At 38.6% G+C, this 72,089-nt stretch overlaps 2 protein-coding genes across 2 annotated transcripts; both read left to right on the top strand.

Annotated features, from left to right (window-relative positions):
* The first annotated feature begins 34,273 nt into the window (after positions 1 to 34,273).
* Positions 34,274 to 35,004, top strand: LOC138900291 (uncharacterized). The gene is made up of 3 exons (XM_070187014.1): positions 34,274 to 34,581; positions 34,701 to 34,847; positions 34,938 to 35,004. The coding sequence occupies exons 1-3, from the start codon at positions 34,274 to 34,276 to the stop codon at positions 35,002 to 35,004; spliced, it is 522 nt and encodes a 173-aa protein (XP_070043115.1).
* Positions 35,005 to 64,982: 29,978 nt separating this feature from the next.
* Positions 64,983 to 69,473, top strand: LOC104089496 (ninja-family protein AFP3-like). The gene is made up of 2 exons (XM_009594408.4): positions 64,983 to 66,257; positions 68,840 to 69,473. The coding sequence occupies exons 1-2, from the start codon at positions 65,384 to 65,386 to the stop codon at positions 69,247 to 69,249; spliced, it is 1,284 nt and encodes a 427-aa protein (XP_009592703.1). The 5' UTR covers positions 64,983 to 65,383; the 3' UTR covers positions 69,250 to 69,473.
* The last annotated feature ends 2,616 nt before the right edge of the window (positions 69,474 to 72,089 follow it).

Below are 72,089 nucleotides of genomic sequence, written 5' to 3'. Positions count from 1 at the left end.
AGTCCCATTTTGATCGATAAATGATCGGCAAGGTCCAAATATACCCATATACTTTCGAAAATGGTCTAAGAATACTCTTCGTTATATTATTGGGTTATCTATACCCCTACAATCATACTTTGGGTTCAAATATACCCCTCATTTAAACGGAGGGACACGTGTCATCGTTATGTTGGCCAATTCTAAATATCTCCTAATTAATTAAAAAGACACACTACCTATACCTGAAAATCAATTTTCTAAAGCAATTTTTTTTTGTAAAAACTGGAAAAATTGAATTATTTTTTTTACTAAAAACTGAAAAAACTAAAATATTTTTTTCTAGTTTTTTTTTAAAAAAACTGCTTTAAAAAAACTGAAAAATATTTTCTAAAACAATATTTTTGTAAAAACTGAAAAAACAAAACTGAAAAGCAATTTTCTAAAGCAATATTTTTCTTAGAAAAATATTGCTTTAAAAAAACTGGAAAATAATTTCTAAAGCAATTGTTTTTGTAAAAACTAAAAACAAAAACTGAAAAGCAATTTTCTAAAGCAATATTTTTGTAAAAACTGAAAAATACAAATATTTTCATCTTTTTTTTCAGTTTTTAGTTAAAAGAAATTCATTTTTTCTAGTTTTAAATTACTTTAGAAAATTATTTTTCAGTTTTTTTCCAGTTTTTATAAAAATATTGTTTTAAAAAATATTTTCTATTTTTTTTAAAGCAGTTTTTTTGTAAAAATTGAAAAAAAAAATATTTTCGGTTTTTTCAGTTTTTAGTAAAAAAAAAAATCAGTTTTTTTTAGTTTTTACAAAAAAAAAGTTCAGTTTTTTTTAGTTTTTACAAAAAAAAAAAAATTTGCTCTAGAAAATTGATTTTAGGGTATGGGTAATGAGTCTTTTTAATTAATTAGGAGATATTTAGAATTGGCCAACAGGACAATAACACGTGTTCCTCCGTTTAAATGATTAGTATATTTGAATCCAAAGTATGACTGCAGGGGTATAAATAACTCAATAATATAACGAGTTGTATTCTTAGATCATTTCAAAAAATACAAAGGTATATTTGGACTTTTGTCGATAAATGATTGATCCGTAGGAAAAGGCTTTGCCAAGAAATTCTCTCATGATACGTTAGCACATGGGGTGGGGCCATCCTTTTTAAGAAAAAATGTACTACTTACTAATTATCCTTCTGTATTAATATGCCTTTTCTTTTTTATTTATTTATTTATAATTATTCGGTATTTAAAATCTGTAAATTTGACTATTCCAAATTCAAGTCTTATAAGACTCATTTGAGTGGAAAATGCTTCATACCAATAGTTTCAATATTCATATAACTCAGAGTCGAGACTTTTGATTAAGGGTAATGGAGTTTCGATCCATCTCACTACACTCGTCGACGGTATTGTATTTTTTTTATTTTTTTTGTGATGCTAAAGTAGGTAACTTTATGGACCAAATAGATATAAGACACATGTTGATTTAATTGAGCCAAAAATGATTAAATATCAAGAAAAGGACAAGTTCTTGTGTTTGGTCTACTTCAATACTTGTTTGCCACCACACTTCCTTCTTGCCTCCTCAAAAAAGGAAGGATAATTTATATTGTTTCGTTTTATATAAATCTATTTCTTTTTGTTCGTTCCAAAAAGAATAATTTATTTTTAAATTTGGTAACAATTTAATTTAAATTTACAATTCTACCCTTAATGAAAAGCTTTTATAACCACACAAATACTCTAGGTCCCTTTTTGATTTGTTTAGGACCACAAATTCCAAAAGTCTTTATTTTTTCTTAAACTCCGTGTTCAGTCAAACAGGTTCATATAAATTGAAACGGATGGAGTATTTATTTATGTGTGTTGCATGTGTAAAAATATTTATACTATTAGATACTTGGCTAAATATATACGCGACCCTCCAAACATGTCTGATACTTTTATTTTGCAATTTGAACTAAAACTAGTACCTATTGAATACCTATACCACTCAATATATGTTAGACACCCTTTTCTGACATAGCATATAGTGTAGACTTCACTAAAAATAGGGAGCACGATAAATTTCCAAAATCATAATTTTCCATTTTAAAACTTCAATCATTTTTGGGAAAAAAATGATATTTTCCGAGAAAAGACCACATCACCACTCTACCCGGGGGGGGGGGGGGGTTCTAAAAACAGCACGCCACGGGGGATGAAGAGAAGATGTTGCTGACGATAAAGGATAAAGATGATCGCAAAATTATCTAACTCTCGAATATCATCGTTATATAAATTAATTAAAGTATTGCCACTTGCATGTCTAGATATAGTATAGGGCATGTTACATATCTGGTCGGCCAGTTAAAAATAAATATTTTTACAAACTAAATATATAAAAAGTATTTAAAAATATATATATATATTAGATGTATATTGGAGATTAATATAAAAAATATATATTTTACCAATTATTATTTTGAGAGCAATTATACAATATAGTTTTTCCTATGGTATAAGACTAAAGCGTACAAATTACAATTACACTCACTACTCCTTACTTAAACTATACATATATACTTATAAAACTAAACAATTTCTTAAGTATAAAATAAGGAGATGACACCTAAGGAGGACAGGTCACGATCGGGAGAAATGGTGAGCCAACAGCAAATTAAATTGGCTTAAATTAAATTACACGTGGCTCCAAGTTTGTGTCGGAGAATCTTTTAGGTACAAAGCAAGCTTTTTGTCCAAATCACTGACGTGTCCAACGTATCCTCCTAAGATTTCAATTTTCATCTCCTTACACCCCTCCCCCCCCCCCCAAATCCTTAGCCCCCTGCCCCAAAAAATAAATACTTTTCTCGTTTGGACGTAGATTTGGTGGAATCTTGAAAAAAAAATTAAGTTGTGTCAAAAAATAATTTTTAAAAATTAAAGTAATTTTATATATATATTTTACTTAAAAAAATATTGAAGATTTGTGAGGGGAAGAAAAAAGTTACCATATTTTTTTTAAATACTGATCAAATTTCATGAACAAATAATATTTTCAAATTCTTTTGAAAAAAAAATAGCCAAAATCTATATCGAAACTGGAGCTTAATGTCCTTTTCCTTCGTAAAAATATATTGCCTCGTTTCATTTTACGTAACATTATTACAATTCAATGACTAATAATTACAGAACTCTCATGACATATTTAAAGTTATAAATTATTCTTAAACTCCTAATAATGAAATTATTACCACATAAATTAGAATGAAGGGTGTATTATGTACTACTACTTTCGATTTCAAATATTAATAGGTTTAATAAATTGGATTTAATTTAAAGTTTGTGATATTTTAGAAAAGGAGAAATCTTGTACTTCATTATTATTCTTCTAAATTTAGCTTTGTTGCTTCAGATAGGAGATTGTAATTAAGTGAGATATTTAAAAAAGAGATATAACAAGGTAATTCAGATAAGTATCTTTAGATTACTATTCTTCGTTAAAAGATGTTCAAATTTTTTAAAAGACATATAACATATACCTTCCGATCATGAATTTCTATAAAATCATACTTCATCACTTTTTCTCTTCTTTTATTTTTTATTTTTACTTTTTTTATTCATTCGATGTTCCGTATCTATTTTGAGACTTGACTAATTTGAATTCGCATAAAAAAATCTCATTTTAAAGAGTCAACCGTTATCTACTAAATGTAACTCCATTTATAGGGCTTGAACTTAAAGCTTTTGATTAAAGTTGGAAACCTTTGATGATATATATATATATATCACTTTAATTTTCTCTTGATTTGGTATATTTGTATTAAATTATTGAAAGAATATATGGGTTTGTACTGCCTTCCCAATGTTTAAAAGAGTACTAAAGTGAGAAATAATTTATATGATACTTCATATTTAGTATGTTACATAGTACTGAAAAAGTTCATTCTCAATATTATATGTATTATGTTAGAATCACATAACATAATCCAATACCTACTATTCTCTAATTCCGAATATATAATACTTTTATGAGGAAAGTAGTCATTGTTTTTTGAAAATGTTTGGCTAAATTTGATTCTTGATAATTTCGTTACAAGGTTTATTCTCCAAATCACTAACGTGTCCTACCATATTATCCTGTGATGATCTTCTATCCCACCCTCTTTCCACTTTATGTCCATTTGTCTTCAATAATTATATATACTACTCATGTTAGTTCTTATGACACATTATTATTTTTAAATTATATCCAAGTTCAAGATACCATCTTTTTGTATGCCGATTTAGCAAATTAACATCTTTTAAGTCAATAATAGCGGCCAAACTTCTAAAATTTACTTATTTTGAAAAGTATTTTTTTTTAAAATTACTTTGGTGAGAATCAGTTTATGTTTGGCTAATTAATTCGAAAAACACTTCTGAGTAGTAATTAATGTTTAGCCAAACTTTTAAAAATTACTTCTAAGTATATTTTTCTCAAATATACTTTTCAAAAAAATATTTTTGTGAAAAAATTACTTTTTTATGCTTCTTCAAGATTATTTTTGCTTATGCTCAAAAACACTTTTTTTTTCCTAAAAATTTGGCAAAACATTTAGAAAAAAAAAAAATTGGCCTCGTACAAACTTCCAAATAGGCTATAAGTCATACCTCGAAGTTGTTGAGTAAAATGGAATTGGGAATGCCGAATATTATTTTTCTTTAAACGATATGTTTAAGGAGAGAAAAACGACAAAAATAGACAAAAACTTCTGTGATTAAGACTATCAGATTATGAACTGTTGTATTCTTATCTAGGCTTTGGGCTTCGGCTTCGACTTCGGCCTCAAATTCATGAATTTCTAAAAATATTATCACTCTTTCTCTTGATCATTATTAGTACAATTTATTGAGAATATGTGCATTATGATCCGGCTTTCGAATATTCAACGACAGGAAAAGACCATATATTATAAGAAATAAAGCATAAAAATAATTACCTGATAATATTTAGTGTGTTACATATATAGTACTGAAAATTTCGATTCTTTATCATATGTATTGTATATGATAGCATAACCTAATGCCTATAATTCTCCAACTCCCATGAGGTATTATTTAATTTTTATGAGGAAAGTATTCATTTATTATTTCATTATGTTTGGCCAAAGTTAATTCCTAATAACTTTCAGTTATACAACGATCCAAAGAGCATAACATAGTGAAAATAGGTCCATAAGTTTTTCCCCCCTATTTTTCTATAGTCTTTTGGAAAAGTAATGAGATATTCTGCCATTAGAGATCGGTTACACGCTCGTAAAAATGTTCATTTTAAACATTATTTATTGACGAATAATAACATTCTATATTGAAGAATAATAGTTACTAAGAAAGAGACATGTACAGGGTGATCTCCACTTCTTCTTTTTTTGTGGTTAGTGGTGACTAGTGGTATATTTTCCTCAAAAGAACAACGAAAATGAAAGGAAAGTACTTTTAAAGATAGCAAAATTGCTTTATTTCACTTATTTTGGGGATTATGTTAATGAATTGTGTTTGAGTCAAAGCGTATAATCTATCTTATGCTTGGCACCACTCGGTGATTTGATGGAACCAAGATCGAGCTCGAAGACTCAGAAATCGATCAAGATCGAGATCGGCCAGAATCAAAATCGAGCAAGGAACAAAAAAGCCGTTATAGCCGCAATTAGGGGGGAATCTAGGCGAAAATCATGGCACAAATCAAGGAGAGATTAATTAATTAATCTATCATGGGATTCCCACTATGTATTTTTAAATTATAACCAAAATATGATTTCTCCACTATATTAAGGGTTGTTATCACTTGTAATGGGCATCAGATTGGAGAGATTCATTAAGATCCATAGAACACAAAGCAATACATTATTCTTCTCTAATTTTGATATTTATTTATATTGTTCTCCTATCAATTACTCTCTATTCAACTTGAAGGCGTAGGCTAACCAATTCATTTGGTTTGGATTCATTTCTTTAACAACTAATTTCAATATTCATTCATTTATCTTTCCCAATTTGTACCAAGTTATATCACGTATCCTTAGAACTGCGTATAAATTCAATTGCTATCCGTTTTTCGGATAAACAGTTTGGCGCCCACCGTGGAGCTAAGGATAATAGTGATTATTTGATACAAATCTCTATAAAAATACACTATTTTACACTTGCTCTTGGAAGTGTCTTTGATTTCAGGCTAAAAATGACGAACTCTCAGTTAATGGCCCTACCTATCGACAACGAATATGGCCATCAAGATGAGAATAACAACGTGACGCCCGGGGATGAAAGGACACTCGTTGAACCCATTGGAACTCGGGTCGTGGGTCCAATTGACGTTAATTCGCATGTGGCCATTGAAGCGAACCAACATTCCGGCCCCGAAAACAGCATTCATCGTGGAACTCGATCTGCAGTTCGAAATACCCAAAATGTTGGAGAATACGGGATCAACCTGCGTATGATTTTCGAAATGTTGCAAGCTCAACAGGTAGCGATAACTCAGTTACAGAGCCAAACCCATGCACCAAGCAAACCTGAGCCCGGTCCACCCCAAGAAGTCACCCACAGAACGGGGCCAGCCGTAGTAAGGTCAAATGAACAAGGATCGGAGACTAGCTTCAAAATTATAAAGATGATCGAGGAACTGACAAAACGGATAGAGTCAGGAGAAAAGAGGATTGAAGCAAACGACAAGAAAGTAGAAACTTATAACTCCAGGGTTGATCATATCCCTGGGGAACCACCAATATTGAAGGGTTTGGATTCCAAAAAATTCATACAAAAACCCTTCCCCCCGAGCGCAGCTCCCAACCCGATCCCCAAGAAGTTCCGCATGCTCGAGATTTCTAAATATAATGGAACTACCGACCCCAACCAACATGTCACCTCTTACACGTGTGCCATTAAAGGGAACGATCTAGAGGACGATGAGATCGAATCCGTATTATTAAAGAAATTCGGGGAAACCTTGTCAAAGAGAGAAATGATATTGTATCATAATTTATTACCTAACTCTGTCGATTCTTTTGCCATGCGTGTAGATTCTTTTGTAAAAGCACACACCAGATCCATAAAGGTCGAGACGAGGAAGTCGGACCTTTTCAAGGTAAGGCAAAAAGATAACGAGATGCTAAGAGAGTTTGTATCTCGCTTCCAAATGGAAAGAATGGATCTACCACCGGTCACAAACGATTGGGTCGTTCAAGCTTTCACACAAGGACTAAACGAACTAAGCTCAATGGCTTCACGACAGTTGAAGCAGAACTTGATTGAGTACCCGACTGTTACCTTGGCCGATGTACATAATCGATATCAATCAAAGATTAGAGTCGAAGATGACTAGTTGGGGCTCCTTCTGGGTCCGTTATCAGAAGGGGCATCGATCGAGAACTGAGGATGAATAGGGATCGATACTAGTCGTATAATGGAGATCGTAGGGGTAGCAAACACGGACACAACTCTGTACGAGGTAAAAGGAGAAGTGATCGAGGCCAAGGGTCTCGAGGGCTGATGAACAAGAATGGTTTCGACAGGCATACCGGATCTAAGGAAGAACCACGATTGTCAGAGTATAACTTCAATATTGATGTGTCCGCTATCGTATTGGCTATCGGACGCATCAAAGATACTAAATGGCCTCGACCTCTATAGACCGATCCAGCACAGAGAAATCCCAAACAAATGTGCAAGTATCATGGTTCCATGGCCACATAATAGAATATTGCCAGCAGTTGAGAGAAGAAGTAGCTTGGTTGTTCAACGAAGGACACTTTCGAGAATATTTAAGTGATCGGGCCAAAAATCACTTCAAAAACAGGGAGCTCAATAGACAAAACGAGCGAGATGAGCCGCAACACATTATTCACATGATTATCGGAGGGATCGATGTTCCCCAAGGGCCTGTGATTAAACGCACTAAGGTATCTATTATAAGGGAGAAGCGATCTCGGGCTCAGGATTACATACCAAAAGGAACCTTGTCCTTTAAAACGACGAAGACGCAGAAGGAATCATGCAGCCCCATAACGATGTACTGGTAATATCTGTACTTATGAATAAAACTCAAGTTAAGCGTGTGTTAGTTGATCCAGGTAGTTCGGCTAACATCATTCGATCGAGGGTCGTAGAGCAACTCGGTCTACAGGACCAGGTCGTGCCTGCAGCTTTGGTAGTAAACGGATTCAACATAGCATGTGAAACTATTAAGGACGAGATAATTCTGCTAGTTAACGTGGCCAGGACCATCCAAGAAATAAAGTTCCACATAATCGAGGGCGACATGAGGTATAACGCCCTGTTTAGGAGACCATGGATCCACAACATGAGAGCAGTGTCCTCGACCCTTCACCAGGTTCTAAAATTCCCAACACTAGAGGGAATCAAAACAATATACGGGGAGCAACCAGCCGCAAAGGAAATATTTGCCGTCAACGAAGTGATTTCGATATCATCACTCTCATCGACAAAGGGATCAAATTCTAAGGAAAAACAGGATATCAAATAGCAATCACAAGTGCCAGCCTCGAACCAACCAGAAAAGTAGGAGACTGGTGAAGATGATGATTATGGGATCCCGTAATCCTCTATGGTCCCCGATGATTCCGATGCTACCAAATCAACGGTCGAAGAACTGGAGAAAATCACACTAATCGAACATTTGCCCGAACGAAAGGTATACCTGGGCATGGGACTAAATCTCGAGCTGAGGAGAAAGCTAATTTAATTTCTTATAACTAACATGGATTATTTCGCTTGGTCCCATCTTGACGTGACATGGATCCTACCGAAAATCACCACTCATAGACTAAGCTTGGATCCGAAATTCCATCTGGTGAAGCAAAAAAGAAGGCCCCAGTTCGAGGTCAAACATGCCTTCATCAAGGATGAGGTAACAAAACTTCTCAAAATAGGATCCATTTGGGAAGTAAAATACCCCGAATGGTTAGCAAACGTGGTGGTAGTCCCTAAGAAGGGAAAGAAACTTAGAATGTGTGTAGATTATAAAGACCTGAATAAAGCATGCCCCAAGGATTCTTTTCCTTTGCCCAATATCGATCGTATGATCGATGCCACGGCTGGTCACGAGACTCTCAGTTTTCTCGACGCCGGTACAACCAGATACAAATAAACCCGGAGGATCAGGAAAAGACCTCGTTTATCACTAAGATACATTTCTTTTACAACTAATTTCAATATTCATTCATTTATCTTTCCCAATTTGTACCAATTTATATCACGTATCCTTAGAACTGCGTATAAATTCAATTGCTATCCGTTTTTCGGATAAACAGTTTGGTGCCCACCGTGGAGCTAAGGATAAATAGTGATTATTTGATACAAATCTCTGTAAAAACACACTATTTTACAATTGCTCTTAGAAGTGTCTTTGATTTCAGGCTAAAAATGACGAACTCTCAGTTAATGGCCCTACCTATCGACAACGAATATGGCCATCAAGATGAGAATAACAACGTGACGCCCGGGGATGAAAGGACACTCGTTGAACCCATTGGAACTCGGGTCGTGGGTCCAATTGATGTTAATTCGCATGTGGCCATTGAAGCGAACCAACATTCCGGCCCCGAAAACAGCATTCATCGTGGAACTCGATCTGCAGTTCGAAATACCCAAAATGTTGGAGAATACGGGATCAGCCTGCGTATGATTTTCGAAATGTTGCAAGCTCAACAGGTAGCGATAGCTTAGTTGTAAAGCCAAACCCATGCACCAAGCAAACCTGAGCCCGGTCCACCCCAAAAAGTCACCCACAGAACGGGGCCAGCCGTAGTAAGGTCAAATGAACAAGGATCGGGGACTAGCTTCAAAATTATAAAGATGATCGAGGAACTAACAAAACGGATAGAGTCAGGAGAAAAGAGGATTGAAGCAAATGACAAGAAAGTAGAAACTTATAACTCCAGGGTTGATCATATCCCTGGGGAACCACCAATATTGAAGGGTTTGGATTCCAAAAAATTCATACAAAAACCCTTCCCCCCGAGCGCAGCTCCCAACCCGATCCCCAAGAAGTTCCGCATGCTCGAGATTTCTAAATATAATGGAACTACCGACCCCAACCAACATGTCACCTCTTACACGTGTGCCATTAAAGGGAACGATCTAGAGGACGATGAGATCGAATCCGTATTATTAAAGAAATTCGGGGAAACCTTGTCAAAGAGAGAAATGATATTGTATCATAATTTATTACCTAACTCTGTCGATTCTTTTGCCATGCGTGCAGATTCTTTTGTAAAAGCACACGCCAGATCCATAAAGGTCGAGACGAGGAAGTCGGACCTTTTCAAGGTAAGGCAAAAAGATAACGAGATGCTAAGAGAGTTTGTATCTCGCTTCCAAATGGAAAGAATGGATCTACCACTGGTCACAAACGATTGGGTCGTTCAAGCTTTCACACAAGGACTAAACGAACTAAGCTCAATGGCTTCACGACAGTTGAAGCAGAACTTGATTGAGTACCCGACCGTTACCTTGGCCGATGTACATAATCGATATCAATCAAAGATTAGAGTCAAAGATGACCAGTTGGGGCTCCTTCTGGGTCCCGAACCGCCATTGACCCCGAACCGCCATCAAGTCTTAAATCTTGGCAGACTTCGTGGCTGACTTTACGCCGGCCTTTGTACCCGAGATTGAAAAAGAACTACTAATAAAATCGGGTAGTATGGACCCTCTTTACGGACGGTGCATCGAACGCGAATGGGTCTGGACTAGGCATCGTACTAAAATCACCCACAAGTAATGTAGTTAGACATTCTATCAGAATTACAAAATTAACTAACAATGAGGTCGAGTATGAGGCCATGATTGCAGGTCTCGAACTAGCTAGAAGCTTGGGAGCAGAGGTCATAGAGGCTAAGTGTGATTCCCTCCTTGTGGAAAACTAAATTAACGGGACTTTTGAAGTCCGAGAAGACCGAATGCAGAGGTACTTGGATAAACTACAAGTTACTCTACATCGATTTAAGGAATGGACCTTACAACATGTACCTCGAGAATAGAACAGCGAGGCCGACGCTCTTGCAAACTTAGGTTCATCAATCGAAGACAACGAACTCAACTCGGAGACTGTCGTACAACTCATGAGATCGGTAATCTAAAACGGTCACACCGAGATAAACTCCACAAGTTTAACCTGGGATTGGAGAAACAAATACATAGAGTACTTAAAGAACGGGAAGCTTCCATCAGATCCAAAGGAGTCGAGAGCTCTGCGCACAAAGGCAGCACAGTTCACATTGTTCGAAGATGGAACGTTGTTTAGAAAGACGATCGATGGACAACTGGCAATATATTTGGAACCGGGAGATACCAACTACATCCTACGGGAAATTCACGAGGGCACTTGTGAAAAACATTCTGATGCCGATTCGCTGGTCCACAAATTAATCAGAGCAGGGTATTATTGGACCGATATGGGCAATGATGCAAGGGAGTTCATTCAAAAATACGACAAATTCCAAAGGCATGCGCCCATGATTCATAAACTCGGGGAACTACTCCACTCGGTCCTATCCCCATGGCCCTTCATGAAATGGGGAATGGACATTGTTGGACCTCTCCCATAGGCCCCAGGTAAGGTTCAGTTTATTTTTTATATGACAGATTATTTCTCTAAATGGGTTGAAGCACAAGCTTTCGAGAACGTCATAGAAAAGGAAGTCATAGACTTCATTTGGGACCACACCATTTGTCGATTTGGGATGCCCTCCGAGATCGTATGTGATAATGGAAAATAATTCATCGGCACCAAAGTAACTAAATTTCTCGAGGATCACAAGATCAAAAGGATCCTATCAATACCTTATCATCCCAGCGGGAACGGACAAGCCGAATCGACCAACAAAGCCATCATCCAAAATCTTAAGAAGAGATTGACGACGCCAAAGAAAAATGGAGAGAAATACTACCCGAGGTCCTATGGGCATACCGCACAACATCGAAATCCAGTTCCGGAGCAACACCGTTCTCGTTGGTTTATGGCACCGAAGCTCTAATCCCGGTCGAGGTCGGAGAACCTAGCATCAGATTTTGATATGCAACAGAGGAATCGAATAACGTGACCATGAATACGAGCCTAGAATTATTGGATGAAATACGCGAAGCCGCTCTCGTCCGATTGGCCGTCCAAAAATAGCGAATCGAAAGGTACTATAATTGAAGAACCAATCTTCGACATTTTAACATCGAGGGTATCAGGTTCTCAAAATCATAGAAAAAGGACCGTATGAAGGGAAACCGGGTCCGAACTGGGAAGGACCATATCAGGTTCTCGAAATCGTAGGAAAAAGTATCCTACAAGCTCGGCATGATAAACGACAAACAACTACCGAGCAATTGGAACGTATCACACCTAAAACGATACTACTGCTAAGGTGCGGCCCCACCCATTTTTATTTAAATTTCAAAACTAACCCTTGCAGGTGTTCGACCAGAAACAACGATGGATTCGTCAACACAAAGCCTTTAGGTATGAAAGCATGTGTTGCACTCTTTTTCCCTTAGACCGGTTTTGTCCCAAATGGGTTTTTCGGCAAGATTTTTAATGAGGCAACCGTTGATCGTGAATACTTAGAAAACTTCAGCAGTATCCGAGGCTTCTTTATAATAAATCCCAAATACTGGGGGGAATTGCCCTCGAATTATCAACATTATCAACTTCGATGCAAGAAAGTTAAGGGCCAAAAAATCAAACGAACCATGCCCGTGTAGTTTGATCTAGTCCTGGCACAGAACATGCACGCATGTATAATTATTTATAAAGAGAAGTATTTTTCCTTGCTATATCTCAATCTATTATGTAAACAGGCTTAAGGGCCAGAGTTCGGATAATTACCCTCACGCTCGGGGACTGCCGTCCGAGAAATAAACAAGACCGAAAAATTCGAGATCATAAGACCTTTTAGGTAACCCTCGGTTTTTATAGGCCACGACCACCCCACTCGGGGACTGACACTTTGAGAAAGCTTGAAGTAAAATGGGAAAATAAGCCCAAAGAAAAAATCTCGAATTAAAAAGGCTACGACCGAATTAACACGGTTCAGAGACGTCCGAATTTCGTAAACAGAACAGAACTTCGAACTCTTTTATAAACCGGTTAAAAAGTCTACCCCCGACAAAATCATAAAAGGCTTAAATAACATCAAGCCCCCAAAACTCTAAATGAGTACAAAATCATTCGGACTCTCGAACAAATCCTTATTTCATAAAGCATTACAAGTTTTGCAAATACAAATGATAGAAAACTCTTTTTAAGCTCAAAAGGGGAGAAAGCCATAAACAGTCTTTTACAAAGGCCATATCGGTCTAAAACAGAAGCCTAAGGGCTGTTTTTACTTTGAGTTCGAGAAACCATCCTCGCTCAAATAGAAAACCTAAGGGTTACCTTACTTCGAGTTCGAGCAAGCACTCACTCGATTGTAAAGGCTATGCTAGTTCGATTCCAATCAAATTGTCTGAACCTCGGACACAATTTTATGCTAAGGCATTTTCGGCCTTTGTTAATTACAGAAAAGCAAAGGAAAAATATAAGAATCAAAAAAGCAAGAAAAGCCTTATATAAATATTCAAAAGTTTTTTACAAAAGGCCGAAGCGGCCCCAGAAAAGATACAAAAGAAAAACTTGAAACCTAATATCCTAAGTGGCTTGGTCTTTATCGGAGTCTGCATCCTCTGGATTTTCTCCGTCCTCAAATTCGCTTGCGCTCTCGGAATTTTCCTCAGGAAAGGCCAGCCTTTGTGCTCCGGTTTCCTTTGCCTTAGCATTCTAAATTTCGGCCGCAACATCGAAGCCCTAAGCACTGACCTCCTCGAGAGCTTCCCTCCGAGCCTGCCATTTAACATATTTGACCACACTTTTGGCCTTGTCCTGGTTGACCTCAACATCGATCCTGAACTGGGCCACTTTAGCATCAGCTCTTTTATTAGCCTCGGCCACCTCAGATCTAGTTATGGCTACTTTAGATCTGGCTACGGCCACCTCAGATCTGGCCACTTCGAGTTCATTGGACAAGCTTGCATTATCTGAAGTAGCTAAATCCAATCGATGTTGGAACTCCTTAATCTTCTCGATCTACACCGAGGCATTTTCCTTTGCAGCCTGAAGCTGGGTCTCAGCCAACTCCAATTACGCTTGGACGGCCTCCTTTTTCGAGGCAAGGACGTCCATATTCTCTTTGAATTTTTTTTCCTCGGCTAGTACCTCATATACCTGTGAATTAAGCCGTCCAATATGTTCGAGCCTCTGCCGAACTTGCAAAATCGGATCGTTAGTGGTTATCTCCAATTCATCTTCACTATCGCGAAGAATTCGGAATACCTGCTCAGTCACTTCCTCGTGTTCGTCTCGAACCGTTGCCAAATCTGCCCGAAGCTTCTCACTAAGAAGTTTGTAGGAGTCACTCTTCTTAGTGAGGTTTCGAACTTCGGCCTCATGCTCCTCCCGGATTCAGAGGAAAGCCTCGTGATGCAACACTGAAGCCTACAAACAAAGAAAATTGTTAGAATTATCTACAACCCTAAGTGTAAAAGAAACAACAGGGATATCATCGAAGTTACCCGATTCAGAGCATGTTGAGCCTCATTAAAGAGAAAGGCGGGTCCTACCGCATGCATCATGGTTTGATCCTCTTCGGTCACCAAGGACCTAAGGTAACTAGCAATCCCCACAGGGGGAGAGAAAATTCGGGCATCCTCCGGGATGGAGAGCACTATCTTCCGCCTACGATCGGGATTAACACTCGGGGTCGGGAATTGGTCCACCAATTTTGGAACCGATGAAGACTCGGTAGAGCCCGACCACGACGCTTTCTTCGGAACCGGTAATCCACCGAACCCAATAATTATAACGACCCGACTTGTCGTTTTAAGAATTTATGCCCCGTTCAGTGACTTAAGGTCTCGAACAAATTTGTAATAAGTATTATGACCCGCGGGTGTGGTCAAGTTTAATTTTTTCGAAGATTCGGAATTTAATTAAAAGAATAATTCTTATTTAGAAGCTTAAACGAAAAGAGTTGACCATAGATTTGACTTTTGAGCAAACGACCTCGGAATAGAATTTTGATGATTTCAATAGCTTCGTATGGTGATTTCGGACTTCGGCGTATGTCCGGATTCGGATTTAGAAGTCCATAGGACAATTCGACGCATTTTGGTGAAAGTTGAAAAATAGAAGATTTTTGGAATGTCCTACCGAAAGGTGAATTTTTGATAACGAGATCGGATTTCGATTCCGGAAATGGGATTAGCTCCATTACGTCAATTATGACTTGTGTGCAAAATTTAAAGTCATTCCGGATTGATTTAATATGTTTCGACGCAAAATATAGAAGTTGGAAGATTTAAAAACTTATAATTTAATTCGATGCGCGATTCGTAATTTCGGCATTGTTTGACGTGATTTTAAGCCTCGACTAACTTTGTATTGTATTTTGGGACATGTTGGTATAATTGGTTGAGGTCCCGGGGGCTTCGGGTGAGTTTCAGACGAGGTTTGGAGCATTTTTAAAGCTTTGGCTAAGGCTGGAAATTTTTCTGGTTCTGGTGTGATCGCACCTGCGAAAATGGACTCGCAGGTGCGATAGTCGCATGTGCGACAAGGCACCCGCATAAGCGAAGTAAGGCTGGGATGGAATTGATTGCAGAGGCGTGAAATTGGGGCGCATCTGCAGCCCCGCAGATGCGAAGGTCTTGGGCACAGAAGCGAGTTTTAGCGCATGTGCGACAATGTTTCCGCAGAAGCGGTTGCGCAGGAGCGAGGCCAGTGTCCGCAGGTGCGAGCCTTCACCTGGGAAGTGCACTTCGCAGAAGCGACGATGGTGTCGCATAAGCGATTTTGCGGATGCGAAAATGGTGTCTGCATATGCGAAATCTGTTAAGAACTTAAAGACCCAAAAATGGTCATTTTGCCATTTTTAATTGGGATTTTGGAGCTCGGATTTTGGGCGATTTTGGAGGAGTTCTTCAAGACTTTGACTTGGGTAAGTGTCCTATATCCTAAGGTGATTATATTTATCATTTATTCGGATTTAAAGTGAGGAAATCAAGATTTTTGTAAAATATTCCAAAAACCAAAATTTAAAATTTGGAGGTCGAGTTGTTATTGGAATTCGATAAAATTGGTTGAACTCGTATCGGAATGGGTGTTCGGATTTCGTAAAAAAATTATCGGGTTCCGAGAAGCGAGTCCCACATTGACTTTTGTTGACTTTTTGGAATAAATTTTTAAGTCGACGTTTTATTATCCAGAATTATTTCCGTTGAATTTTAATAAAGTTATACAATTAATTTGGATAGATTTGAGCGGTTCGGAGGTCAATTCAAGCAAGAAAGTGATTTTGGAATATCGACATAACTTCAATAAGGTAAGTATCTTGCCTAACCTCGAGTGGGGGAAATACCTCTTAGGCATTAAGTGTTATGTGCAAACTGTATAATTGAAAATCATGTACGCGAGGTGACGAATACGTACTTGGTTTATATGTGAAAATTTCATTGATTAAAATCCTTAAGACTCCCTTAGGTATTAAATTGGAAATTATTGGAACTTATTAAATTCTCTATTTGTCATGCCTAGATCCTTGTTTGTTGAAATTATTTTATACGATGATTTGGTGTGATTACCACCTTGATTTTATGTGAAATATTATTTTGTTGAGCTGTTCACTCCCGGATATTTTTATTAAGATTTTGTGCACATTATGGTCGAGCCATGGGCTCCTTATTGTGAAAAATAATGTATTGTTAAATTTTGTGGTAAGTTGTAATATTTGAGCACTTGATGTGCAAATCTGTGATAAGTTGTAATATTTGAGCACTTGATGTGCAATCTGTGATAAGTTGTAATATTTGAGCATTTGATGTGCAATCTGTATTATGTTGTAATATTTGAGCACTTGAGGTGCAATTTATGAAATGTGATATTAGCACGTTATATTGTTGGGAGATTTATTAGGGTGTTTGCACGAGGTTTCTGCCATGCTATTGTTACTATTGATTTATGCACATGCGGCATGACAAGGTGGGATATATATATATATATATATATATATATATATATATATATATATATATATATATATATATATGGGGGGAGGGTTGCGCATGTGGCGAGACAAGGTCGGAACATTATTATGCACGTGTGGCGAGACAAGGCGTGCATTTACTTTACTATTGCACACGTGGCGAGACAAGGGGGCTATGTCGGGGATTGATTTGTGATGGCCTGGGGGCATTGTTATTGTTGCATATTTATTTTGGGACTACGAGGCGGTACCTCGTGAGATCCCCTATTGAGCATCTATTTTGGGACTATGTTTGCACTTGCCTTTGGTTATTTTATTTTTCCGTGATATGTAAATTCTTGTGTTCTTCCGTGATATAGTATTTAATTTTATTATGTGTTTTGTACTCCTTGTTATATTGTGTTGGTTCTGGCTCCTTGTACAAGACTCTAAGGATTTGTGTTTTACGGGTTTTTGAGATTTGAGTTTTTTCGAATAAAAGAAATTTGCTATTATATTTTTAAATTAATAATTTTTACATCTAAATTAGTAGTCATCGGATACTTCACTTTGATTGAAATATTATTTTATTCACCCAAACAAGTTCAAAACTAAACTCATTTCTTTGATACTTTCTTACTTGATTTAAAAGTTGTAAACTTACTTTATTGAAAATAAATTGACTATGCGGATCTTATATATATTGATATTTTGGTACGTGAGTTGTCTGTGTGATTATGAAAGAAATATGGGAATGAGGTGCGGGGAAAAATATGATAATGATATTTGGCACGTGAATTATCCGTGCAGTTATGATATGAAATGAGGCATGAGGTGCCGGAAAAATATGATGATTTAATTATAGGCATGAAGTGGTGTAGAAATATGAAAGTGGGTTGAGACCGTGTTTATGAAAAATATGAAAATGGACTGAGACCCATAGTTGTATGATTATGAGATGAGGTGTCACATTGTGACTTTTTAATTGAAAGAATTATATTCAAAATATTTATTTGGAAGGATTTTTATTTAGAAAGTATTATATGAAAGAATTGTATTTAAAAGATATTTATTTGAGAAAATTATATTTGAAAGAGAGTTATTTGGAAGAATTAAGATATTTGGAAATTATATTTGAAAGAGAGTTATTTGGTAGAATTATATGTGAAAGACATATATTTGAAGAACTTGATTTAATTATGTGTACTTGTATTTATTATTTGTTGAGCAATATTAATGGTGTTCTTGTTGTATTGTTGCGCATATCACTGGTTGTTTTATGTTACCCTTATTGTTATTTGTTCCCTATTATTTTATATATTATATTGCACAGGTTATTAGACTAGTGAGTGTCTTGGCTGTACCTCGTCTCTACTCCACTGAGGTTAGTCTTGATACTTACTGAGTACCGACTGTGGTGTACTCATAATACACTTCTGCACATTTTTGTGCAGAGCCAGGTATTGAAGATATCTTACTCGGACGAGTTAGAGTGGGATCGCAAGGATTCAAGGTAGAGCTTCTTGGTCGTCGCAGTTCCTTGGAATCTTTCCATTTCATTATACTGTTTTTTCTCATTCAAACAATATTAAGTATTCAATCCTTGAGATCATTTTATGTATTCAGTTAGAGTTCGTGACTCGGTACTACCAGTCTTGGGAGGTTGTTATATTCATATTTATTCCGCTGTTAGTTTCAAAAAAAAAATGGCTCCAAAATGTAATTAAAATCGGCTTACCTAGTCTTAGAGACTAGGTGTCATCACGAAGCATGTGGTGGAATTTTGGGTCGTGACAATAATTTTCTCCGAGGCAGCTGACGCGAGCCCATCCAGAAAGTCGTGGATATCAGTCGACTCCTGAATACCCTTGTAAGATCGACCTTCTAATATGTTGGCCTCACGAATCATGGCATCTGAAATCTGAGGGGATCCGCTAATGTCGATTATCCCGAGCTCATCCCTCGAGATATCTTCTGCTACCCGAGAAGTCTTGCCCTCGGTCTCCCCTTCAACCATCTCAGCTCGAGACAGGATAGTCTCGACTTTTCCTTGTTCAGGAATTGTGGCCAGGGTTCCCTTAACTGCCTCCGCCGATTCGGAGGATTGTTGTATCACAACATTAGCTCGTACACAGGCTAATTCCTCTTCTCCTTCTTCGGGCTCATCCCTTAATCGGCGAATCGAGTCCAGAGGCATGATACCAGAACCCCCCTTGGGCTTGCGATATTTCTTTGTCGGTTTTTTCTTTTCCGAGACCATGGAACTCGGTGCATCTTTTCTCTTCTTTTCTTTAACCTGCCTCAGGACAGGGACCTCTTCATCACCCGATTGGGGCCTCATGGCAACATCCTTCCTAAGTCCTACAAAGGGAAAGAAGGGATAAGCAAGTGAAGAGGAACAAATAACAAACAATCTAAGAAAGAGACTTACCATGACTACGGGCTTCCCATCGACCCTTTGAAAGTTCCACCCAAGCGCGCTCTGAGTACGGTCTCTACAGCACCAAACCTTCAACCCATTGTTTAAGATCCAGAATCGGTTCCGGCATCCGAGCCACAGTTGTAACAAGAAAGAAAAAGTAGATCAAGAAAATGAAAGGCAGTCACAAATTAAAATACTCGAAGGGAAATAGTACTCATGGTTCATATTCCATTTCTCAAGAAACGACATGTCATCGGCAGGGATCAGGTTCGAGGTTTTGACTCGAACAAACCGGCCCATCCAACCTCGATCACGGATCTCGTCTATACTCGAAAATGATGCTTTGGTGGCTCGGCGAGCAAGCTTGATTAACCCTCCTCGATAAAGTCGGAGACTATAAAGGCGCATAAGGTGATCGAAGGTGAAAAGACACTCCTCGATTTTATTTGATAAGAATCGAAGAAGAATCACTATCCTCCAAAAGGTGACAATGATAGGGTCTAAAGGACCCAATGTGAAAGGATAAGTATAAACATTTAAGAACTCTTCCACGTGAGTAGTAATTGATTCTTCAGACGATGGAACTACCACTTGCTTGTTACCCCAGTTGCATTCATGTTTTACTTTCTCGAGAATTTTCTCGGTGATTGTACACTGGTACCTTGAGATCGGCTCACATTGGCCCGGTACCGAAGAGGGTTTTTCAACCTTAAACAATGACAGTTGAACACCCTACCGTAACGAATTCCTCGGGGCGAGGCTCCGCCGCATCCTCACCATTGGTGGGTCGTGATGAAGAAGCGGCCTCTTTTTGTGGCACTGTATTGGAGGTTTTCGCCATTTGATGAATAATGAAAAAGAGAATTAGGGTTGTATGCGATGTAAAATGTATGAAGTAAAAGGATTCTCTGAAGAAGATACAAGAGTAGAGAAAAAACTTTTAAGTAAAAAGTTTAGATAAGGATGAAAGTTTGAATATTTATAGCCTGGTGATAACAGTTCAGAACTGATAGTGGCCGACCAATGACTAACATGCATTTAATGCCTTGATAACTGGACCGAAGGGACGTTTGTTACATACGTCATAATTGGGATCATGGCTGACATCATCATCCACCAAAGTCGAACTTCGATAATTTATATCGTGTCTCGTCATCTTCTTTCCGAGAAACGAGGGGACTATCTGTATACGGTCAGAACCGAATTTGCCCTTTAGGTGACTAATCGAGATTGGAACATGGTGGTCCGAAGATTATCACTGTAATATCGAGCCATGGTGCGAAGTATATGTTGTCGAGCTTGAGATCGAGCGACCGATCAAGATCGAGGCCAGAACCAAGATCGGGCTCGAAGACTCAGAGACCGATCAAGATCGAGATCGGTCAGGATCAAGATCGAGCAAGGAACAAAAAAGCCGTTATAGCCGCAATTAGGGGGAGAATCTTGGCGGAAATCACGACACAAATCAAGGAGAGATTAATTAATTAATCTATCATGGGATCCCCACTATGTATTTTTAAATTATATCCAAAATATGATTTCTCCACTATATTAAGGGTTGTTATCACTTGTAATGGGCATCAGATTGGAGAGATTCATTAAAATCCATAGAACACAAAGCAATACACTATTCTTCTCTGGTTTTGATATTTAGTTATATTATTCTCCTATCGATTACTCTTTATTCAACTTGAAGGCTTAGGCTAACTAATTCATTCGGATTGGATTCATTTCTTTTACAACTAATTTCAATATTCATTCATTTATCTTTCCCAATTTATACCAAGTTATACCACGTATCCTTAAAATTACGTATAAATTCAATTGCTATCCATTTTCGGATAAACAAGCTTTAATTAGAAGTTTCGCGTTCGAGTTCTTGAAATGAAAATATTTCTAGTAGTGAGCGCTTACCTCTTAAATGTTCAGAGTTTCTTTCTTCCTTTATTATTTGTTTAATTGTCTGGTACTGAAAACTTACTTGCCCCTTTAATTTATATTTGCGTAGGATACACCTATATTTAAAGCTTTGTATGCCAAAGCATGGTCAATTAAATACATTTCCCCCTAAAATTATATATAAGTCAAATATTATCTTTTAACTTATATATTGAATTTAGAATACTTTTGAACGTCTTTAATGGAAGTTTTAATTTCAATCACTAGGTACACCTACTACGAGGATAAAAATGTCGCTACCAAAAATTTCTCATATATGCAGATTTTCAATCTCATCAACTGGGGGATGTGTTACTCTGATTACTAAAAAAAAATGTTAGAAGGATCAATATTTTGAAATGTGCTCTTGACTAAGAGTCTAATTAATTAAACCAAAAAATTTGAGTAGGAGATATTTAGTGGGCGTTTGGACATAAGAATTGTAAAATTCCAAAAAAAAGTGAAAAAAAATTTTAAATGAAAATAATTTTTGAAAAATAGAGTTGTGTTTTGACACGAATATAATTTTGGGTTGTTTTTGAAGTTTTGTAAGTGATTTGAGTGAAAATTTTGAAAAATAATTTTTTGGAATTTTTTAAATTTTCGAAAAAATTAAAAATTCATATTCAAGTGAATATTTGAAAATTTATAACCAAACACTTATTTCGGGAAAAAAGTGAATTTTTTATGTCCAAAAGGGGTGTTAATTTGACGACATCTACATAAAACTCCTAACCCTCCAAAACAAATAATAATACAATAAAAATAAAAAAGCAGAAAAAGAACCATACGTTGACATGTCCCAACTTTTTAAGTTTAAAATAAAAATTCAACTTGCCTCTTGTGGGTCCCATACATGACCATTCCTTACAATAATTTATATACACAACTTGGGGACCACGTGCTCCATTACCAATTCCTCGCCAATCCGCTTTTGCCTCGCCGGCTAATTACTCGTTGATTTAATTCCGTACTTGGCTTTGACCATAGTCAACACCCTAGGCCACCTAACTTGTACTACATAGCAACCATAAACCAATTCAACATTACAACTAAGCAATTTATGACCCTATCCTTTATTTATAAATAGAAGTAAAAAATTAATTAATTGTATTAGGTAGGTTGTTTACATCATACGTTTTGGGGTGTTGTAACGACCTGACCGGTCGTTTCGAGAGCTGTAGCCTTGTTCCCCCATTTTTCTGCTCCTTTTGTATTCTAAATCTATTATATGATTTATCGGGTTAGTTGGTTTGGGTCCGGAGAGATTTCAGAGTGAATTGAGACACTCAGTCTCTTAATTGAAAGCTTAAATTGGAAAAGTTGACCGGATGTCGACTTATGTGTAAACGACCTCGGATTTGAATTTTTATGATTTTGTTAGCTCCGTTAGGTGACTTTGAACTTAGGAGCGTGTCCGGATTATGATTTGGAGGTCCGAAGTAGATTTAGGCTTGAATTAGCGAAAGTTGGAGTTTTGAAAATTTTGACCGAGAGTGGACTTTTTGATATCGGGGTCAGATTGGATTTCCGGAAGTTGGAGTAGGTTCGTGGGTGTCATTTATGACTTGTGCTCAAAATTTGATGTCAATCGGACGTGATTTGATAGGTTTCGATGTCGTTTGTAGAATTTGAAAATTTCATAGTTTATTAGGCTTGAATCCACATGGAATTCATATTTTTGATGTTGTTTGAGGTAATTTGAGGGTCTGATTAAGTTTGTATTGGATTATAAGACTTGTTGGTATGTTTGGTTGAGGTCCCGGGGGCCTCGGGTTGAATTCGGGTGGTTAACGGGCTTGGAAGTAAGTTGAGGAAGCAGCTGAAGTTTTGCTGTTGCTGGTTTAATCGCACCTGCGGAGTGGGAACCGCAGGCGCGAGCCCGCAAAAGCGGGGAGGGAGCCGTAGAAGCGGCCAAGAAGGATTTGGGCAGAGGCCGCAGATGCGGGAATGTGGGCACAGAAGCGGGTGGACGCACGCAGGTACAGGCAGGCGCGCAAGTGCGATGGAATTTTCCGCACCTGCGAAGGCGCAGATGCGGTCCAAGGCTTGCAGAAGCGGAAGCAATTGAGCTAAGTGACTTTCGTAGATGCAGAGTTTTCACCGCAGAAGCGGGACCGCATATGCAAAAATATGGCCGCAGGTGCGAAAGGGGTCTGGGCAGAATGTTTAAAAACGAGAATTTCGCGATTTTGGCTTAATTTCAACATTTTGAGCTCGGGTTTTGGAGATTTTTAAAAGGCTTTTCAAGGGAAAATCTTGAGGTAAGATCCTTGTGTCCATTTTCTTCAATGATTACGTTTTTGTAACACCCCGTAAAATTTTGAAGAACTTAAGTGTAAAGCTCGGTAAAATTTGCAAAGAAAATAATGTTTCATGGTGCCGGACTAGGATTACGTATTTGAGGATTGTAGAAAGGAAAGTAAAGGAAAATTATTAGCGGAAAAGTGCATTTCTGCTGTCCATTATGCGACCGCAGAATCACTCTGCGGACCGCATAATGGCCGCAGAGTGAGGCAGTTAATTGGGTTAGTCGGAAGCAATTATGCGGTCGACTATGCGACTGTATAACTGTTATGCGGTGTACTATACGATCGCAGAACAGTTATACGTACCACATAGTGACCGCAGACTCAGGCAGATTTTTGGTCATTTTGGACACTAATTATGCGACCGATATGCGGTCCGCATAACTGTTATGCGGTCGCATATGCGACCGCAGAACCTGTTCCGGAGCTCCATTTTTTGAATTTTAAAACCCGACCCTACTTCGTTAAATACACGCAAAGGGTCATTTATGAGCAAATATTCTGATGTTTTAGAGAGAAGGGAGAGTGTTTTAGAGAGAGAGAAAACCCTAGGCTAATTATTCATCAAGTCTTGCTCAAATCTTGGAAGATTAACAAGGAAAACTCACAAGTTCTTCATCTAAGAGGTAATGTTCTATACCCTAGTTTTCAATTTCGAATTTGGGTAGAAGATGGTTGATTAGGAGTATGATTCTTGGGTATGAGAGTATTATCTATACATGCATGTACTGAAAAGATTTGTGGGAAGATTGTTGAGCTTAAATAAGTAAGGATTGGGTTGTGTAGTGAAGAAAATCTTGTAGAAGAACCTTGTGGTTAATTTTGCTCACCTAGTGTTTGATAAAATGCTCAAAAGAGCTGAGACCATGAATATCTTCCTAATTGTTATTAAATTTTGTTATGTCTCAAAATAGATTGGGATTGCTAGAATTTCCGGAATGTTGTAGTAATTTAAGGAAAGCTCAATTGAGGTATGTTGGCTAAACTTTCTCTCTTGGAATTGAATTCTATAATATTTTCGTGAGTTTCAAAGTATGGGTTGCGTATTAAAATGTGGTGGCTTGAATCGTATTTCAAATGAAAGCTAGTATGCCCAATTGTGTGAGAAAATCTCAATATCCTTAAGACTCTTAATTGCTCATATGTGTACCTAAAGTCTTGATTGGGAATATCTTATTGTTGATAACCTATAAAGATGGTTGGAAGTGAAATCGGTAAATTAGGAATATAAAGTGTGGCCAACGTGCCAATAGTAAAAGTTATACTTGTGACCAATGGTGCCAATGAGATGAAAAATGCGAGAAAAATTATGAAATGAGCTTTGACTCAACTGTTCCAAAATTGACTTCGACAATATAATCGGCTAAATGTTTATGAACTCAAGTGATGCTCATATGTGGCTGTTTTAGCTAATGCTATGCTTTGTAAGTAATTTTCAATGTGTTTTGCGTTCTTACATACTCGTGAGTGGAAATTGTGTATGATTTTAACTTGTACTTAGATTGTCAATCATTTTACTCCATTTATTGGAAAAAAATTGATTGTGTTTATAAAGCCTTCATTACTAATGAATTTAAAGTTGTGATTTTCGGAATATTCTACTTGTTGGTAATTATGATGATAATCTATGAAAGAGAAGAAATGAAAGTGTAGAATATGAAATACGGCCATTGCGCCATGAATAAAGAATCATATGTATGGTCAAGAGAGCCAGTGAAATAATAATATTATAAATGGTTGAAAGTACGGATTAGGTGATATGTGGTGTGAAAGGTTATGAGATGTACGCAGTTGTACTTTTGTTTCTAATGTGTTATGAAATCCTTTGGACGGTGTATGAAACGCATATGTCTATTGTGTTATGAAACCCTATGGACGGTCTATGAAACGCATAGGTATATTGTGTTATTAAACCCTATGGACGGTCCATGAAACGCATAGGTATATTGTGTTATGAAATCCTATGAACGGTCTATGAAACACATAGGTATATTATGTTATGAAACCCCATGGATGGTCTATGAAACACATAGGTATATTATGTTATGAAACCCTATGGACGGTCTATGAAACACATAGGTATATTGTGTTATGAAATCCTATGGACGGTCTATGAAACGTATATGTATATTGTGTTATGAAATCCTGTGGAAGGTCTATGAAACGCATAGGTACATTGTGTTATGAAATCATGTGGACGATCTATGAACGCATAGGTACGCATAGGTACATTGTGTTATGAAATTCTGTGGACGGTCTATGAACGCATAGGTACATTGTGTTATGGAATCCATTGTGATATAAAATTATGTGGACGGTCTATGAAACACATATGTGCATTGTGTATAATAGGCATAGATATACGGTATGAATAAACACTATGTACGGTCTATGAAACGCATAAGTGTATAATATTATATGTGAACACTAAGGACGGCCTAATGAGACACATTATTAATGCAGACAATAGGAGCCCATTTTTTGTTGTCCTTGTTTGTACAGGTTGTTTCAATTACATTATATTATGTGCTCCACGTATAGATCATATGGGCATTCTATTTTGAAAGAGGATTTCTAGCTATACATACTAGTGTTATTCGACAGTACTAACGTCCCTTTTGCTGGGGGCGCTGCATCTTTAATGGATGCAGGTGGTTCTACAGCAGGTGGCATTGATCAGTGATAGCAGTACACTCTTTTCAGCTGATTTGGTGAGCCCCACTTCATTTCGGTGTCATGTATCTTTTGTTTCTCATGTACTTTATGGTTGAGGTATAGCCGGGGCTTGTTGTCGGTATTTCCATATTACTCTTCAGTTGTACTTAGAGGTTCCGTAGACAGGTTGTGGGTGGTATTTGATATTGGGAATTGGATTAGAACTGTTGGTATTTGGCAACATGTTTTTCATTAAATCTATAAACTCGTACTATTTTGAAAATATTGAATAATGATGTTAATGGGAATGAAATGGAATCGGTTAATGAAATCTCTTCAGTATTTGATTAACGGAGTACATCTCCTCTTTATTCACGGATGAATTTGGGTAGAATGAAATCTAACAGGCTTGCTCAGTCGGGTTCACTCGGTTGAGTGCAGGTCGCGCTCCTCGGTTTTGGGGCGTGACAGTTTTCCCCACTAAATTTACACCTAGTTGGTGAGTTTTTGAGGTGAAATTTGGGGGTTTGAGGCTAGGGATTTGGAGAGATAATTTTGGGGATTTGAATAACGATTTGATGTCGGATTTTAACAAATTTGGTATGGTTAGACTCGTGAGTGAATCAGCTTTTGGGTTTTGTGACTTTTGTCGGATTTCGAGTCGTGGGCCCGGGGGATTGAGCCAATTTCGGATTTTTGGCTTATAATTCATATTTTTATTATGGAATTAATTCCTTTAGCCGTATTGATTGTATTGTATTGCTTGTGGCTAGATTCGGGATATTTGGAGGCCGATTCATGAGGCAATGGCATTTTGGAGTAGAGTTTTGGCTCGGATCGAGGTAATTAACAGTTTTAAATCTAGTCCTGAGGGTATGAAACCTCGAATTTTGTTGTTATATGATTGTTTTGGTGGTGACGCACATGCTAGGTGACGGGTGTGTGGGCATGCACAGTAGGAATTGTGACTTGGTCCATTCCGTGAAACTATAAAGTAAATAACTTGTCGTTAACTATATGTTCTCCCTCTATTGTAGAAATTTGGCTGCAAATCATGCTAGGAGTCATGCTTAGGCTATGTGATTACACTGTTGTGACCCACAAAGGTCGTGTACTTGTTGAATTAATTGCTAATTGATGTTTTGTACTCAGTCACGGTTTACTTGCGTATCATATCTCAGTCTCTTCTTGTTTATTGTTGGTACATTATATTATCTTTGTTTGGGCTGATTTTTTTTTATGGTTTGTGAGAGCCCGAGAGGCTAGAGAGGTTAGTGACTGAGTTAGGGCCTAAGTACCGAGCTGTTAGCTATATGTATATATATGGATCGGGTTTCACGTCGTAACGGGCCTGAGGGCTGTATGTTTATGGATCGGGTTACACGTCGCAACGAGCCACACACACACACACGCACACACACACACATATATATATATATATATATATATATATATATATATATATATGGATCGGGTTACACGCCCCAGCGAGCCTTATGGCTATTTATATGAGATCGGGCAGCATGCCGCAGCGATATAGCGCTTGGGCTGAAGGAGCCCCTCCGGAGTCTGTACACCCCTAGTGAGCGCATATACCTATTGAGTGTGAGTGTTGAGGGCTGGGAGCCGAGTGATGAGCTATTGAGAAAGACTGAGTGATTGTTGCCCTGAGAGGCGGTATTTTCTTTCATTGTTGTTGCACATAGCTGCTATATGTCATTGTTTTGAAACGTTTGAGAGATACTATATTCGGATTTTACTTGAACTTGACATGTATAAACTGATTTGACTTAAATTTCCAGATTTGGAAGCATGTCTAATTTCTAGTTGAGATCACTAGAAATGAACTATAACTGTGTAGCTCGTCACTATCTTTCAATTCTGTAACGACCCAACTTGTCGTTTTAAGAATTAACACCCCGTTCAACGACTAAAGGTCTCGAGCAGCTTCGTAATATGTATTATGACCCGTGGGTGTGGTCGAGTTTGATTTTTGAAAGATTCAAAATTTAATTAAAAGAACAATTCTCATAATTTAAGACTTAAGTTGGAAAAGTTGACCAGATATCGACTTATGTATAAACGACTTTGGATTCGATTTCTGATAATTTTAATAGCTCCGTATGGTGATTTTGGACTTAGGAGCGTGTCCGAAAAATTATTTGGAGGTCTGTAGTAGAATTAGACTTGTAATGGCGAAAGTCGAATTTTTGGAAAGTTTGACTCGGGGGTTGACTTTTTGATATCGGAGTTGAAATCCGCTTCTGAAAACTTTAATAGGTCCGTTATGTTATTTATGACTTGTGTGCAAAATTTGAGGTCAATCGGACTTGATTTGATAGGTTCCGGCGTCATTTGTAGAAATTAGAAGCTTCAAAGTTCATTAGGCTTGAATTGGGGTATGATTCGTGATTTTAGCGTTGTTTGATATGATTTGAAGCCTCGACTAAGTTCGTATTATATTTTGGGACATGTTGGTATATTTGGTTGAGGTCCCGGGGGCCTCGGGTGAGTTTCAGAAGGTTAACGGATCATTTTTGGACTTGGCATGTTGGGTAAAGACTGTTGGTGTATTTTTCTGGTTTCCTTCTTCGCGTTCGCGAGTGGGCCCTCGCATTCGCGAAGGAGAATATGAGGCCGGCAAGATTTTCCCTTCGCGTTCGCGAAGAGGAGCTAGGTTATGCATCGCGTTCGCGAAGGGAAAAATAGTGGGCATGGGTATTTAGAAGAGCTCGGTAAAGCATCGCGTTCGCGAGGGGGTCTCGCATTCGCGAAGAGCAATGTTTGGCAGCGCAAATTTGTGCTTCGCGAACGCGAGGCACTGACCGTGTTCGCGAAGAAGAAACCACTGGACAAAAACTTTAAGTTCTGAAAATGGTCCATTTTTACCGATTTGGAGCTCGGGTTGAGGCGATTTTTGGGAGATTTTCAGAGAAAACAATGGGATAAGTGTTCTTAACTCAATATTGGTTAAATTACCCGAATCCATGGTTATTTTTAACATTTAATGGGTGAATTAAGTTGGAAAGATTAGAAAACCCTTTTGGTTAATTTGAAGATTTGAGGGTCGAGTTAATGTCGGAATTAAGTAAAATTGGTATGGCTAGACTCGTGGTTGAATGGGCTTTCGGATTTTGTAACTCTTGTCGGGTTCTGAGACGTGGGCCCCATGGACGATTTTTGAGCTAATTTCGGATTTTTGTTGGAAAATTAGTATTTTCTTATGGAATTAATTCCAATAAATTTTATTGACTGAATCGAATTATTTGTGGTTAGATTCGAGGCGTTTGGAGGTCAATTCAAGTAAGAAGGCGATTATGGAATATTAGCATAACTTCAAAAAGGTAAGTATCTTGCCTAAGCTTGAGTGAGGGAATTACCCCTTAGGCATTGAGTCTTATGTACAATTTGTGTAATTAAAAAACCATATACGCGAGGTGACGAGTACGTACTTGGTTTATATGTACAAATTTCATTGGCTAAAATCCTTAGACGCCCTTATGTATTAAATTGGAAATTATTGGCACTTATTAAATCCTTTAATTGTCTTGTCTAAATTCTTGTTTTGTTGGATTTGTATATATATATGATGATTTGGTGTGATTGCCACCTTGATTTTTATGTGAAATATTATTTTGTTGAGTTGTTCACTCCTGGATATATTTGTTAAGATTTTGTGCATATTATGGTCGAGCCATGTGCTCCGTATTGCGGAAAATAATGTATTGTTGAATTTTGTGGCAAGTTGTAATATTTGAGAACTTGATGTGCAATCTGTGATAAGTTATAATATTTGAGCACTTGATGTGCAATCTGTGATAAGTTGTAATATTTGAGCACTTAATGTGCAATCTGTGTTATGTTGTAATATTTGAGCACTTGAGGTGCAATTTATGAGATGTGATATTGGTACGTTATATTGTTGGAAAGTTTTGTTTGGGTGTTTGCACGAGGTTTCTGCCATGCTATTATTATTATTATTGATTTATGTACATGCGGCGTGACAAGGTGGGATATATATATGTGGGTTTGCGCATGTGGCGAGACAAGGTGGGAACATTATTATACACGTGTGGCGAGACAAGGCGAGCATTTACTTTACTATTACACACGTGGCGAGACAAGGTGGGCTATGTCGGGGATTGATTTGTGATGGCCTAGGGGCCTTGTTGTTGTTGTTGCATATTTACTTTGGTACTACGAGGCGGTACCTCGGGAGATCCCTCCCCCCCTCCTGTCTTGCATATTTACTTTTGGGACTACGAGGCAGTACCTCGGGAGATCCCCTGTTGAGCATTTACTTTGGAACTATGGTTGCACTTGCCTTTGATTTTTTTGTTTTTCCGTGATATGTAAATTCTTGTGCTCTTCCGTGATGTATTATTTGATTTTATTATGTGTTTTGTATTCCTTGTTGTACTGTGTTGGTTCTGGCTCTTTGTACAAGACTCTAAGGATTTGTGTTTATATTTTTTTTTCTGGATTTCGAGATTTGAGTCGTTTCGAATAAAAGAAATTGATATTATGTTTTAATGTAAGAAATTTTTACATCCAAATTAGTAGTCATTGGATGCTTCATTTTAAATGAAATATCATTTTCTTCATCCAAACGAATTCAAAAATAAACTCATTTCTTTGATGATTTCTTACTTGATTTTTAAACTTACTTTATTGAAAATAAATTGATCATGCGGATCTTATATACATTGATATTTTGGTACGTGAGTTGTCTGTGTGGTTATGAAAGAAATATGGGCATGAGGTGCCAGGGAAAATATGATGATTTTATTATTGACGTGTGAGTTGTCCGTGTGGTTGTGATAGAAATATGGGCACGAGGTGCCGTGAAAAATATGAAAGTGGGCTGAGACCCGTAATTTTTATGATTGTGAAATAAGGTATCACATGGTAACTTTTACTTGAAAGTATATTTATTTGAAAGAAGTATATTCGAAAGATATTGATTCAAAAGAAGTATATTCGAAAGATATTTGTCTTAAAGAATAATATATGAAGGATTTATAATTGAAGGACTTGATTAATTGAGTGTACTTGTGTTCCTTATTCGTCTGAGCAATAATTATGATGTTCTTGTTGCCTTGATGTTATATCACTAGTTGATTTTGTTGTTATCATTGTTAGTTATTTTCCAGTACTATTGTATACTGCTATATTGCACAGGTTAGTTGACTAGTGAGTGTCTTGACTGTACCTCGTCACTACTCCACTGAGGTTAGTCTTGATACTTACTGGGTACCGACTGTGGTGTACTCATACTATACTTCTGCACATTTTTGTGCAGAGCCAGGTAATGTGGAGTCAGTTGACTGCTCGCTAGCAGTACGGATTTTACTGTGGAGACTCAAGGTAAACCTGTTGCTGCGTTCACAGGCTTTTGAAGTCACCTTCTGATATTGTACTTGCACTGTTTTATATCTATTTCAAAATAGTTGTATTTGTAGACTTTATAGTAATTCAATAGAGCTTATGACTTGTACTACCGGTTTTGGGAATTGTAAATTTTATGGAGGTTTCCATTTCAAAGATTGTTAGATGTTATTAAATTATTATTGTTATTAAATAAATATTAGGCTTACCTAGTTCCTAAGACTAGGTGCCATCACGTTACCCAATGGAGGAAAAATTGGGTCGTGACAAGTTCCTTATTTATTATTGTTACTTATTGAGTTGGTTATAGTTATGCTACACCCTGCACTTCGTGTGCAGATCTAGGTGTTCACGGCCATAGCGAATGTTGATATTGGGCAGCTGATTCAGGAGACTATCGAGGTAGCTGCATGGCATTTGCAGGTCTTGGCTCTCCTTCATTATCTTTATCGCATTTCAGTTCTTATTCCTTAGACATTGTATTAGACGGTTCCTGGTATTGATGCTCATGTACTCGATGACACCCCGATTTTGGCATAGATTGTATCGTGTTGCGGGTTTACTTCTGTTCCAAAAAGGTTTTTATTAAATATTAATTTTCTCTTTCTATAATTTCAAAGCTTTTGTTGTGTTAAGATAGTTGAGTAGTGGCTTGCCTAGTTCCATGATATGCATCATCACGGCGGTTGATTTTGGGCCGTGATAAGTTGGTATCAGAGCCTAGGTTACATAGGTCTCACGAGTCATGAGTAGGCTTAGTAGAGTCTTATGGATCGGTACAGAGACAGTTGTACTTATCTTCGAAAGGTTGTCGAACCCTTAGGAAACTTCACATTCTTGAATTATTGTCGTGCGAATCTATTGATTCTGATAACTAAACTCCTGTTGTTCTATTCTCTAACATATGGTGAGGACACGTACTACTGGGCAGGATGGACAACCACTAGTACCACCGGTTAGGGCCGCGAGAGGCCGAGGTCGCGGTAGAGGCCACGATAGGGGTAGAGGTGCAGCTCGCATAGCAGCTAGGGTAGCACCTGCAGATACACAAGTTACCCCAGTTCAGGAGCAGGTTCCAGTTATGGATGAACCTGTGGGACCAGCTCAGGCACCACCTATGCCCCTTGTGATTACAGGCCTTCAGGAGGCCTTAACTCAGATTCTGATAGTTTGTACCGGCCTTGGTCAGGTGGTTTCGGCTCAGGCAGCACCTGCCACTTCTCATGCGGGGAAGGTACTCAAACCCCTGTTTCCTGAACTCCAGATCAGGTAGTACAGGGACTTCAGATACCGGGGCACCACCAGCCCAGCCGATTAAAGCTGCTCAGGCCCATGTAGTTCCTGTTATGTCTGATGATGAGCAGCGGATATTGGAGAGGTTTGGGAGACTCCAGCCTCCATCTTTCAGTGGTACAAAGGCGGAGGATGCCAGGGTTTCTTGGACAAGTGTCATAGGATTCTCCGTACAACATGTATTCTGGAGACCAGTGGGATCTCGTTCACTACTTTTCAGTTCTCTAAGGATACCTTCAGTTGGTGGGAGGGTTATGAGAGGCGTAGGCCGGTCGGCGCAGCACCCCTTATATGGCAAGAGTTCTCTGTTCTCTTCCTGGAGAAGTTCGTGCCTCAGTCCTGCAGAGAGGAGCTACGTAGATAGTTTGAGCAGCTTTGTTAGGGTGATATGTCTGTGACGCAGTACGAGATGAGGTTTTGTGAGTTGGCCCGTCATGCAGTCTGGTTGGTTCCCACAGAAAGGGAGAGTATCAGGAGGTTCATTGATGGCCTCACATTTCAGCTGCGATTGGTTATGACTAGAGAGAGGGTGCCTGGTGCTACTTTCGATAAGATTGTCTACATTGCTCGTCAGATAGAGATGGTCCACAACCAGGAGAGGGTTGAGAGGGAGGCCAAGAGGCCTCGTGGATAGGGTGGATTCAGCAGTGTTCCTTCTGGGGGTCAGTTCTACCACGACAGTGGTCGTCCTTACAGGTATGCTCAGACGGCTCGCCCAGTTCATCGTGGTGTATCATCTGGCCATGGTTCACACATTTATCAGCAAGGTCACTCATCTCTCAGTGCCCTTCCATCTCAGAGTTCGTCCTGTTCTCCATCGGGTCAGGGCTCGTCTATGCCAGGTCTTTCTACCAGTTATCCCGGTGCTCAGGGCTCCCTCTAGTCCCCACCACCAGCACCAGGGAGTTTCTATGAGTGTGGAGAGTTTGGATATATCAGGAGATATTGTCCCCGCATTACGGGAGGTCCGGCTTAGCAGAAGAGTCAGACTACAGATTCAGCACCAGTTACTTCACCACTCGCTCAGCCAGCTCAGGGTGGGGCCCAGTCAGCTAGAGGTCTCCCTAGAGGGGGAGGCCGATCAGGTGGCAGCCAGGCTCGATTCTATGCTCTTCCCACTAGACCAGATGCCATTGCTTCCGATGCAGTGATCATATGTATTGTCTCAGTCTGCCATATGGATGCCTTTGTATTATTTGACCCCGGTTCCACTTATTCATACGTGTCATTCGTATTTTGCCCATTATCTGAAAATGCCCTATGAGTCCTTAGTTTCATATGTTCATGTATCTACACTGGTGGGCAATACTATTATTGTAGACCGGGTATACCGGTCGTGTGAAGTGACTATTGGGGGATTGGACACTAGAGTTGACCTCTTGTTACTTAGTGTGGTTGATTTCGTTGTGATCTTGGGTATGGACTGGTTGTCTCCATGTCATGCTGTTCTGGATTATCACGCTAAGCCCGTGACATTGGCGATGCCGGGGTTGCCACAGATTGAGTGGCGAGGTTCTCTAGACTATGTTCCCAGTAGAGTGATTTCATACTTGAAGGCTCAGTGAATGGTTGAGAAGGGTTGTCTATCTTATTTGGCCTTTGTGAGGGATGTTAGTGCAGAGACCCCTACTATTAATTCTGTTCCGGTGGTGCAAGATTTCCCGGATGTGTTTCCTGCAGACCTGCCGGCATGCCACCTGACAGGGATATCGACTTTGGCATTGACATGGTGCCGGGCACTCAACCCATTTCTATTCCTCCGTATCTTATGGCACCGACTGAGTTAAAGGAGTTGAAGGAGAAGCTTCAGGAACTCCCTGATAAGGGGTTCATTAGGCCTAGTGTGTCACCTTGGGGTGAACCTGTTCTGTTTGTGAAGAAAAAGGATGGTACCATGAGAATGTGCATTGATTATAGGCAGTTGAACAAGGTCACAATCAAGAACAAGTATCCTTTACCGCGCATTGAGGATCTATTTGACTAGCTTAAAGGAGCGAGGGAGTGTCTCCAAGATTGATCTGAGGTCTGGGTATCACAATTGAAGATTCGAGACTCGGATATTCTTAAGACATCTTTCAGGACCCGTTATGGTCATTATGAATTCCTGGTGATGTCTTTCGGGATGACCAAATCCCTAGCAGCGTTCATGCATCTGATAAACGATGTATTTCAGCCTTATCTTGGGGCACGTGGAGTCCAGTGAGGGTATTCAGATGGATCCGAAGAAGATAGAGGTGGTTCAGAGTTGGCCCAGACTGTTCTCAACTACAGAGATTCAGAGTTTTCTTAGCTTGGCCGGTTATTATCTCCGCTTTGTGAAGAGTTTCTCATCTATTGCATCGCCCTTGACCAAATTGACCCAAAAGGGTGCTCCCTTCAAGTGGTCGGATGAGTGTGAGGAGAGCTTTCAGAAGCTTAAAGCTGCCTTGACCACATCTCCAGTTCTAGTTTTGCCGTCAGCTTCGGGCTCTTATACAATGTATTGTGATGCTTCTCGGATCGGCATAGGATGTGTGTTGATGCAGGATGGTAGAGTGATTTCTTATGCTTTGCTCCAGCTGAAGCCCCATGAGAAGAACTGCCATGTTCATGATTTAGAGTTGGCTACCATTGTTCATGCGCTGAAGGTTTTGAGGCACTATCTTTATGGTGTGTCTTGTGAGGTATTTACAGATCATCGGAGCCTCCATCACTTGTTCAAACAAAAGGATCTAAATTTGAGGCAGCGGAGATGGTTGGAAATACTAAAGGACTATGCCATCACTATTCTGTATCATCCAGGGAAGGCCAATGTGGTGGCCGATGCCTTGAGTAGGAAGACAGTGAGTATGGGGAGTCTTGCTTTTCTTCTCGTTGGAGAGAGGCCTCTTGCAGTTGATGTTTAGGCTTTGGCCAACCGGTTCGTGAGATTGGAGATTTCGGAGCCCAGTCGGGTTCTCGCTTGTGTGGTTTTTCGGTCTTCCTTATTTGATCGCATCAGAGAGAATTAGTATGATGATCCTCATTTGTTTGTCCTCAAGGATAGGGTTCAACACGGTGATGCCAGAGATGTGATTATTGGGGATGATGGGGTATTGAGGATGGAGGGTCAGATTTGTGTGCCCAATGTGGATGGGCTACGTAAGTTGATTCTTGAGGATGCCCACATTCGCGGTAATCCATTCATCCGAGTGCCACGAAAATGTATCAGGACTTAAGGCAGCACTATTGGTGGAGAAAGATGAAGAAGGACATAGTGGGGTTTGTAGCTAGGTGCCTTAACTGTCACTAGGTAAAATATGAGCATCAGAGACCGGGTGGTTTGCTTCAGAGGATAAAGATTCCAGAGTAGAAGTGGGAGCAGATCACCATGGATTTCGTAGTTGGGCTCCCACCGATTGTGGATCAGCTGACCAAGTCCGTGCACTTTATTCCAGTGGGCACCACTTATTCTTCAGAGCGGGTGGCTGAGATTTACATCCGAGAGATTATCCGCCTTCACGGTGTGCCGGTTTCTATCATTTCAGATAGAGGCACGCAGTTTACATCGCAGTTTTGGAGAGCCGTGCAACGAGAGTTGGGCACTCAAGTGGAGTTGAGTACATCATTTCACCCTCATATGGACGGTCAATCCAAGCAAACTATTCAGATATTGGAGGATATGCTACGTGCGTGTGTCATTGATTTTAGGGGTTCATGGGACCAGTTTCTACCACTCGCGGAGTTTGCTTACAAAACAGTTATCAGTCGAGTATCCAGATGGCCTAGTATGAGGCTTTGTATGGGAGGCGGTGTAGATCATCCGGTGGGTTGATTTGAGCCCAGTGAGGCTAGGCTTTTGGGTACATACTTAGTTCAGGATGCATTGGATAAGGTCAAATTGATTCAGGAGCGGCTTCGTACAGCATTGTCTAGATAGAAGAACTATGCGGACAAGAAGGTCCGTGATGTGTCTTACATGGTTGGGGAGAAGGTTATGCTGAAGGTTTCACCAATGAAGGGTGTTATGCGGTTCAGGAAGAAGGGCAAGTTGAGACCTCGGTTCATTGGGCCGTTTGAGGTACTTCATATGATTGGGGAGGTGTCTTACAAGTCTGCCTTGCCACCTAACTTGTCGAGTGTGCATCAAGTATTTCATGTTTCTATGCTCTGAAAGTATGTTGGCGACCCGTCTCATGTTTTGGATCTCAACATGATTTAGTTGGATGGTGATTTGACTTATGATGTGGAGCCGGTGGCTATTCTGGGTCGGCAGGTTCGAAAGTTAAGGTCAAAGGATATAGATTCAGTGAAGGTGCAGTGGAGAGGTCAGCCAGTCGAGGAGGCTACTTGGTAGACCGAGCGGGAGATGCGGAACAGATATCCACACCTATTTGGAACCTTAGGTATGTTTCTAGACCCCGTTCGAGGACAGACATTTATTTAAGAGAGGGAGGATGTAACGACCCCGGTCGATCGTTTCGAGAGTTGTAGCCCCGTTCCACCATTTTTCTGCTCCTTTTGTATTGTAAAGCTGTTATATGACTTATCGGGTTAGTTGGTTCGGGTCCGGTGAGATTTCAGTGTGAATTGAGACACTTAGTCTCTTAATTAAAAGCTTAAGTTGAAAAAGTTGATCGGATGTCGACTTATGTGTAAACGACCTCGGATTTAAATTTTTATGGTTCCGTTAGCTCTGTTAGGTTCTTTTGGACTTAGGAGCGTGTCTGGATTGTGATTTGGAGGTCCGTAGTAGAATTAGGCTTGAATGGCGAAAGTTGGAATTTTGGAAAGATTGATCGGGGGTGGAAATTTTGATATCGGGGTCGGATTGGATTTACGGAAGTTGGAGTAGGTTCATGGTGTCATTTATGACTTGTGTGCTTAAATTTGAGGTCAATCAAATGTGATTTGATAGGTTTCGACGTCGTTTATAGAATTTGGAAATTTCATAGTTTATTAGGCTTGAATCCGTGTGGAATTCGTGTTTTTGATGTTGTTTGAGATTATTTGAGGGTCCGATAAGTTCGTATTGGGTTATAAGACTTGTTTGTATGTTTGGCTGAGGTCCCAGAGGCCTCGGGTTAAATTCAGGTGGTTAACGGACTTGGAAGTAAGTTGAGGAAGCAGCTGAAGTTTTGCTGCTACTAGTGTAATCGCACCTACGGAGTGGGAACCGCAGGTCCGAGCCCGCAGAAGTGGGGAGGGAGCCACTGAAGCGGCCAAGAAGGATTTGGGCAGAAGATGCAGATGCGGGCATGTGGGTGCAGAAGCGCTTGCGCAGAAGCTGGTGGACACGCGCAGGTGCGATGGAATTTTTCGTACCTGCGAAGGCGCAGATGCGGTCCAAGGCTCGCAGAAGCGGAGGCAGCTGAGCTAAGTGACTTTCGCAGATGCAGAGTTTTCACCGCAGAAGCGGGGCCGCATATGCGGAAATATGGCCGCAAGTGCGAAAGGGGTCTGAGCAGAATGTTTAAAAAATGAGAATTTCATGATTTTGGCTTCATTTCAACATTTTAAGCTAGGATTTTGGAGATTTTTAGAGAGCTTTTCAGGGGTAAATCTTGAGGTAAGATCCCTATGTCCATTTTTCTTAATGATTACATTTTCTCCAGTAATTTTACACCTAGTTGGTGCATTTTTAGGTGAAATTTGGGGGTTTGAGACTAGGGATTTAGAGAGTTAATTTGTGGGATTTGAATAGCGATTGGATTTCGGAGTTTAACAAATTTGGTATGGTTAGACTCGTGAGTAAATGAGTTTTCGGATTTTGTGTCTTTTGTCGTATTTCGAGATATGCCCTCCCCTTCCCCCCCCCGGGGGGGGAGGTTGAGCCAATTTCGGATTTTTGGCTTATAATTTATATTTTTCTTATAGAATTAATTTCTTTAGCCATATTGATTGTATTGTATTGCTTGTGGTTAGATTCGGGACGTTTGGAGGCCGATTCGCGAGGTAATGGTATTTTGGAGTAGAGTTTTGGCTCGGATTCAGGTAAGTAACAGTTTTAAATATGGTTCTAAGGGTATGAAACCCCGAATTTTGTTATTATATGATTGTTTTGGTGGTGACACACATGCTAGGTGACAGGCGTGTGGAGGTGCACCGTAGGAATTGTGACTTGGTCCATTCCGTGGAATTGTAAAGTGAATAACTTGTCGTTAGCTAGATGTTCTCCCTCTATTGTTGAAATTTGACTGCAAATCATGTTAGGAGTCATGCTTAGGCTATGTGATTACACTGTTGGGACCCACAGAGATCGTGTACTTGTTGAATTAATTGTTAATTGATGTTTTGTACTCAGTCACGGTTTTCTTGCGTATCATATCTCAGTCTCTTCTTATTTCTTGTTGGTATATTATATTATCTTTGTTTGGGCTGATTTTTTTATGGTTTCTGAGAGCTCGAGAGACTGGAGAGGTTGGTGACTGAGTTAGGGCCTGAGTGCCGAGCTGTGAGCTATATGTATATATATGGATCGGGTTGCACGCCGCAACGGGCCTAAGGGTTGTATGTTTATGGATCGGGTTGCAAGTCGCAATGAGCCTTAGGGCTGCATATATATATATGGAATGGGTTGCACGTCGCAATGAGCCTTATGGCTATTTATATGGGATCGGGCTACACGCCGCAGCGATATAGCGCTTGGGCTGAAGGAGCCCCTCCAGAGTCTGTACACCCCTAGTGATCGCAGATACCTATTGAGTGTGAGTGTTGAGGGCTGAGAGCTGAGTGATGAGCTATTGAGAAAGACTGAGTGACTGTTGCCGTGAGAGGCGGTATTTGCTTTCATTGTTGTTGCACATAGCTGCTATATGTCATTGTTTTGAAATTTTTGAGAGATACTATATCCGGATTTTACTTGAACTTGACATGTATAAACTGATTTGACTAAATTGCCGGATTTGGAAGCATGTCTACTTTCTTGTTGAGATCACTAGAAATGAAACTATAACTGTGTAGCTCATCACTATCTTTCAGTTTCTTATTTATTATTGTTACTTACTGAGTAGGTTGTACTCACGCTACAGTTCCTGGTATAGATACTCATGTACTCGATAACACCCCGGTTTTGGGATAGATTGTATCGTGTTGCGGGTTTATTTCTGTTCCAAAAAGGTTTTTCTTAAATATTAATTGCTTCCGTCTATAATTTCAAATATTTTGTTGTGTTAAGATAGTTGAGTAGTGGCTTGCCTAGTTTCACGATAGGCGCCATCACGGCGGTTGGTTTTGGGTCGTGACAGGTGCGACCCTCTGAACTCTATGTGAACATGGGATGATTTATGCATTGTGATTTCCTTTAAGGAGAGCATTAGAACAATGGTAAAGTTGTCTCTGCGTGACCTATAGATCACAGGTTCGTGAAAGTAACCACTAATGCTTGTATTATGATAAGTTGTCTATATTACACATGTCTATATCACATCAATTGGGGTCTGCTCCTGATCCTGCATGAATGCGGAATGCCTTGTGGAGTGTGTTGTCCTTTTTTATCTTTTATTTGTCACTCTCTCTCTCCTTCTTCTTCTTTATTTAAACTTTAACCATTTGGTAGTTAAAATTATTAATCCAACCAATTCAGATTCACGAAGTATATAGATGTATTTAAGGAAAAATTGCTCCATATCAAAAATAATAAAAAAGATCAATCCTGAAGCTAAAACTTAAAATCATTGAATAAGGGTGGAGAGATTCAATCCTTCCCGTCACATATATTAACTCATAATTTCTTTTCATAACTATAAAATATAAACGTGATTTTACATTAATGAAATTATTTTTCTCTTTTTCATGCTCTTTTACATTAGTATTTCTTTTGCAGTTTTAAATACTATTTTGGTAATGTTATGTTAGTGAAGTGTCTACCTCCTACAATTCTTTTGAATTTTTTGATTAAAGTGTTTGGATGAAGTCATTGATTAAAGAGAGACAAAAAAAAATATTTGGCCTATTCCAACAAAAAAGTTCCACATTATTTCCGTTTCCTTTTGAAATATAATAATTTCAGATAAGAATAAATATATGAAGTTAGAGTTCTACAGAAAACAGAGCCAAAAGCCCGTAAGACGCTTCTCTTAGTTTTTATTCCAGAACAAAATGAATATGCTTATAGTTTTATTTATATAAAAAAAAAAACATGCATTAAAGGTTCTATTTGTTGGAAGACTAATTAAAAATTTGGAAATCTAATTGTCTAAAATGTGATACTTGCTAGCTATATTTTGTGTGGAATTGCGAAGAATTTTGAGATACACTGAGATTTACGAACTTAGAATAAAGTATTGTTGAGCTTAGAATAATGTGTAGCACAAATTTATCGGATTTTTTGTGTCTTACGTTGGATGTTGAAGTTACTATTTATAGCTACATATAAGGAACAAGGTCTCAGGATCAATCCCCTCTTAAATGACAATTATGGGGGTCCTTGATGAATGTGTAACGGCAGGCTATGAATGCCAAAATTTTCTGTAACGATTATGTATTTAATACTGAAGAATATTTTTCATTGAATGTCATCGAGTGACAAACATTCGTTTATCCTCGTTAGCAATATTTTTTTCGGAGTCTGCCCTGTGCCAACCAAAGCTGATATCCCCGGTCTTGGTTCCCCCTTGCCTCATTTTTTGTCTGTCTCTGATTCCCACGTGTCGCTCTATTATTCAAGTATTTAATATGAACCGATTTTACCCTATACAGATAGTCTCCCCTACTTTCCGGCGGTACATCTTTGTGTCATCGGGAAGTTGGTGAAAATTTATTTCTTGGCGGAAAATTTTATGATCCCTTCAGAAAAGCTTTTGACACTTGATTAGATGCACGTCTCTCCGCATTTAATATCCCGAACACGCGTCACTCCATGATTTAGTAATATTTTTGCCGGTTCTCGAAGTAATCATGGCCACGATTTTAGCCGCCTGTTTCTTTACTTATATGCTCCATTCTTCTTCTTTTACACTTCACATCTCTTCAAACTCTTTCAACTTCTTTGAATTCAACTCTTTCTTGCTTTCTCTCTTCTTTAATCTTCTTCTTCAAAGAACTTTTATTACCTTCCGCTAACCATGACTTCTCCAAAAACTCCAGTTCTCTTAAAAACAAAGAAAACACCAATGATGCTGCCCCTCCTAAGGTGAGCAACATCATTCCCAGAAGACTCAACACAACCAAGGACTTCGAAGAGAAGTTTAGTTCTACAAGTTCTCGTACATGAGTTGTTGGCGTGTACCTTTCTTCCATCCGTCCTTCTAGCATTTCTGTTGTCAAGGAGGATTGTGATTGCCATGATCTGAACATCATCCCTCCCGAACTGGTGGAGCGAGTAATCTTCCCTAAGAAGGGTTTTTTTATGTATGTTTATACGTACATATTCACTTTGGGTGCGTTTTCTTTGAGCAGGGGAATTGACCCCGTGATTTTGGAGTTGTGCCACATATGGGCCCTTCGGTGTGACGAAAGGTAGCCTGTCTATGGTGGATGTGCCAGGAGATAAAGGAAGAGTTCACCTTGGCTTACATAATGAAACTCTATTCCCCCAAGATTTTTCGTAGGGGGGAGGGGGTAATAAACTTCAGCAAACGTGGCCATCATGCTCTGCTCACTAGCATGGATGATGACAACGACCGTAGATGGATGAAGCGGTTTATTGTTGTTGCCACCAGGGATAAATCCCAGCCATAAATCCATCTTTCCCTGAGTCATGGACTCGTACACGTAAGTTCAACGTTTGTCTTTTCTCTAAAAAAAGGTTGTTTCGTGTTGATATTGATCCTTCTCTTTTCATTATTTTAGCAACTCGGTGGACACTACCAAGGGTTGAAGGCTTGGATCATTGGGTTCAGAAAATCTTGAACATTACCATGCCTGAGACCCGCTGATGGAAAGAACTAGCCCACAAATACGGGTGGAAGGCAAAAAATCATGGTAGAAGAAATTAATCTTGTCTTTATCTTTGTGTAGAAGAAAATTGATTAACTTTTTTTCCCGTTGAATTCAGGTCTTCCGCAGGGCTCTGTTACCATCCCTGATGAGGATGTTTTGGTTGATCCTGCAGAGGCTGCGAGGTTGATGAAGGAGGCTTTTACCCGAACAGATGCCACCAGACCTGCTTCCGGTGCAAGTGTTTCCTCTCGAAGTCCCCCGCCAGAAAGCAAGCAACCGAAAATATGACGCTCTTCCTCAACCGAGGGCAAGAATAAAAAGGCAAAAAAATTCGCGCCCGAACCAGTCGTAGTCATTATGGTGATTGATGATGATGGGGAAGCCAGTGATGAAGGGGCTTCCCTATGAAGGAGACAAAGACCTTTATCAGCTGAATCTGAAAAGCTTATAACCCCAACCGAGAATGATGCCTGTCACGACCCGGAATTCCCAACCTCGGGATCGTGATGGCGCCTAATATTTCACTTTCTAGGCAAGCCAACGTTAGATGTAATTATTAACCATTTTAACAAACTTCAAATACGATGACAATAAAGAAACTGAATAGTCTGAAACAAGGTAAATAAACTAATAAGTGATGAAATCCAAATACAAACCCCGGATCTGATGTCACGATTACATGAGCATCCAAGATACTACAAATAATGGTCTGAAATAAACATAATTGTCTGAATCAAATGAAAAGCTAAAAGATGTAGAAGGGGACTTCAGAGCTGCGGACGTTGTGCAACTATACCTCAAGTCCCCACCATATAATCGTCTATCAATATTATAGTCCATCCTTATTCCGATATTTCAATTCATTAGCTTTCAATTTACGTTGCGGCGTGCAACCCGCTCCCCAAACAATGTCAATTAGCAATAGTAGCTCAATAACTAAGATTTACAAGAAATCATACATCAAGAGAACCAATGTACGAGCAATGCAGAATAACATGATAATCAAAGAGACTCGAACTACTCGGATATCTCAACTTTACCAACTCAATGATATCTACTTTTAACAATACGTACAAGTGAAACTACTTCAATGAAGGCAACAATTAATACGAAACTATAAGGCAACAAGGCATAAGACAATTTAGATATATAAGGGAAACAAATAGAGACAAGTAGTAAATAATTATGGAATCATGGAGGGGATGAACAATTGAATACAAGAAATGCTAAATGGCAAGTAGCAAGTATGACATGGAAGTCAAATAATCATGTAGCAATTAATGCATGAAACAAGACATAATATGAAGCGATGAAGATAGGGAAAACAAGTAATGTAACAGTTAAGTCATGGAATAAAGTAATTAATGAAATACGGGATGGAAACAAGTAATTTGACATCGTATATACACTTGTCACCTCTACACATGTAATTCACATAGCACATCGTTCAACGGTTCCTAATTCCCTCAAATCATGGTTAGACCCAACGCTTACCTCGCTCCGCACGCGAATCAAAGCTCTACCGGTGCCTTTCCTCTAAATTCCGCCTCCAAACCAATCGAATCTAACAAAAACCGACTCAATAATATCAAATAATGCTAGGAAAATCAATTAAAATACATAAAGTTAAGATCTTTATACATTTTCCCAAAAAGTTAACAAAAGTCAACCCGGGCCCGCTTGATTTGTGTTAATACCCAATTTTGCCCTCATATTTTTATAAGTATCATATATTTTTAAACAATATCATTCATGTATCATCACCAATTTACGAGAGTCATACGAGTATTTTCTATAATTTTTCATAATTTCTAAAAGCTTTAAAATTGATTTTCTTACATTTAAATTATTTGAATATGTATAGATTACCCTCTAAATTATTTTGATGTGACTTAATCATCCGAATTTATTATTTTCATCCACATATATATCTCATAATATTTTTCTTTGTTTTTATATAATTATATTTATATTTTAAAACTATTTTATACAATTTTGCAATAATAGCCTATATTCTATACATAATTGTATATATTATATTATTTATATCAAAATAGCTTTTCTTATATTTTTTTAATGTTAAGTTGTTATTTTACTGCCGAATAATATTTTTAATTATTTATTAGTCATTTTTATAATTTATATTTTTAATAAATTTCGTGTATTTAAACTGTGTACCAACTTTTGAGTTAATTTCGGACCCAATACACCAGCCCAAACCCCAAAACCTCAGCCCAATAATCCCAAACCCAAACCAGACAACCCCTAACCTGGTCGCAACCCACCTTACGATCCGCCCCACTTCCCCTTTAATCATGATTGTTGATCTTAGATGATCAACGACCCACAATAGCCCTTCCCCTTTCCTTATATCTCCATAACCTAAACCCTAGAGACATTTTCCCCACCCAGTCGCCTCTGCACTTTCTCATCTCCCCACTCCTACACTAAACCCTAGCCCCCTCATCCCAAATCCCCTCAAAACCCGGCTAAACCATGAAATTCTTTCACAATCTTCTTACCTTATTTGCATTATCTCATTATCATTCATACGTCGTGGTGTTACTTAGTATTGGCCCAATTTTGGCAAGTATTACCTATTCGAATCGAGTGAAATCATCCTCAACTTACAAGATTTAGACGAAAATCTGTCTGTATACACTCTCAACAAGGTCGTATGGGTCTGATTCCCCGAGATTCTTGGCTAATTTTTTGACTACTCGTCAAACTAGGGTTTGTCCAATTTTTACCTATTCTGAATCGGAATAGGCTATGCGTGCGATTTTCCTTTTCCTTGCTTGAGCTTGATTGATTTTCTTTCCTTATTTTGTGCTTAATTATCTATCACCCATGTTTGTTCGTTCAACTTCTACCACTACATAAACCCCTTCCCCGTTCCCTTTTGAGGCCTCAAGGATTATTGCTGAATCACGACATTAGTCTCTCATTCTCACTCATTATACTCTGGAATTTGAGACCCTCGATGGCTGAAAGCCAAGGCCATTCGAATTCGATTGTATTCTTTCTCACTGCGAGCACAGCCCGGGGTTCATTCGAGACCCTTGGGAACTCTGACGCATTGTAATTTAGGGGATTCTGCTGCTCTTTTCTACTGTTAAATGAACTACTTCTGAAAATTGCTCTTCACATTTGCTTGTTCGTTAATTGGTAACTGGTAAGTTCTTTTGGCCTTTGTAGTTTTATTCTCTGTTCGTGTGTGTTATTGCTCTATATATCTATGTCATTGAGAGTTTTGTGAATCAATATGCTTCTATGTCATCTCTATTTGCAGCCTATTTGCACAGAACTTATTCTCGTGGTTCTATATTTTTCTAGCATCTGAACTAGCCTAAATTCTAACTCTGATTCTAGCTTTCTTAAGCATGTCTAGCCTGGTGTGTTTGTGTGTGTCTGAATACTTACATCTACTGATTGTCCTGAGTTTATCTTCTACCATATTCTGAATTCTTATGATAAATCAATTTATGCCTAGAATATGTTCTAATTCCTATTAAATCATTTATGTATAACTTAATGCTTTCCTAGAGTTATTTCTTGATCACGTTAATTAGCCAAACATGCTTTCTTTCCACTTAACGTGTGCTCCCTGATTTGTTCAATCTAGTGCTCTTTAATATTGCCTAAAGACCTTTAGAATGAAATGCAATATCTAGCCCCTTCTCCTATATGTTATCAAGACCTAGTGTCTGGATGTCCTGTTAATCTGGAGTTGATATATTTTCACCTTTCATGAGTTCTGATATTGTTTCTGAACTTTGGTATTATGATTGATGCTCAGCGTGTTACCGTTTTCTCATTCTCAACTAAGTGATTGCTCGATCATGAACTTGTTCTGTTATGTTGTTTTCACTAGGCCTTCATGTTAAAACTTTCATATGGAGGCTATGCTATATTTGTTCTTGTCTATGACTTTATTAGATTTTCATGTTTAAATCTTGTGTCTAAAGTTCTTTTAGGCTAATTTTGAATCATTTTACTTTTGAAACTCTTTTGGAATAGTTCAATATCCTATGATGGTCAATCCTATCACTTTAGCTTTATTTCTGAGAACACAAGTATGAACCTGCCTTGTGAACTTGTCAGTATTTCATGTGATCTTGTCTATGTGCTTTGGCTAGAACTGTTATTAGTTACAGCTTTAGGAGTTAAGTGTGAAAAGTTATTTAACTAATTCCATGAATGGTTTGTCACCCGTATGGTTAAGTTTGGCATCCATTTGGCTAAGTAAGTTATTCGTTGGGCATGTTTTTGGGCCATATGTGTAGTTTGACCTTGGCATTGGATTCAGGAAGATTCTACTGTCCTTGTGAGCCTGAGATTTGGGTCTGTTGGTTGGTGAGGCTACTGAAGGCCTAGAAATTCATTGGGTTATTTTATAGTGGGCTTATACTGTTTGACGGGGCTTGTATTTGTTTCACTGTGTATTTCGTCATCTTTGAGTTTGTATTATTCCATTTTTGTCATGTAACTTGTAATAACGAATAATTGGGGCATTAGTGAAATTCGGGAATGGGTTTGCTTTATTCTTGCATAAAGGGTTGAGAACATGCCTATGGGGTCTATATGTTTTATTTGCTATTCTGTTTGACTTGCTCTACTTCTGCACGCTAATAGAAATCATGTCTATAGGAACCACACATATCTCACCTAATTTGACTAATACTCGCTACCTCAAACATGTTAGCCGTTACTATACTTGATTTCTATGTTATTATTGTGCGTTTAGACAACATGCCTATAGGATGTATAACATATGCTTTGTCAACCTAGAAACCATGCCTATAGGAAATCTCACACTTCACTTAACTTGCCTATTACCTGTACATTATTCAAAAGCATGTTTGTTTGACTAAATATTTTACTCGCTCTCATGTCTACTTCTATATGATTATTAGTAGCATGCCTATAGAGTTGTAATCATACATACCTTTGTTAATGCTCATCTAGATACCATGACTATAGGGTCTTAACTAACTAATTAATTAATTAATCGGTTGCTTCTATTATTTTATTATACTGCCACCTAGATAGCATGCCTATAGAATGAGTATGACAAAATTGAGTTCAAATACTAACCATTAGAAATCTTGCTTATAAGATATTGTTACTTTCCTAGAGAGTATATCTATAGACTTAAACGTTGGTAATGTCAAGTTTTCTAATAGCTCTCACTGCCCGTTGCGCAAACCACTTAGAATTCACGTCTATAGGTTTTATAACACATGTAATCTGCAAATTAGTTAATTTGGAACAGCAGCACTGCCTGCACGACTTGAAATCAGAATCATATAGAAATCATGCCCATATGACTTAATGACTCAAATACGTCTTAATCTGGAAATTGTCTATTGTGTAGCCTGGAACTTGTTTGCGTGCTTTGTCGTTATGTATGGAGGCTAACATGAGCCACTCTTTGCTATTATGTGTTGTCCTACTTGTTTTGAATACGTGATTAGTTTTATCATTTTGAGCAACCTAAGTAAAGTCTAGAACCACCCAAATAGAGGTCTAGAGCCTCCTGGATTACAGGAATGGGACAGGTAGTGCACGCATAGGGTACGATTTAGAATTGAATTAGAGCGCCTTTAGGTAACGACTTCAACATAGTAATAGGGTAGCAAGATATAATAGTTTGTGCTCGCTGAATAATATGAGCAACTCCCTACCTTAAGGGAGTTGCAAAGTATTATTTATGTTGCACGGGGTGATCCTTTAGGCTAAAAAACTTAGGACCCCCTTTTCTTTATATACTTGTTATTTACAATTAGTCATCTAACGTATACCATTTTAGTTGTATCCTTGTAATCATTAAGGATTTGTACCAATTCTCATGTGTTATGATAATATTCTTCGACTTCTATACTTTCCTTTGTTTATTTGATCACCTAGCCTAATAATATAATCCACATAGTTTAAAATTCGGTCGGGATCCACAGTTGTGGACCTTGGGGAGTACCTAACACCTTCTCGTTGAGGTAATTTTAGCCCTTACCCAATCATTGGTGACTCGGACTAGTTAAAATAGAGTTATTTGCAAATAGGTGCCCTAACACATCTTAAAAATCGTTCGGTGGCGACTCTTCTCTTTTAATTACCTTCCTTTAAAATAGTTGTCACACGTGAAAGTAGGGCGCGGCAGTCAGAACCCAAAATTTGGACCAAAACCCAATTACCCATTTACTCTCGAGCCCGATTATGTAATTAGTTTCGAAATCCGACCTCAATTTGAGGTCTAAATCTCAATTTTACAACCCCCACTCAATTTTCTCAAATCCCTAATTTTCAACCATGAAAGAACATAGATTAAGGCTAGAAATTAGTGGGTGATGATGGAAATGGAAGAAAACAAGTTAAAATATACTAACCTATGAAAGGGTGATGAAATTTCTCTTCAAAATCGCATCTAGGCCGAGCTCTTATAGAAAGATGGTGAAAATGGGTGAAATCCCGTGTCTGGAATGTTTATATGACTGGGCGTCAGATGTCCATCGCATTTGCGAGACACCTGACGCGTTCGCGAGACACCTGACACGTTCGCGAAGGGCACTGCCCAGTTAACTTACTCGATCGCGAAATACTCTACGCGTTCGCGTAGGCTTAGCCCAACTCACGTTCATGTTCGCGAGCCTGGGCTCGCGTTCAGGTAGAGTAAGTTCCATTCCCAGCCCCCGCTACGCGTTCGTGATTGAGTGGCCGTGTTCGCGAATGATAGATCCCCTGCTACTCCGCGTTCGCGACCAAAACCTCACATTCGCGATGAATAAATCTACCACAGTCCCTAAACTACTCTTCGCGATCGCGAAGAAGGACACACCAGCTGACAACAGAAGCCAAAACAAGAAATTCTAAGTTCAAAACATTTGTAGCCTATCCGAAACTCACCCGAGCCCTCGGGGCTCCAAACCAAACATGCACACAAGTGTAAAAATATCAAAGAAACTCGCTCATGCGATCAAAATACCATAATAACACCTAGAACTACAAATCGGACACCAAAATGAATGAAGTTTTCAATGAAACTTAAGAACATGCAATTTCTCAACCAGAAGTCCGAATCATGTCAAATCAACTCCGTTTATGCACCAAATTTTGCAGACAAGTCATAAATACTGTAATTAAATTATACCAAGTTTCGGAACCAAAATCTGAATCTGATATCAACAAAGTCAACCTAATGTCAAACTTATGAATCCTTTAAACCTTTAAATTACAAGTTTACAACAAATTATGATAAATCAAGTTAGGGACTTTCGAATTCGATTTCGGACCCACCGGGACCATCAAAATACTGATCAGGGTCCATTTACATAAAACATTGACCGTAGTCAACTCAAATGAGTTTTAAGGTACGATTTTATATTTTCATCAATTTTCTCATAAAAATCTTCAAAAATGGGGACACTCACTGTGCACGTAAATTAAGAAAGTCTAAATGGAGTTATTCGCGGTTTCGAAACACAAAAATGAGGGATAAACTTAAAATGACCTATCGGGTCATCACACCTTTCGGGTAATCACATTCTCCACCTCTAAAATAAATATTCGTCGTCGAACGGACATAGAAAGGTACCTGGACTGGTGAAAAGGTGTGAATATCTACTATGCATGTCCGACTCGAACTCCCACATAGCTGCCTCGATCGGCTGACCTCTCCAATATACTCGAACTGAAGTATAACTCTTAGACCTCAACTGCTGGACTTGCCGGGCTAGAATAGCCACCGGCTCCTCCTCACAAGTCAAATCCTTATCTAATTGGACTGAGATGAAATCTAACACATGGGACGGATCACTGTAATACTTTCGAAGTATGGAGACATGGAATACCGAATGGACTGCTGATAAACTAGGTAGCAATGTGAGCTTGTAGGCCACCTCAGCCACTCTCTCAAGAATCTCGGTTTAATATACCTAGGGCTCAACTTGCCCTTCTTTCTGAATCTGATCACACCCTTCATGGGTGAAACCCGGAGCAATACCCCCTCTCTAACCATGAATGCAACATCACGAACTCTATGGTCGTCATAACTCTTCTACCTAGACCGAGTGGTGCGAAGTCGATCCTGAATAATCTTGACCTTATCCAAGGCATTCTGTACCAAATCTGTACCCAACAATCGAGCATCCCCCGGCTCGAACCATCCAACTAGCGAATGACACCGCCTACCGTATAATGCCTCATAGTGAGCCATCTGAATGCTCGACTTGTAGCTGTTATTAAAGGCAAAATCCACAAGCATAAAGAACTGATCCCAAGAACCCCTAAAATCCATAATACGAGCGCGAAGCATATCCTCCAATATTTGAATTGTGCGCTCGAACTTCCCGTCCGTCTGGGGATGAAATGTTGTACTCAACTCAACCTGCGTGCCCAACTCACATTGTACGGCACTCTGGAAGTACGAGGTGAAATGCGTACCTCGATTAGAAATGATAGACACGGGCACACCGTGAAGACGGACGATCGCGTGGATGTAGATCTCAGCTAACCGCTCTAGAGAATAGGTAACTGCCACTAGAATGAAATGTGCTGACTTGGTCAATCTGTCCACATTAATGAACCATACCGCGCCAAACTTCTTCTGTGTCCGTGGGATTCTAACAGCAAAATCCATAGTGATACGCTCCAACTTCCACTCGGGAATATCTAACCTCTCATGCAAACCACCAGACCTCAGATGCTCATACTTTACATCCTTACAATTTAGACATCGAGCTACATATGCAACTATATCTTTCTTTATCCTCCTCCACCAATAATGCTTCCACAAGTCCTGATACATTTTGGCAGTACCCGGATGAATAGAATAACGTGAATTGCGGGCCTCCTCAAGAATTAACTCATGAAGCCCGTCCACATTGGGCACATAAATACGACCTTGCATCCTCAAAACCCCATCATCTCCAATAGTAACCTGCTTGGCACCATCGCGACGTACCGTGTCCTTAAGGACAAGCAAATAGGGATCATCATACTGACGCTCTCTGATACGCTCAAACAAGGAAGACCGAGCGATTGTGCAAGCTATCACACGACTGGGCTCTAAAACATCTAACCTCGCAAATTAATTGGTCAAAGCCTGAATATCTGCGGCAAGCGGTCTCTCATCAACTGTGGCCATCATGCTTTGCTCACCAGTATGAATGATAATAACGATCGTAGATGGATGAAGTGGTTTGTTGTTGTTTCCACCAGGGATATCATCCAGGCCATAAATCCATCTTTCCCTAAGTCATGGACTCATACATGTAAGTTCAACGTTTGTCTTTTCTCTGAAAAAAGGTTGTTTCGTGTTGATATTGATCCTTCTCTTTTCATTATTTCAGAAACTCTGTGGACACCACCAAGGGTTGAAGGATTGGATCAATGGGTTCAGAAAATCCTGGACATTACCATGCCTGAGACTCGCTGGTGGAAAGAACTAGCCCCCAAATACGGGTGGAAGGCCAAAAATCATGGTAAGTTGACTTGCGAAACTAATCTTGTCGTTATTTTTGTGTATAAGAAAATTGATTAACATTTTTTTCCCATTGAATTCAGGTCTTCCGCAGGGCTCTGTTACCATCCCCGATGAGGATGTTTTGGCTGATCCTGCAGAGGCTGCAAGATAAAAAGGAAAAGAAAGTCGCGCCCAAGCCAGCCGTAGTCATTGTGGTAATTGGTGCTGATGGGGAAGCCAATGATGAAGGGGCTTCCCTACGAAGGAGACAGCGACCTTCATCAGCTCAATAGAATGCTTAATCTGAATAGCTTATAACCCCAACTGAGGACGATACCTGTCACGACCCAAAATTCCCAACCTCTGGACCGTGATGGCGCCTAATATTTTACTTGCTAGGCAAGCCAGCGTTGGATGTAATTATTAACAATTTTTAACAAACTTCAAATACGATGATAATAAAGAAACTGAATAGTATGAGACAAGGTAAATAAACTAATAAGTGACGAAATCTAAATACAAACCCCGGATCTGATTTTACGATTACATGAGTGTCTATGATACTACAAATAATGGTCTAAAATAAACAAAACTATCTGAATCAAATGAACAACTAAAAGAAGTAGAAGGGGACTTCAAAACTGCGAACGTTGTGTACCTATACCTCAAGTCTCCTCTAGGTAGCTGGATTCCAGCAAGTTTACAGTATGCCACTGGAACCAACTCGGGTATCTACACAAGAATTGTAGAGTGTAGTATGAGTACAACCGACCCTATGTACTCTGTAAGTGTCGAGCCTAACCTCGACGAAATAGTGATGAGGCTAAGGCGGGTCACTTACATTAACCTGTACGTAATAATAATAATAATAATAATAATAATAATAATAATTACAGAAAAGACAGTAATAGAAGTAAAGCAGGTAACTCATATCAATGAAACTCAAATCAACCAGCAGAGAGCCCTGAATTGACTAGTCATATGACTCATCTCAACAACCGAGGGTAATCCATCAATTACAACAAATATAACTTTTATCAACATGTTGCGGCGTGCAACCCCGATCTCATAATATCAACTTTAAACTATCTGTTGCGGCACACAACCTGACCCCACCATATAATCGTCTATCAATATCATAGTCCATCCTTATTCCGACATTTCAATTCATTAGCTTTCAATTTTCGTTGCGACGTACAACCCGCTCCCCAAATAATGTCAATTAGCAGTAGTAACTAATAACTAAGATTTACATGAAATCATACATCAAGAGACCAAATGTACGAGCAATGGAGAATAACATGATAATCAAAGATACCTGAACTACTCGGATGTCTCAACTTTACCAACTCAACGATATCTACTTTTAACAATGTGTACAAGTGAAACTATTTTAATGAAGGCAACAATTAATATGAAATTATAAGGCAACAAGGCATAAGACAATTTAGATATATGAGGGAAACAAATAGAGACAAGTAGTAAATAATTATGGAATTAGGGAGGGGATGAAAAATTTAATACAAGAAATGCTAAATGGCAAGTAGCAAGTATGACATGGAAGTCAAATAATCATGTAGCAATTAAGGCATGAAACAAGATATAATATGAAGTAATGAAGATAAGGAAAAAAAGTAATATAACGGTTAAGTCATGAAATAAAGTAATTAAAGAAATATGGGACGAAAACAAGTAATTTGACGGCTTATATACACTCGTCGCCTCGCATATACGCCGCTACACATGGAATTCACATAGCACATAGCTCAAGGGTTCCAAATTTTCTCAAATCAAGGTTAGACCCAACACTTACCTCGCTCCGCATGCAAATCAAAGCTCTACTGGTGCCTTTCCTCTAAAATCCGCCTCCAAACCAATCGAATCTAACAAAAATCGACTCAATAACATCAAATAAGGCTAGGGAAATCAATTACAATACATCAAGTTAAGATCTTTACACTTTCCCAAGAAGTCAACAAAAGTCAACCCCAAGCCCGCTTAGTCAGAATCCGAGATTCGGACCAAAACCTAATTACCCATTCACCCCCGAGCCCGATAATATAATTAGTTTCGAAATCCGACCTCAATTTGAGGTCTAAATCTCAATTTTACAACCCCCAATTCTTCTCAAATCCCTAATTTTCTACCATAAAAGAACATAGATTAGGGCTAGAAACTAGTAGGTGATGATGGAAATGGAAGAACACAAGTTAAAATACACTAACTTATGAAATGGTGATGAAATTTCTTTTCAAACTCGCCTCTAGGCCGAGCTCTAATAGAAAAATGGGTAAAATCCCGTGTTTGTAATATTTATATGACTGGGCGTCAGATATTCATCGTGTTCGCGAGACACCTGACGCATTCGCGAAGGGAACTGCTCAGTTCGTTTACGCGATCGCAAAACACTCTACGCGTTCGTGTAGGCTTAACCCACCTTGCCTTCGCGTTCACGTAGAGTAAGTTCCATTCCCAGCCCCCGCTACGCGTTCGCGATGGAGTGGCCGCGTTCGTGAATGGCAGACCCCTACTGCTCCGCGTCCGCGATGAGAAAACCTACCCCAATCCCCAAAAAACTCTTGGCGATCGCGGGAGTATCTTCGTGATCGCGAAGAAGGACACACCAGCTAACAGCAGAAGCCAAAACCAGAAATTCTAAGTTCAAAACATCTGTAGCCTATCCGAAACTCACCCGAGCCCTCGGGGCTCCAAACCAAACATGCACACAAGTGTAAAATATCATACGAACTCGCTCGCACGATCAAAATACCATAATAACACCTAGAACTACGAACCAGACACCAAAACGAATGAAACTTAAGAACATGCAATTTCTCAACAGGACGTCCGAATCACGTCAAATCAACTCTGTTTTGTATCAAATTTTGCAGATAAGTCATAAATATTGTAATAAACTTATACCAAGTTTCGGAACCAAAATTTGAACCCGATATCAACAAATTTAACCTACGGTCAAACTTATGAATCATTTAAACCTTTAAATTACTAGTTTTCAACAAATTATGAAAAATCAAGTTAGAGACTTTCGAATTCGATTTTGGGCGTACGTCCGAGTCCCAAATCACAATACGGACCTATCGGGACTATCAAAATACTGATCCGAGTCCATTTACACAAAACGTTGACCGTAGTCAACTCAAATAAGGTTTAAGGCACGCTTTCACATTTTCATCAATTTTCTCATAAAACCTTCCGGAAAGGGGACACAGACTGCGCACACAAATTGAGGAAGGCTAAACGGAGCTATTCAAAGTTTCAAAACACAAACTAAGGGCTAAAACTGAAAATGACCTATCGGGTCATCACATTCTCCACCTCTAAAATAAATGTTTGTCCTCGAACGGACATAGAAAGGTACCTGGACTGGTGAAAAGGTATGGATATCTACTCCGCATGTCTGACTCGGACTCCTGCGTAGCTGCCTCAATCGGCTGACTCTCTACTGCACTCGAACTGAAGGATAACTGTTAGACCTCAACTACCAGACCTGCCACGCTAGAATAATCACCAGCTCCTCCTCATAAGTCAATTCCTTATCCAATTGGACTGAGCTGAAATCTAACACATGGGACATATCACTGTAATACTTATAGAGCATGGAGACGTGGAACACTGAATAGACTACTGATAAACTAGGTAGCAATGCGAGCTTGTAGGCCACCTCACTCACTCTCTCAAGAATTTCAAAGGTTCTGATATACCTAGGGCTCAGCTTGCCCTTCTTTATGAACCTCATCACACCCTTCATGGGTGAAACCCAGAGCAATACACTCTCTCCAACCATGAATTCAACATCACGAACTCTACGGTCGGCATAACGCTTCGACCTAGACCGAGCGGTGTGAAGTCTATCCTGAATAATCTTGATCTTATCCAAGGTATCTTGTACCAAATCTGTACCCAACAACCGAGCCTCTCACGACTCGAACCATCCAACTGGCGAACGACACCGCCTCCCATATAATGCCTCATAGTGAGCCATATGAATGCTCGACTGGTAGCTGTTATTGTAGGCAAACTCCGCAAGTGGCAAGAACTGATCCCAAGAACCCCCTGGAATCCATAACGCAAGTGCGAAGCATATCCTCCAATATTTGAATAGTGTGCTCGAACTGTCCGACCGTCTGGGGATGAAATGTTGTACTCAACTCAATCTGCGTGCCCAACTCACGCTGTACAGTTCTCCAAAAGTGCGAGGTGAACTGCGTACCTTAATCGGATATGATAGACACGTGCACACCGTGAAGACAAACAATCTCGCGGATGTAGATCTCAGCTAACCGCTCTAACGAATAGGTAACTGCCATTGGAATGAAATGTGCCAACTTGGTCAATCTATCCACAATGACCCATACTGCATCGAACTTCTTCTAAGTCCGTGGGATTCCAACAACAAAAGCTATAGTGATACGCTTCCACTTCACTCAGGATTCTCTAATCTCTGAAGCAAACCATCAGGCCTCCGATGCTCGTACTTTACTTGTTGACAATTTAAACATCGAGCTACATATGCAACTATATCCTTCTTCATCCTCCTCCACCAATAATGCTACCACAAGTCCTGATACATCTTGGTGGCACCCGGATGAATAGAATACTGGGAACTGTGGACCTCCTAAAAAATCAACTCACGAAGTTCGTCCACATTGGGCACACAACTACGACCTTGCATCCTCAAAACCCTATCATCTCCAACAGTAACCTTCTTGACACCATCGTGTCGTACCGTGTCCTTAAGGACAAGCAAATGGGGATCATCATACTCACGCTCTCGGATACGCTCATATAAGGAAGACCGAGCGACTGTGCAAGCTAGCACACGACTGAGATCCGAAACATTTAACCTCACCTACTGATTGGCCAAAGCCTGAACATCTGCTGCAAGTGGTCTCTCACCAACTGGGATGTACGCAAGGCTACCCATACTCACTGCCTTTCTACTCAAGGCATCGACCACCACATTGGCCTTTCTGGGATGATACAAAATGGTAATATCATAATCTTTCAACATCTCCAACCACCTTCTCTGCCTCAAGTTGAGATCCTTCTGCTTGAACAAATACTGTAGACTCTGATAATCCGTGAATACCTCACACGACACACCGTAAATATAGTGCCTCCAAATCTTCAGCGCATGAACAATGGCTGCCAACTCTAAGTCATGAACAGAGCTATTCTTTTCGTGAACCTTCAACTGCCGCAACGCGTATGCACTCACCCTACCATCCTGCCACAATACTGTACTGAGCCCCATATGAAATGCATCACAAAACACCGTGTAGGATCCTGAACCTGTGGGCAACCATGAGATAAAGCTAGACCACTCCTTAGACTTAATAGACTAGTTAGATTTTAAAAAAACTCAAAAAATGTTTAATTTAAATTTAATTCTTAGGATATATGTAGAAGGAAAGACGATTTTCACCATTGAATTGTTGCCGAATTAGATTAATACAAATATGAGGCGACAGTTTATGCACTGGCAAAGTAAACAAGAACTTTACATAATTATATTGTGGATGTTCATTTATTACTCCGCTATAGATAATCTTCCTGAAGAAGATTATCCATTTAGTACTCTATTGAAGTTTATCTACAAGCAGATGATGCAGGCAGGTTACAAGCAGCTCAATAAAATGATTTGCAACAGCTTCTTATTAAACAGGCAGGTTGCAAGCAGCTCATTCAGATAGCTTACAAGCAGCTAAAGAAAAGCCTTGCAGTTGCTTCCTGAAAAGCCTCGCAGCTGCTTCCTTTCTTCTATAAATATAGGAGTTTTCAGTTCATTATGTACATAAGTTTGAAATTTGAATAATATATCAGTTTCTCTCTATACTTGTCTTTACTTTACAGTTTTTATTTTATAACACGTTATCAGCACGAGACTCTGCCATCTCGAGAAAATACTTTGAAAGTATCAGAGGTACGAACTTTTTTTTTTCTAAATAATGTCAAATCTTTCTAAGCTTGAGTTTGTAGCCCTGGATATATCGGGCAAAAGCTACATGTCTTGGGTGCTTGATGCCGAAATTCATCTTGATGCGATGGGTCTGGCAAACACCATCAAATATAAAAATTAGGCATCAAACCAAAACCGTGCCAAAGCAATGATATTCCTACGCCATCACCTTGACGAGGGCCTGAAAATGGAATATCTTACTGTTAAAGATCCAGTCATACTGTGGAATAATTTGAAAGATAGATATGGCCACCTGAAGATGGTCGTTCTTCCACAGGCATGTTATGATTGGACTCATATAAGGCTCCAAAATTTTAAATCTATCAGTGAGTATAATTCTGCTATGTTCAGAATTATTTCCCAATTGAAACTATGTGGTAATAATATTACTGATCATGATATGTTGGAAAAAACTTTTACCACTTTTCATGCCTCGAATATGCTCCTGCAGCATCAATATCGATAGATGGGATTTAAAAGGTATTCTGAACTTATCTCACATCTTCTTGCAGCCGAGCAACATAATGGGATATTAATGAAAAACCATGAAAGCCGACCTACTAGTTCTTGTCCATTCCCTGAAGTGAATGAGACGAACTTCCACCAAGCTAAGCGTGGAAGAGGACATGGCCTCAGTCGTGTTCATAGCCGTAGTCGGGGAGAAAACTCTAATTGTGGTAATAACAATGCACCAAAGAACCCTCCTCACCACCAGCAGTGGAAAAGGAATGAACAAAAGCATGAAGCAGTGCAAGAAGCAAAGAAAAATGCTGAAGCAAATTTTATTTCTGAAGATAATTTAGACTTCATGCATTTGGATGTAGCTGATTATTTTGCACTCCCAGAAGGAGAAACAAGTCATGTGATCGGTAGTGAATCTGCAGAAATATAAATATTTTAAATTTTGTTGTTTGTAGTAGATAGTATAGTTATGTAATTGTTGTACATAAATAAAAGTTATGCTTTGATAATAATGTTTACTATCATATTTATTTTGTTTATGTCATTTTGAAGAATATGGATAATCCTCAAATTATGTTTGGATCAAAGACCAATCATGAAGATATTTGTGTAATTGATAGTGGAATAACTCATGCCATATTCAAAGATCAGAAATACTTTTCTTATTTGCATAAGGAAAAAGCAAATGTTTCTACAATTTCCGGTAATATAAGTTTGATTGAAGGCTCCGGAAAAGCTATTGTATTTCTGTCTAAGGGAACAAAACTTATTATAGACAATGCATTATTCTCCTCCAAGTCCCGAAGAAACTTGTTGAGTTTTATAGATATCCGCCGAAATGGGTATCATGTTGAGACAATAGATGAAATGAACGTGGAATATCTTTGTATTACAAAGAATATTTCTGGCCAGAAATGCATTGTAGAAAAGTTACCAACTTTATCTTCTGGCTTATACTATTCAAAGATTAGTACAGTTGAAGCACACTCTATCGTAAACCAGAAGTTTACTAATTCAAATACTTTTGTGCTTTAGCATGGCCGTTTGGGCCATCCTGGATCAATAATGATGAGACGGATTACTGAAAATTCAAGTGGGCATCCATTAAAGAACCTGAAGATTCTTACAAATGATGAATTTTCTTGTGATGCTTGTTATCAAGGCAAAATGATCACTAGACCATCACCAATGAAGGTTGGCATTGAGTCCCCTACCTTTTTAGAACGTATACATGGGGATATATGTGGACATATTCACCCACCAAGTGGGTTGTTTAGATATTTTATGGTCCTAATAAATGCATCTTCAAGATGGTCTCATGTTTGCCTACTATCATCTCGCAACCTGGCGTTTGCAAAGTTATTAGCCCAAATAATTTGATTAAGGGCACAATTCCCAGATTATCCTATAAAGGCTATTCGCCTTGATAATGTTGGAGAATTCTCATCTCAAGCTTTTGATAATTACTGTCTATCAGTTGGAATAAAAGTTGAACATCCTGTAGCTTATGTTCATACTCAAAATGGCCTTGCAGAGTCATTTATTAAACGGCTGCAATTGATAGCAAGACCACTACTTATGAAAACAAAATTGCCCACTACTGTTTGGGGCCATGCTATCTTGCACGCAGCATCACTTATCTGTCTCAGACCAACACATTATAATAAATATTCTCCGTCATAATTAGTTTTGGTCATGAACCAAATATTGCCCATCTACGAGTTTTTGGATGTGTTGTATATGTGCCAGTAGCACTACCACATCGCAATAAGATGGGCCCCCAAAGAAGGTTAGGAATATATATTGGGTTTGAATCACCCTCTAGTATTCGCTATCTTGAACCATTGACGGGAGATTTATTTACTGCTCGATTTGCAGATTGTCGATTTGATAAAACAAATTTTCCACAATTAGGGGGAGAGAAAAAGGAAATCAAAAGAGAAATTGTGTGGAAAGTTTCATCATTATCTCATTTTGATCCACGTATCCCTATATGTAATCAGGAGGTCCAAAAGATCATCCATTTACAAAATATATCAAATCAAATGCCAGACGCGTTTACTGATTTGAAAAGGATAACTAAGTCACATATCCCTGCAGAGAATGTGCCTATACGAATTGATGTCCCAGCAGGACCATCTACTAGCATAAGAACTAGTGAACCTAAAGCACGCCTGAAGCGTGGTAGGCCTTTGGGTTCTAAGGATCGAAATCCTAGAAAAAGAAAATCGACAAATGATCAAAATGATATTATGAAGGGATCTCCTGAAGAGACCCAAGATCTGATTAGTTCTGAGATTCCTGAAAAAATCAATGAACCCGAGACTCAAGTGAGTGAGGAACTTTTAATAAGTTCTACTGGTGATGAGATTAATTTAAATCGATCTGAAATAGTGGTGGATAATATTTTTGCATATAATGTTGCACTTAACATTATGCAAGATAGTGATGATTGTGAACCCCGATCTGTCGAAAAATATCAACAAAGATCTGATTGGCAAAAATGGCAAGGGGCAATTCAATCAGAATTGAACGCACTTGCTAAAAGAGAGGTCTTTAGACCAGTAGTCCAAACACCTGCTGGTGTAAAACCAGTTGGTCATAAATGGGTTTTTGTGCGAAAAAGGAATGACCAAAATGAAGTTGAAAGATACAAGGCTCGCCTTGTCGCACAAGGATTCTCACAACGACCTGGAGTCGATTATGAAGAAACATATTCACCAGTTATGGATGCCATAACATTTCGATATCTCATCAGTTTAGCCTTACGTGAAAGACTTGAAATACATATAATGGATGTGGTTACATCTTATCTGTACGAGTCGCTTGATAATGAGATTTACATGAAAATCCCTGAAGGATTTAAAATGCCTGAAGCATATTCGAAATCTCGGGAAATGTATTCAATCAGATTACAAAGATCTTTGTACGGTTTAAAGCAATCTGGACGCATGTGGTATAATCGCCTTAGTGAATATTTACTGAAAGGGGGTTACATAAATGATGTTATTTGTCCATGTATTTTTATAAAAAAAATGGCATCAGAATTTGTTATACTTGCTGTTTATGTTGATGACATAAATCTTGTTGGAACTCCAGAAGAGCTCCAAAAGGCAATTGAATATCTTAAGAAAGAATTTGAGATGAAAGATCTTGGAAAAATAAAACTTTGTCTTGGATTGTAAATTGAACATTTAGGAAACAAGATCTTTATGCATCAATCTACCTATACATAAAGGGTCTTAAAACGCTTTTACATGGACAAAGCGCACCCATTGAGTACACCAATGGTTGTTCGATCACTTGAAGTGAATAAGAACTCGTTCCGACCTCCAGAAGAGGATGAGGAACTCCTTGGTCCTGAAACACCCTATCTTAGTGCAATTGGTACACTTATGTATCTTGCTAATGCTACAAAGCCTGACATAGCATTTTTTGTTAATTTACTAGCAATATATAGCTCTTCTCCTACTCGGAGACATTGGAATGTGATTAAGCATATTTTGCGATATTTAAAGGGAACTCTTGATATGGGTTTGTTTTATGCTAACAAAGGTAGTGCAGATCTTGTTGGTTATGCAGATGCAGGTTATTTATCTGATCCCCATAAAGCTCGATCTCAAACCGGGTACGTGTTTACATGTGGATGTACTGTCATATCATGGCGCTTCACAAAGCAGTCAATTGTTGCTACTTCTTCAAATCATGCTAAGATAATAGCTATTCATGAAGCAAGTAGGGAATGCGTATGATTGAGATCAATGATTCATTTTATTCAAGAAAAATATAGGTTGGAGTGTGATAAAAGATCCACAATTTTATACGAAGACAATGCTGCATGTATAGCCCAATTGAAGGGAGGATTTATAAAAGAAGATAGAACGAAGCACATTTCACCAAAATTATTCTACACACACGATCTTCAGAAAAATGGTGACATTGATGTGCAGCAAATCCGTTCAAGTGACAATCCGGCAGATTTATTCACTAAATCTTTGCCAACTTCAACTTTTGAGAAGATGGTATACAAGATTGGAATGCAGAGACTCAAATATTTAAAACAAGGTTTTCATCAGAGGGAGTAAAATACGCGATGTACTCTTTTTTCCTTACTAAGGTTTTTTCCCATAGGGTTTTCCTTATAAGGTTTTTAATGAGGCAGCTAAAAATGCGTATTACTAAATATGTGTACTCTTTTTCCTTCACTAGAATTTTTTCTACTGGGTTTTTTCTAGTAAGGTTTTAACGAGACACAATACCAATGAACATCCAAGGGGGAGTGTTATGAAAATAATTATATTGTGGATGTTCATTTATTACTCCGCTATAGATAATCTTCCTGAAGAAGATTATCCATTTAGTACTCTGTTGAAATTTATCTACAAGCAGCTGATGCAGGCAGGTTACAAGCAGCTCAATGAAATGATTTGCAGCAGCTTCTTATTAAACAGGCAGGTTGCAAGCAGCTCATGCAGACAGTTTACAAGCAGCTAAAGAAAAGCCTTGCAACTGCTTCCTGAAAAGCCTCGCAGCTACTTCTTTTCTTCTATAAATAGAGGAGTTTTCGGTTTATTATGTACATAAGTTTGAAGTTTGAATAATATATCAATTTTTTTCTATACTTGTCTTTACTTTATAATTTTTATTTTAGAACAGCAGAATAATTGTATGATATAATTCTTATTCTTATTGTGGGTCCATTAATAATAGAATATAGATTCTAGACTAATTTATTCTAAGTTTGTTATATCCCAAATTTGACCAAAGGAAAGACTTCAATCCAAAGCTATAAAAGCTTATCACCCACGTGTCCCTTGCAAGTATTAATTACAAGAAAACACTCATTAGCTAATTTAAATTTTAAACTAATCCAAAAGCACAGCTACCCACTTCTCCCTTTCACAGCTAAGTGTGATTAATTATTAATCAATCTAAAAATTAATTAAATCTCTAAACAAATTAATAAAAAACATGAAAGACAATGTCTCTCCTTTACGAGGCTGAGAGTGAGAGGGATACTATCCACGTGTCAGCTTCTCTGTCTCCACAAACCACGTTGACACGTGTCGCGTTCTCTCTGATTTGTTTATTTGCTAACACGTGTCCCACAAAATTAAAAAGCATTTTCTCATCTTTAGTAGTTCTAGTGTTGTACTCCTCACCATAGCCCTCGTGTACCCTACTTGCTGCAAGGTCCCCTCCTAATTGTGACTGTCAAATTTATAGTCTGTTACTTCTAAAATCCGGTTATTTTGAAAAATATTTTTTTAAAAATGCTTTTTAAAAATATATTTTTAATGAGAAACAATTATATTTGACTCATTAATTTCAAAAGTACTTTTAAATAGTGATTAATATTTAGCCAAGCTTTTACAAAATATTTTGAAGTATATTTTTCTCGATCGCAAAAATTAGTTTAATTGGTTGGGTGAGTGATTTCTCACGTGGGACCTGGGATCGATTCCCCTCACCAGTAGCCTTCTCAGTTAGAGCTCGTCGCACCGGACTTGCCTAGTGCGGTTTATAGTTCTTGTGTAATTTACGAGTTATTGCATAATGAGCAGGTTACCCAATGCGCGTCCAAAGGGTAGCGACTGCGGATTTCCCTAAGAATTTTTTTTAAAAAAGTATATTTTCTCAAAAATACTTTTGGCAAAGTATTTTTAGGAGAAATTATTTTTTTTATTTCTCAAAAGTTATTTATGTTTCTACTCAAAAATATTGTTTTTCTTCTAATAATTTGGTGAGACAACTTAACTTTAGAAAATGCACTTTTTATAAATAAAAAAAATACTTTTTGACAAAAAAATTGGCCAGGCTATACATTTGCATAATAAAGATTTTGACTAGAAGAACAATGAAATTCATGGCTATCTCTGAAACAAACAACATTCTCAATCTTGATCTCAATAAAAAATGTGTCACTCTCCATACAAACATGATTGGCTCAAATAGTGAGGGTGTAAAGTGTGAATCACCACACACTAAACTTCCCACATTTAAACATTTCTCTCTGAAAACTCTATCGTTAGAGACACCACCAAAAAGGGAGCTATTCACTCAGTCCCACGTGTCTTTCTTTCCTTTCTCTCACTTCTGCCACTTGTCCTTTCCCAGTACTTTCTTTTGTCCCCCGCTCCCAAAACACAAAGGGTATTTTTGTCTTTACATCTCCCAACCCCACTATCCCCTCCTCTTTTTTCCCTTTCATTTTTTCCTTTTGAGTTTTTTTTTCCCTTACCTGTTTCTATCTTTCTGAGTCTTGTTTGAGATTTATTATTTCATTATATTCTTACACTCTACCCCTTCCGTAGCTCTTTGCTTCTCGTGTTTTCTTGATTTTCCGGCCACCCTTTTGCCGGAACACAACATTTTCTCACCAAGATTACATTTTTATCCATTTTTTTTCTCTTTTTCTTTTTTGTGTATGATAATCTTTGGTGGATTTTCCTGCCACCCTTTTGCTTTCTCCGGGAAGAACTCCGGCCATATTTACTTTTTTTCCCAGTTGGGATTTGTTAAGTTCAAAATTTGGGTCTAAAGACTTAATCTTGGAGCTTATTTAAGCTAATATGCAGTTAAAGATTAGATTTTTCCATCTGGGGTTGGTTAAATTAGATCATGGAAGTGTTAAACATGCATGTACATGTGGAAATAGTTAAGTTTAAGAGGTTTAGTGTGGTGTTGTTGATAATATATTTTGTGGGTAATTTATGGTTTGCTATGGGAGATAATACAGATGAGAAAAAGAAAAGTAGTAGAGTACTGGAAATGGAGAATTTTTCTATGGAAAGTAGTAGATTTTCAAGGGACTTATTGCAAAGATTTATGGGGAGTAGTAGTTCAAGAGCAAAGGATGAGGATGAGGAAGATGATGAGGGAGAATTAGAGTTGAATCTTGGATTGTCATTAGGAGGTAGATTTGGTGTGGACAAGTCTTGTAATAATAAGTTGATAAGGTCTAGTTCTGTAGCTGCTTGTTTGCCTATAGTTAGAGATGATGATGCTTTAACACCATCACCTCCAGTTTCTTATCCAGCTAGTTTAGTGAGAACATCTTCTTTGCCTGTGGAGACTGAGGAAGAATGGAGGAAAAGGAAAGAGTTGCAGACTTTGAGAAGAATGGAAGCTAAGAGGAGAAGATCAGAGAAGCAGAGGAATTTAAGGGGCGGTGATAAAGAAAGTGCAGGAGGAAGTGTGGAAGATGAAAAGAGGGAAATTGAGGTGAATTTGAAAGGTAAATTGGAGAAAGAACAGTACTTGGCGACAGCGGAAAAGTTTGGTTTATCGGTATCTCCAACGTTGGCTGCAGTTGCTAGACAGGGTAGTTTGGGAGGAGGTGGAATGGATTTGGCAATGGGAAAAGGTAAAGGAAGTTATTCAGGTAGTAAAAAGCAAGGACAAGGGCAATTGGGATCACAAGGTTCTGTGGAATCCCAAGGTGGTGGTGGTAGTTCTTCAAGTATGTCTGAATTGGAAAGTAAACCTCCACAAGGTACAACATTTCCCTTTATTTTATGTTAATATTCATTGTTTATGTGAAGTGGAGCCTGGAGCAACGGTAAAGTTTCTTTTGTGTGATCTATAGGTCACGGGTTCGAGTTGTGTAATCGGTCAAAGTTTCTTTTGTGTGATCTATAGGTCACGGGTTCGAGTTGTGTAATCGGTTACTGATGCAAGCATCAGTAAGCTACCTACATCACGGTGCACCCCTTCTCCGGACCCTGCGTGAACGCTCTTTTTTACTCATTGTTTTATGTAACTTCTTTATTGATTCAGCCCTTCAGACTTGATAGCTGTTGAATTGGAGAATTGTAGTACTGTATGTTTTACTTTGGGTTTGAATTCTTGATTGTTGTGTTGGTACTCTATATCTATCTTCTGGGTATGAAGTGGTTATCACACGTTGCAAGGAGGATGCTTTAAGACATGCTATGGTAACATTGAAATGTGGCATTTGCTTTTATGAGCTGTTCAATAAATCTCATACATTTGGTCAATACTTGCTGATGAGGTCCCCTCACTTTCAGTGTTTGCTAGTTTCTGTGGTACTTGTTCATGTCTTCTATCTTATTGCCATTTACCACATTCTTGATTCTTTTCAAAGCCCACCCGAACTACACCTTAGGGCGTGGCCTAGCAGTCAATGAAGTAGGTGAAGGTGAAAACCATAGGAGACCAAGATTCCCAACAGAGAATTATCGGTATTTCTCCTGGAGATAGGAATAGTCGAAGTGCGCCCAAGCTAACTCGGACATCACCGTTATCCACCCCACCCACACACACACACAAAAAAATAAATAAAAAAAAATAGAAAATCCCATCCAACCATCCCTTTTCGCCCCTCAAGGGATCAACAGTAGTTCCCTTTCCCTCTTGGTGACTCATACCTGTAACCTAATGGTTGGAGGTGAAGGTGTTCTATCACCAAGAAAACCCTCCCTTGTCACCACATTCGTCATTTAAAATTGTGGTCTCTACTTTCAGCACCTCGAGAATGTTATGCTATATTGACTCTTTGGAGGTATTGTCTGATTGGCACTGTCAAGTATTGTACTTGTGTCATATGTTTGATAAGGTTATCTAGGTGCCTTTGGGAACTTTCTTTTGTTGCCACACAAAATTTGCAGGAGGAAATGCAGGAGATAAGAAGATATAGGAGAATGTGTATGATAAAAATTGCATGAGCAGTTGTTTGAGAAAAAAGTTCTGTGATGTAAAATACCTTCTTAATCTTCAAGTGCTTGCTTTGATGTGAACTATAGTAGGTTAGAACCCTAGGGAGCGTCTGGTAGTGCTGATTTGGCTATATGATTTTCTTTTTCGTAGTAGTACAAAGACTAAAGTCTGATATCCTTTCCGCAGAAACTAGAGATTCATATCTTTTCCACAAAAATGATTAATCAGAGCTCACTACTTCCAATTAAACAGCAAGGAGGAGAAAGATGGACCGTTTATTTGTAGACTTGGGAAACCAAACTAGATCATTTATTCGCGGGGTACTTTGCACAGTAAAATAGAAAGCATTCATTCTTTATTGGCTGATAAAATAAAAGAGGCCTTGTGATACATGCCGCTATGTCTGTATAAAAACTTCCAGTCCGCTCTCGAAAATCTTGCCAACTTATATCCACCTACTTGAGAGTACTCAAGACTCGATTAAACTAACAGATCTCTCTAGATGGTTCAATTTCCTTCTCACCCAAGGGAGTTAGTCATGTGTATTAAAGCCTGATGGATTTTACACCTCATGGTTTCAGATGCTTGCCCTATGTGTGCTACTTTTAGATAAGCAACCGTCTTTTCAATTAGTCTTCTTCGTTAATTACCTATTGGGCAATCAAGATTGTCTCCATCTCTCTTATTTACCTTTTCGGTTGTGGTCCATGCGATAGAACGGATTAGGGTCCAGGTCAGCTCCTTGGAATCACTGTGTCGCAATTTTCCGAATATCACATAGATGTAAATTTGACTTGCTAGTTGATGCATAAGGACCTTTGTTGCTAGATAGGAATATCTGTTGGAGAATTAATAGATCAGTATCTTACGTCCTATGACCAGATTTAAATCCTTTTTCGCTTGTCCTATTCCTAAATGAAGTTCCACGATATTGCTGAGGAAATTCAATCTTTTTAATAGTTATCTATTGTCATGAAATCAGCAAGTCAGATCAAATTAAAATATTGGAATTTATTTCAGCTGCTCAATTCCTGTTATCCTAAGTTTGCTGACCGTAGATGCTTGTACAATAAATGGTTAGTTTAGTCTAAGAATATTGAATATGCTATTGACCATTCACTACGCAAGGGAGTTCATTATTGTCACCAGAGAATATTAGATCGTTTGATCTGGTACTGGTCTGTATTGATTGTTCTATAATCATTCAGTAGTGTCTAATAGTTTTGCATTTTACTGCTATTTATGGTATGTTCATTCGTATGACATTGACTTGTTTTTGGAGCTTACAGAGTAAAGGAAAGAAAAGATGCAGTTTATATATGATATCTGCTTTTCTACCTTTCCTTCCATTTATCATCTCGACCATCTTTCTAGAACCCTGATGAATTCCGGCTACAGGGTCTGGCGAGCTAAGCCCTGCTAGTATCCACTCATTACAAGGAGGAGGGAGTCAAGATGTTGCTTCGTCCGGGTCAAAAATGAAAGAGATTGTAAACAGGCTGTCGGGAGGTGATATGGACAGTAGTCCATCTAAGAGGCTCGATGCAGCAAAACGTCAGGCAAAGGAAACGGGAGCAAACGCGTTGGGAGATATGCCATGCGTTTTCACAAAAGGAGATGGTCCTAATGGTAGAAGAGTAGATGGAATATTATACAAGTACGGGAAAGGCGAGGAGGTAAGAATTATGTGCGTATGCCACGGTAGTTTTTACTCACCAGCCGAGTTTGTCAAGCACGCTGGAGGTACCGACGTTGCTCACCCTCTCAAGCATATAGTTGTAAACCCCAATGCTTCTCCCCTTCTGTGACTGTACCACAGGGTTTCGGAGGAAGAGGATATCGCAGAATACTACATGCGAACCAGTAAGAACTTTTTCTTTTTTCATTTTTGTTTTTTCTATTCCTCTTTTTAAGAGTGTGTTACATGTATCGAGTCGTGCACATGTTGGAGGGATAATGGTCTAAAGAAAAAGGTTTGTATGTACATTTACGGATTCTTTTTAGGAAATTCAGAGGAATGAATCTTGAATGATATCATGGTCTTCTCTAATCTGGACCCTTTAGATCCTTACTATCGTTTCTTTTATATACATCAATCATATCCAAGTGTGCTACATGATTTCTGTATATTGAAAATGTCTAAAAGGGCAGCCCGGTGCACTAAGCTCGCCCTATGCGCGGGGTCCGAGAAAGGGCCGGACTATCAAGGTCTATTGTACGCAACCTTACCCTGCATTTCTATAAGAGGTTGTTTCCACGGGTTCTGATTTGTTATAAACTCAAGACTCATTTAAAATGAGTAGGTGTTTAGAGGCTTTAGGACCTGGTGACCGTATTGCATGATTGCATCATATTGTGCTGTTGGGGTAAAGCAGAAGTGTTTGTTGGCTGCAATTATAGGAGGTCCTTAAAATGTATTCATTACAATGGATTAGGAACATGTGGTTGAATTCAGATTTTGTTTTTCTTCTTATAAATAATGATAGTGGAATTATGCAATAAATATTAAAACGTGTCTTTTAAGAAATGTAATTCACACAAGAAATAATCTTGATTTGTCTAATATTTGGCCCTGTCTTATCTTGGTTGGGCAAAATATAAAATTTGCCTAATTGCATTTATATATATAAAATTTTCGGAAAAATGGCCATATATGCCAGTGAATTATACGAATTAGGACAGATATGGCCGTCGTTATTAGTTTGGCACAGATATGTCCAAACCGTCAAATACTTGTTTATTCATATCCTTAGTTAAACGGAATTTACTGTTTTGTCTTTCTTACTAGATGACCCCACTAGTTATTCTCTTATTTCTAGCCCTTAGTATTGAAGATGATTGGTTGGACTTTGAATCTGAAATTGAAAGAGACACAACAATCAGATTACTCTTCTCAAATCACAACACAATACTCTTCTCAAGTCACAACACAACAATCAGATTACTCTTCTCAAGCATGTCCAAGTTGAAGCAAGAAAAAAGAGAAAGAAGATGGCGCCAAATGGGAAAGGAATTCCTGAACCAAATTCTAAAACATAGCTTTATGTCCGGAAAAATATCATTATATTTCTCCAAAAAAATGCTACTTCAAAGCACCCTTACCAACTAAGAGACTGAAATAAGAAAGGCCAAATATTTATAGCATTTACAATCATGAAAATCAGAAAGAAACTTCAAGCAGAAAGAAACTTCAAAGCAGTTAAGACATCAAAGTGAACTTCATTCCTCCTTTATCTTGAATCCAAATAAATGATTACAAAAAGTAGTTTAGCTTAAGAATAAAATCAATATAGCGAGCAGTTTGAACCCTAATTGCGGATTTTAGAAAGGAGCCATCTTCATGAAGAGAGAATGTGAAAAGGAAGGGCTAGAAATAAGGGAATAACTAGTGGGTCATCTAGAAATAAGGGTGGGTCGGGTCATAACGGATCAGGCCAGTAGATTTTGGTTGGGTTCGGTTATTAATTATTTAAGAAAGACAAAATAGTGGGCTTCGTCTAACTAAGGGCATGAATGAACAAGTATTGGACGGTTTGGACATATCTGTGCCAAACTAATAACGGCGGGCATATTTGTCCTAATTCGGATAGTTCACTGGCATATTGAGCCATTTTCCTTAAAAATTTTAAGAGCGGCTAAAAATATACATTTCTCTATCTTAGTTTACGATGTTTGGTCCCATGTTATGTGATCAGCACCGGGCGTGGGGAGGGTCATAGAGTCTTGACATTTGTTAAGGTTATGGCAGATACTACCTCATGAGCTAACTTCTTGGGTGTTAGGGCCAAAGTTTCGAAAACATAATTAGGTAATAAATGTTTCCCTTATTTAACGATTCAAGATTTTAACTGAGCTAATCACACATTTCACATGGTATGCCGGCTACTGCTATCTGTTCGAGTTTTAGTATCACCCCATCAATCTCATATATTGTAAATATAATAAAGTAAATAGAAGTATATTCTTTTTAAACGTTTAAATTTGTAGATGAGGTGATTATGATCACACGATTGAGCATTTATTTATAAAAATGGCATAAACTAACTGGATGAACAAATGATATAAACTTGAATGAATATCATAATTCTATTCTTACGTTGAACCTTCTATTTCTTTAACATAGTATAGCTTGTTTTGGATAGTTTGGTGTATACGGTATCCCGCGTTCACTTGGGAAAGATCGCACACCAAGAGATGTGATGTAGACAACATATCTCAATGCAAGCATTAGTAGCTGCTTCAACGGCTCGAACTCAACTCATTACCTATAAGTCCTCGGAGATAACTTTATCGTTGCTTCAAGATTTTCCCTTCGCAATTTAGCTTGCTTTAATATGTATATACATTGCATAGTCAATATTTATCCAACTGTACTAACTGCTAAAGCATGGTCCCTATTAGGGGTGTACATGGACCGAGTTGGTTCGTATTTTATCAAAACCAAATCAAACCAAATATATCGGTTTGGATTGGTTTAGTTTTGTCGGATTTTTCTGATTTTTTTGTTACATGAATATTATTTCAATCTTGCATTATTAAAGTTATAGATAAAATTTTGATAAGTGAATATATGTTTACTAAAAATTTAAAAAAAAATAACATACATATGATCTATTAAAGTGATCTTAAGGGATAATGTTTTTTTAGT

Source organism: Nicotiana tomentosiformis, chromosome 10 (genome assembly GCF_000390325.3).
Source record: "Nicotiana tomentosiformis chromosome 10, ASM39032v3, whole genome shotgun sequence".
Lineage (NCBI taxonomy): Eukaryota > Viridiplantae > Streptophyta > Magnoliopsida > Solanales > Solanaceae > Nicotiana > Nicotiana tomentosiformis.
This window is presented reverse-complemented; position numbering and strand designations above follow the sequence as displayed.

Bases quoted from the DNA above. Each gene is read 5' to 3' on its own strand.
- LOC138900291 (XM_070187014.1), top strand. From the start codon at position 34,274: ATGCCCTATGAGTCCTTAGTTTCATATGTTCATGTATCTACACTGGTG. The intron at 34,582-34,700 runs GTGAATGGTTGA...TGTTTCCTGCAG, and splicing joins ATTTCATACTTGAAGGCTCA to ACCTGCCGGCATGCCACCTG. The intron at 34,848-34,937 runs GTTCATTAGGCC...CATTGATTATAG, and splicing joins CAGGAACTCCCTGATAAGGG to GCAGTTGAACAAGGTCACAA.
- LOC104089496 (XM_009594408.4), top strand. From the start codon at position 65,384: ATGGAAGTGTTAAACATGCATGTACATGTGGAAATAGTTAAGTTTAAG. The intron at 66,258-68,839 runs GTACAACATTTC...TTCCGGCTACAG, and splicing joins GGAAAGTAAACCTCCACAAG to GGTCTGGCGAGCTAAGCCCT.